Source organism: Tyto alba, unplaced genomic scaffold, assembly GCF_018691265.1.
Source record: "Tyto alba isolate M040663 unplaced genomic scaffold, T.alba_DEE_v4.0 Super-Scaffold_28, whole genome shotgun sequence".
Taxonomy (NCBI): Eukaryota; Metazoa; Chordata; class Aves; order Strigiformes; family Tytonidae; genus Tyto; species Tyto alba.
The window spans coordinates 4,235,544-4,305,640 of record NW_024881302.1 but is presented as its reverse complement, the minus strand read 5'-3'; the positions used below and the strand labels follow the sequence as shown (position 1 = coordinate 4,305,640).

Sequence of the window (70,097 nt, the reverse complement as noted above, 5' to 3'; positions counted from 1 at the left end):
CTGTTTTGCTAGGGCAGGCAATAGCTGTTACGCTTGCTGGAAAGCAGGAAACTGGAACAGAGTGTGTCTTGTCCAGTGTGAATTTGCACATGCCAAAGTTTAAACAGGGGTCAGGAATTCTGACTTTTAGCCCCTGATCTATCTGCCAGGCATTCTATCATCCAGACCCTAAAGAGGATCTTTTATGTGTGTTGTGTGTTACTTGTAGTGTATCCCATTTATCATCCTCGACCAATGACAGAGAACAGCTCTGTCTCACAGGTTCTTCTCTAGACCTCTGCAGAACAGTGTCTGGGTCTTCATCTGTCAGAGACCCATTGGAGATGATGTTGAGATACCTCAGCTGTGGGTTTGTCCCTTCTGTCCTATTGTTCAGACTTAGGGCTTCATGCTGGGACTGACTGCATGGGACTAGGGGTACTCTGATTTTCATTCTTACGTTTCTGCATTGTCCCAGTCTTCCAGATCATTATTGGAGACACCCTACATCCCTCTGATCTATGCCTTGAATCAAGAGGTCCATGTACCATCCTTTCCCCTATATCCCTGGCTTGGGGATATATGTGCCCTCCTACTATGTCCCCACTAGTCCTCATTCATCCAGGATCCACTGTTCTCCTTCCATGTGCCTGGCAGTCCACACATCCTCTCTCACCAATCATTCTCCCTTCTTCTCCCCTAATATCAAGGGCTCATCATTCCCCCCATCTTTTCTTTCACCCGTGTTGGGTGAAAGGGGAGATACCCACTCCCATTTTTTCTCTGTTTGGGAAATATATTTTTCAAACAGTAGGGCAGAGCTGAGAGGAAGGCTGGGTTGCGCTAGAAGGGTTTAACAGCTGTCATCAACATGCTCTTGACTCTGAAGTCCACTATGGAGCTGAGTCAAGCTGCTGAAACTCCTCACCAGTTTTCTATTTGCTGCCTATTTTCACTCCTTGGGTACTGACAACAGCCCCATAATTTCCAGTGTCAGTTAGGTCTGGTGCTCTATGTTACCATATTGCACGTACTCCATCAGACAGACAAGTGGAGAAATACTTTCCAGCTGAGTGTGAAAAATTGCCTTGCTCAGTCTGTAAGTAATGTGCTTCGTTGAGTCTAGCTAATTTTCTTCCCCATATAAAACAGTGCAGTTTCTGCATAATTTTGTGCATTAAAAAACCACCAGATCTCAAGAGCTTGATGGTGGGCCAGGCCCCAAGTGTGTCACTAACCAATTACTGAGTCCCCGCCTGCCTCAAACTGAATAAAACCTTGAGGCAGAAGCTGAGGACCTGACCCCTGATTAGATCTGTGTGCTTTTCCATATTCATAACAACAGAAATGTGTTTATACTGGGTCAATAAAGGGCTGCTTTGGTATCCTCTCTTGTATGTAGCCCCAAAGAAGGTGCCTAGAAAGTACTAGGAAGACTTTAGTTCCATAAATACGTATTTTATTTGGAAATATAACTTACATAAATGGTTAGAGGTTCTATGTAAATAGTAACCCTCCGTGGATTTCTATTCCACAAACTTTTCCACATTCCCCTTAAGTTCGCATACATTTTTAGCCTCTTCAGCATCCTGTGACAAGGAGTTCCTCAGCTAAAACACACATCTCCTTTCATTTGAACCTGAAATCCCCCTGTTCCCAGGAGGTTTTGACCCATCAGCCTTTTAATTAACAGTGGTACACGTTCATGAAATCTTGAATTAGCTGTATATTTAGCAGTAAAGTTTTTCTACTTTCTCCATCCATTTGAATCCAGTCTGCTGTAAATCTGCACTGCAGTATAGTCACCATGCTGGAAGGAGGAGTGCAGAAGAATTTGAAGCTCTTTGAATGAAATAGTGCAAAGCACCTTCATGAGGTACTGCTGGTTGCCCATGAAACAGTCCTCTTGGAGTCACCACGTTGCCATCACTAGACAGTGACATCTCCCAAGCTTTGGAGCAGACTTGGTTGACAATCCAGAAGAGGGCAATGGTGACACATCCTCACTGATGCTCTGAGCACCAAATCAGCTGAGGACAGCCACTGTAGGAATGTAGCCAAATAGCCAAACCACCTTGTCCAGCAAATCTTCATGTTCCTGGCTGTTTTGTGGCAAGCAGATTGAAGTGGGAGGCAGCTTTCAGCTACTGTCTCAGGTCAGATGGGACTGTCAGTCAATTGTTAATTATGACTCTTCTTCTTACTAATTTCTGTAACTTCTATCACCATGGCAGCTAAATGCCATGGAAAGATTCAGCCAGAAAAAGGAGAAGACAACCAAACTTTTCATAGCAAGGGAACAGGAATGAGCTACAGAGGAGGGGGGGTGGAGGGAGAGATCTGTAAATTGTCTTCTGGGAAAGTCTAATGCCACACTCTGAAAGCTGGTCAGGTTTGGCTTTGCATGGTCCTATCAAAGGGAGTCAAACCTGTATTCTGATTGTCCTGTGCTGAGAGCTTATGCTCTGCTAGCCTGGTCCCGGCACAGCACATGATGAATATATGGTACCTGTTCATTGCATGGGATGCTGGGCACTATAATTTTTCTTACTCTGTGCTGATTACTGGAAAACTGCATTATTATATCTTTTCTGCCCTAACGTGGTCAGTCAATCAGTTTTAATCTTTGGTGATGGCTGCGTGTCTGCATAGGGAGGGAGGAGGAGAAACCTGACAGCACTCTGAGCTCTGATTAATTTTTAAACTTCCTCCCTTCCTGCTTATTTTGTAGCTTTTGTCCCGGTGCTGAATGTGTTCTTTCCCCCATGTGTCACTTCCAAAGGAATATTGTGGAGACAAAATGCCACTCAGCCATCACAGGGCATTTCACCTGTGGGGGCCAGATGGAAAGTCAGAGGCTGGGACCACACAGGGCCCTAGGGAAACTGGTGACTTCTGTCACTGCAGCAGCTCACAGGAACATAGAGACACAGTGTCTGCGTACATCTGTAGCATGGGCAGAGTAGGTTGCTTGGGATCATTAAAACAACAGCCATTTTGTTGCTGTTTTGCAGCAACACCGTGCAATTCTTGCTGAAATGACTGTGTCTGGCCCATTCAGCAACTTTCATTTCTGATTAAGCTTTCCAGCCTGTAGGTATCTTCTCTCACACCTGTCTTACCATTTCCATTTAGAAGGGTTTAATTTAGAAACCCATTGTACCTGGCCCTGCACAGACCAAGCCAATTTATTTTACATAATGCCTCAGTGCTTTAGGGAAAAGGAGTTGTTCTAAGTCCTTTCTGGAGGGAAGAATGGACTTGTGCTTCAGGTATTGGTTTGAGATCCAGGAGAAACAGACCCTGTTCTGACAGTGTTCACAGATTTCCTGAGACCTTTATCAAATCACTTGCCCTGCCTTGAACCTAACTTCTATATCTGGAAAATAATCGACATATCTCCACTTTCCCTACCTCTGGTTTTAGGAGGATAAACACAGTATCTAGATGGCATCAAAGTCCTTGTGTTTTGTGCTTTACGAATAGAACAAAAAGCTGATTTCTGTGCTGGAGGGACTTCACCACGTAAGCACAAGGTGGGAGGCAACAGGCAGGTGCAAGTCTGCTGAGAAGCAATGAGACAAGGCAGAGCTGATGGGCAAATCGACCCTGGGCATTGCCCACCAGATACCTAGCTGCTGTCAGCCTTTCCGCCGGCATCTCGTCAGGGATGTGCAGGGAGAGAACGAATCACTCCGTGGGAGTTCACAGGAAGCTACCCCCGAGCGCGAGGGAGAGGCACGGGACTACGCACACGAGGGGCGGTTTGAGATTCCACGTGGGTGATCTTCCCAGCAAGCCTGGGGGACAGGAGACTCCGTGATATGCCTGAAGGAGGCACAAACACCCTCCTCCTTGGCAGAGAACTCAGCTGGCAAAATTTGATCTTTTTGTTCACTCGAGGTTTTCTGTTTGTTCACTAAATGCCCCTGGACCTTGCTTTTCAAGTCTCTTTTCCTTCTCTTTCATTCTCACTGCCACAGCAACACGTGAGTTTGAGAAGTTGTGCCCAGGGGAAGATGAGTTTGCACTGAGGAGGTGACCTGAATACTTTGCAGACCCCACTGGAGCCAGTAGATCTGAAGGCAGGTGCTCTCCATCCATGGGGCCACAAGTATGGGTGAACCTTTCAGTGGATTCGTGCCCTCCAGAGCTCTCATCACCACTCATCAAGCTCTTCCCCACACAACAGGAGCGGAGGAAGCTCAAGAAGTATCGCTTTTTAATTTCAGTGCTGCCACAGTCACTGACGTCCTTGCTAATCCTCTTGCGGCAGCAGGCTGCTAATCAAAAACTCTGCTCGCCACTTTGGCATCATTCTGGAAAGCCAACAGAGCGCAGAGATGCTCAATTCCTCCCCCTCCACACACCTTCCATTGTCTTCAGGACTGACAGCTCTGATGTGGAGCAGTGATAAAAGCCAGCTGATGCTGTCAGGGCCTGGTACAATTGCACCGCAGGGAAAAAGGCGACTGGCTCTGACTCATCCTAGCCGCCTGGAGCTCAAGATGCCTTGCACAAGTGCTGTATCCTGGCATCGCTCATCACAGAGCTATGCACCTTCCGTGAGTTCTGGATGCTGCCCTGTGGCCTTTGAAAGGGCTAGAACTGGTGGCCAACCGGGTGGCCAGACATCTTTTGAGAGGCCAGAAAAACCCACAGGAGAAAGACAGACTCGTTGGCAGAGCTCTGCTGAAGTCTTTGGTGTGTATGGGGGGAATAACGGTAGTTGATTGGATGTTCCTCTGCTTGACCTGTGTTCAGGGATGTTTAGAAAAGCATTTGTGCAGCTCCTGAGTGGTAATCTATGACAGTAGCACCTCTCCTTCAGCTCCTCACATGACCATCTTTATGGAATGAGCCGAGTCAGTGTTGAATTTCTGGGAGGCTCCAAAATGCAGAAGGTCCAGACTTGAAATGCGTCAGGAGTGCCAAGCCAAGATGTGAAGGACATTCAAAGAGGGGAAGTTGGTATGTGATGTGAACTTCTGGGTGATCGTGAGGAAACCGGCTGGACGCTGCCCATCCTGGCCAGGTCAACAGCTGAGATTTCCATTACTGAAGGTAGAAACTCAGAGGTCACTTCTGTTTTGTTTTTCAATTTTCCCAAACTTGACATTGAATGAGAGGCATTAGGAGTTCCTCCTATAAATAGGATCACCCCTGTCAAAACTGGTTAAGTCATACCCAGTGTCAAGCCCATAAAGAAGGTGCCTCTCAGATGCGGTGTCTGGAGGGCGCAGAGAGGTGTACAGGGAAGTTTGACAGCTCCCTCTTTGACTAGTTGACACTGGGACACCGGCTATTTTCCAGGCAACAAACATAATCATCCCCAGCTCCCATCTAGAGGATTTGAGGAGTGGTGCAGGACAGAAGCAATGTAGTCGAGGACCACTGCTACATGTTGTAGCAGAAGTGAAGTCTGCCACCTATATTTTGAGAGAAGGCAGCTAAGGCATAGAATCATTTAGGGTGGAAAAGACCTTTAGGATCATTGAGCTCAACATAAGTGCGCAGGTGCTGGGATCTCCATGGCTGCCATCACAGCTCTGATTTCATCCATTCCTTCAAGGTCTTTCCCCAGTTCTTCCCTAGAGATCTGGGATGACCTGGAAACCCTGCACTTGACTCAGTTTCCCCTGGAGGGAGCTGCAGTTTCCTCTTCCTTTAGAGCTGCCCAGTTCCTCTTTATGTCCACGAGAAGCAGCAGTTTCAGCAGCATCTATTACAAAGCGGCTTTGCCATGCTGAAAGTCAGCTGGGGCATGGCAGTGGAGGCAGAGACACAAAGCAAAGCATCTTTGAAACAAGAGAGTATAAGTGTCCCCCCGTGCCAGCTGCAGAGACATCTGGATGGAGCTGGCTTGGCAGAGCTGTGTCACGGGTGACTCCATAGCAAAGCACTTCGGGGTAGCGGGAGCTGGAGGAGGGACCTGGAAGCCCCCTTCACTTTCCTTCTCACCCCTGGGAGCTTCTTCCCACCTTTCCACCAAACTCTTTGTGTGGCTCTGAGACTGAGGGTTGCAAGGAACCTGTTCTGTGAAGTGATGCAAGTGAATGTGTCTTGAAAAAAAAAAAAAAAAATTTTAAAAAAAAAAAAAAAGATAATTTCTGTGGTCTGATTTCCCCACAGATCCACAAGCAGTTGCATCAGTACAGCTGAGGGGGTGGAGAACTGAAGTGGGGGCAGAAAGGAACAAAAACTTTCTAAGTCAGATATACCACTGAAAATTTTCTGTAACTATATGGAGACCTATAGCTGCTTGTCCCTTCCAGACTTTAAGTGTTGTCTGGTTCTTGTGTGCAGAGACACAAGCAGCAGAGCAGTGAGGAGAGATGATTTGTTTGAAGCTGAATCGGGAGAAGCTTAGCAGGGGAGGAATTGCTAGTTGTTCTGAGATAGGCTAATTATATTCTGTGTCCTTGGAAGCCAACCCTATTCTACTCTGCTTGCATAATAGAGATCCTATAGCTTTTTACAGAAGTACAAGGGTTTCCCTCCCATCATCACTGTACACAGCAACCTGTCCCACTGCCAGCCTCCACCCCAGAAGCATCTGGATGTCAGTCCTGCGTTCCCCGGAGGGCTGCTGAAGCACTTTGGATTCCTCGGAGATGGAAACCTTTCTAGAAACGCAGGGTAGAGTTACTCTAATTCCTTGCTGTTTGGGATCAAACTGAAGCCTGCTGCTTAATGGGGGATAAGTGGATGTAATTCAGTCAGTCAATAACTTTATGCACACACGCAGAGCCCTTTGGATTACTGATTTCCAAAAGACAGAGTCTCCCTCACGAACCCTGTAACACACTGACTCAGCCCTGAGCCTTTTGACTTTTTCCTTCTTTACAAAGTGACTTGTTCTTTTTATTCTTCCCCCCCTTATTCATTTTTTTTCCCACTTATTCATTTTTTTCCCCCATAAAAGTTTTCAGCTTGTCAAACGACTCTCCCTCTCCCTGTCTCTTTTCTCTTTGCCTTTTGCAGTGGGAGGAAAGATAATAATAAAAGGAGCAGTTTTCAAATAAAAAGGCCCATGTGTTACCTGTGAACTGTCTCTCAGCATCCAAATACCCGCTGGGGCAGAGATCTCCGAGTCCCCACTGTTGTTTTGTACCCGCCAGACGCTGTTTGTGTTTTGTCACTGAATGCTCCTGTCAGGTCTGTCACTTGAAACAAGCAGGACTGACTGGGCCCTTGTAAAATAGGATTTCCCTTTACGCCTCCCTGCTAAGAGCTCCTCACTCCTTCCCTTCCTCCTGACAGGGGAAATTGCTGCTTCAGCTGCTGCCATGGTAGTTCCCAGGTTGGAGGAATGGGTTTGGGAGTGTTTGTGCCCTCTGCCTTGTTGCTCCAAAACACTCCCCATCCTGGGCAGCCTTTGGTCCTGCCTTACAGCTCAGCAGGGAGGGAGGGGTGAGAAGACGGAGTCGGTGAGCCTGCCTTCCTCTCTCTATCAGTCCTCAGGCCCTGCTCAGCTTCAAGCTGAGCCCTTCAGAAGTTCAGCACCCACAGGCTCTTGGGACATCTCGTTTTTTTTTTTTTGTGGCCTTACTGAATTGCTTCTAGAAGGAGAAACTTGCAGGAGAGGGAGCTTCAGGCCAAGGTATTCCTGTAAGACCAAAGGACATGAAATGGCTTCTGTGGGCCCCCCAGATGGGGAGATGCAGGACATGCTGCCCTTCTCCCAGCCCTCTCCATTGCCCCCCAGGCTCTCAGCTAAAAAGCTCATTTGACTTTTATGAGAGCTGGAGAGACCAAGCAAACAAAGCCTCAGGGTTTAGTCAGCGCCAGCACATGCCTCTTCCTTCTCTCCCCTCTTTTCATTCCTGATGACAGCTCTCCCAGACACGTGGTGTCTGCTTGGCTTGGGATCCTCTTCTCAGGAATGAGCCTATTGATTGGGGCAGGAGAGCATTTCTTGCTGTCTCAAGTGGGAGCTGCCTACTCTTTCACTCCAGGACATCTCTATACCCTCTGAGCTCCAAGAAAGCTGAAAAAGGCAGGGAAAGAAGGAGAGAGATAATGGAAGTGTCTTGAAGCATGGAGATGCTCTATTAGATGGAAAAGTGATTCAGGCACGAGTCCACAACATTGCAGGTAGAAAGGGCACAGCATTTTCCCTCTCTGCTCTTTCCCAGAGGTCTGATTTAGAACCACTGCCTGTCCTTTCCTCTTCACCTGTGGTGGGGGTCAGAATTCACAGACCTTGAGTTATGGACCCCACACCATCAGCCTCCCCCAAGCTGAGGTTCTGGCTTGGGTTTCTGCAAAGGTAGAGCTGGAGGAAACATTTGGAGCTGCAGCAGAAAAGATCCTTTTCCTACACACTGATGGGTTTTGCTAACAAACCTCTCCCTTGGCTGCTGGAACTGTACTCTGGGGCCGGGAATGAAGCATTGCTCATCCTACTCATCCGTTCATTACAGGAGTTTTGGGAATCTTTGTAAATAAGCCAAGAACATGAGAAACAGAAATTCTTCCCGTTCCAGGCCCTGCCTGACACTGCACAGATCCTTTGTTCTTGGCTTCTTTCTCCCTCCCAAGGCCTCAGAGAAGTTTTTCCAACAACACACCACCCTACTCAGCCTCTTCCACCAATTAGCAGTTACCCATTAACTGGCCATGAATAATTCCATCAATTAGCCCATCTCTTGAGGATCTCCTTCCCCAGGTGCTATCAATTCCATTTTAGTACCAACAAGAAAGGAGCACTCAAGAGGCATATCTCTCTCTCGGTATATAAGTGCTTGTATAGGACCTCTTTGTTCTTGCTAAATTTATTGTGCTCCTGGTTTTAGCTAGTCCACAGAGAGCTCAAGATCAGCTCATATCCTTCCTATTGCTAGGAGTCCTGCGTTCTGAGCTGTGATGGTAGAGGGGAATCAGACCTTTCTGGCATCCATTTTCTTGCTTTTTTTTTTTTTTCAGAGAGAGTGTGTGAGGATGCCAGGGAGGCTTTGAAACAATCGCTGGTATCCTGTGACCTGGTCAGGAGTGATAGATCCAGGATGGTAAGAAAAAAGCTGTGTGTGTTGCAGTGGAGACTCTTCAACAAAATAAATGTTTTCAAAGGAAAACAAAAGTAGCAGGAACTAGTAGAAGAAAGGAAGTTTTCAGCCCTTGAAGGGGAATCTGGAGAAAAAGAGATCATTTTGCAGTGTAAAATGGTGTCAGTAGGAACTCAGTATTGTTATTCCTTTGATGAGAGCGGTTTGCTGAAAATGGGAGGACTTGCAGGTTTTCTCAGGTAGAGGAGAAAGTGGCAATGGGGTGGAGATTCCTTTGAACTGCTCTGGTCCTTCAAAGAAAGGACATGATCCTGCTCGCCTGTACCCAGCAGGAATCAGAAGCAGGGGATGCAGCCACATTCACAGCTCTGCCCTGCTTTGTCAGTGCTCAGCACAGATGTCTCTTGCCCCATCTCTTCTCTGTGCCATGCTGTCAGAGCCCTGTCTGATTGAGCCTGGAATTTCCTTGCTGCTTTTCTCCACTTTTTATGATTTGTCCTGCTTATTTCCCCCAACATATGTACGCTGCTTTGCGTTTAATACATCGCCTAGCAAATTCTCTCAGCCCCTTCCTGAGCTTTGGTTTTTGAGTTGGAGGGTTTTGCAATGGAGTTGCAGACTGCTGCAATTTGTTATCTTCTAGCAACACCTGTTCTAATGCTAAAGGTGAGACACAGGGACAGGATCAAGGCACAGGAGGAAGACAGAAGGTAAGTGGATTATCCAGGATAGCTCTGCAAGTCTAGGAGCTCTTAAACTGTGTGATGGTCTTGCAAGGGAAATGACAGAAGACTGAAAATTGGAGATACCCAAACCTAGCCTAAAGTGGAGGACTGTGAAGGGGAAAGGATGTGATATGCGCAGGCATCTGCGTTTTGCTCTTGCACCCTCCAGCTTTCAGTTCCTAATACAAGCAAGGCAGCATGCAGCTGGTATGAGTGGAGCTGTACCTGCTTCCATCAACCAGGAAGGGGTGTGTGTGATTTGGTGCTACACTGATAGTGCCCAGATACCTTTTGAAAGCTTCCCCACTTTGTCTCTTTTCACAGGGCCATAGGGGAATGTGGCTGGCTATTTCCTAGTTCCCTGAGGAAAATGCTAAACACGGATCCGAGAAACTATATACCCAAATCCTGTGAGTAAGCTGCAGGTGCTCTGCTGCACTAAGCTCAGTAATGCAGCTAGGCGGTGCGCTCGGTTCTGCTTGGGTAGCACAAAGGAAAAGGACAGTGGCTGCAAATTAATTATTGTTAATGATGCCACCTTCCTGCGGAGCACAGCAATTTCTGCGGAGGGCACAAGGCTTGGTTCTGTCAAGTGCCCAGCCTGTAAAGATGCCTTCTGGCATACTTGCGCTGTCCATGAGCCCATATGTTCCCAGTGGGAGCCACGGAGCCATCAGGCAGTGCCGGATGGAAGCATGTTTTGACTCATGGGTCAGGGGCTGTGCAGAGAAGTCTATCATTCCCAGTCACTTCTTTAATTGACACAGTGAAAGAAGCCACATCTTCCTGCCTGTTTCTGACCGGCTCTGTAATTGAATTCAGCTCAACATCTCCGCTTCAGCCCCTCGGGGGCTCGTCAATTAATGACAGATTTTTTCTCACCTTGGGAATTTCTCTTTGCTCCCATTCTTTTTATTTAATAGGATCTAGTGAGAAAACCGGTAGTACTAGATCTCCCAACCCTGCATTTACTACCTTTCCCAAAGGTGCCTCATGAAAAAAAGTGCTTGGGCATTTAAAAGAGAGACAAGTGAACTTCAGGGGCTGAAAAACGTGTGCAGCTTTCCTGTCTTTTGTTCATTCATCCTTTCTCTCGCTCCTCTCAGGTCTTTTGTTTCTCCTTGCCAAAACTGCTTGCGCACACTTCACTCAGGAGCTAATGAGACAGTTTTAGAAACTGCAAGGCTGGATCAGATCCTTCTTTTTTCCCCCCCCTCCGAGTGCAATGTCTGTTTAACCTTTCTCCCTTGGCATCTGTCTCTCCCGACAACCTATTTGCAACTCCTATGCTTGCAAAGAAATCCCATTGCTGACTGGATTTAAAATGGGGGTTGCTGAGGTGTTGGGCAGGAGTATGTGATGTACTGTAAGGTACAATTTCAGGCTGGCTGCAGGGGGCAGTTACTCCATGGATCTGACTTAGCCTGGTCTCTCCAAGCCCTGCCAAGATGTAGAGGTTTTTCATTGCTCCTTGAAAGGGAAATGTGATTTGCATGTCAAAGAGTGAGAAAGGACAGGGGCCGGCAGTTCTCCAGCCTCTTTATCCTCTTCCAGTATCTCTCCCCCTCCCCACATCCCCCCACCTTTCCTTTTGGCATTCCTATGCCTCTAACGAGTTACTGCTGCATTAAAGCATCCAGTCATCACGGGAGAGATCTTGGGGTTTCTTAAACTGTTGAATCCTGTTGAACATCCTTGTTAAACTTCACCCTTACTGCTGCGTGCGGGGAGCTTCCCACGCAGACCAAAGTTCGGTCCCCAGCCCACCGGTTCTCCTCCACAGGCGGTGACGTACGAGTCTCTGCACGCAGGAGGCGGTGAGGGGAGGGTGTTTGGGAGAACATGTCTCTGAAGCAGCGACTGTTTGGTGAATGTGCAGAAACAAGTGGATTGGGTTTGGTGGTTAACCAGGTGAGAGCACGGTGTCTCCTGTCCCTGCTTTTAGAGGAAGCTGGCTAGCCCTGCTCCTTGTCCTTGCCAGCCACAGCTGGTGATGAGTGGGAGGAAAGAGCAGAGGGGGCAACCCCTCCCTGACCCTCTCCTTGGTGGTCCAGGTCTACGTCCACATGTAAGAAGGGATGAAGTTGCTCGAGTTTTGTAGGAGATCTGGGTCCAATATATGCGATGCCTGCCTGAAGGACTAGAAGGCAGAGGGCTCTTTCCCTCCTTCCCTTCACTCTGTGATTTTTTTTTTTTTTTTTTTTTCCCAGTTTCCAGGAGTTTTTCTGGTTTGTTGTTGGGTTTTTTTTTGGTTTTGTTTTTTTCATGTGTGGCTGCCAGGTCTACACTACACTTCTCTGTGGGGATCCACATTCACTGCCTGGATCTCCTGGAGCAGGAGAGCCAGGAAGATGCTCATACAGAGCTGGGAAGAGTGTATGAACCTCAGGATGTTGCTTCCAGCCACCTGCTCCTGAAACCATGAAGACAGCACCTTCACATGATGCTGAGGTTGGTTACACCAAGAACTTATAGGACAATATAGCCCTGCAGTGTTCCAGAGATACCAGCACCTGTGACAGCAAAAGCCGCCTCTCCATGTGCTGAGACCCTCTTTTAGCTGGCAGCAACAGTCCTGGAGGCAGGGACAGTCATACCAACATGTGCTTGTGTCCTGCCTCCACCAGCTGTGAGGAGGAGGAGATCCTTGTTGTTAGGTTGTGCTGCGACATCGATGGGATCATTGGCTTAGGGAGATTTAAGCATTTGTTTTCTATTCACAGCGTCTTGCTTTCTCAGGCCTGGCAGAGAGCAGGGAAGAGTCATCTGCAAGTCTGAGTCCAGATCAGTGGGAGCAGGGCTGTTACTCTGCTCACGTACAGGGTTGTTCTCAGGCCCCGTTTCCTTTGTGGACAGAAAGAAGAGTTATCAGGAGCCTGCACCTGCTTCCAGCTGAGGAGAGGAAATGCTTCTCGAAGGGGCAGAGGATGATGGCGATGTCTCAGGAGTTCAGGAAGGAGCAGAGCTCTGTTGGACTCAGCATGGTAGAAACTGATACTGCAAGCTAGTGGTCAGGGTGATTGGAAAAATCATCGCTGTCAGAAGGAGAGGACTCAGAATTCAAGTCATCACCCTGATGATTTTTACAACTGAGCTGCTGGTGTAAACGTGAGTTGCCCAGGGCCCCAGAGGACATGTTCCCCACCCCATGGGCCAGAAAAGGCTGTAGCTTCCCTCCTGGCACTACCTGCTGCCTGGCTGCTGGCAAATGAGGGGCACCTCAGCTGGGGCTCAGCTGCCCCCATCGCACTCCTGGCTGCTTTCAGGCCTGGCTGGGGCTCTTGGCTCCATCCCACAGTAGTTCTTTAGTCCTGGGGACACCCAGTTCTGTCCTGGCTGTGTCCCAAAGGCCCTGATGACCTGAAGGAGATATCCAGATAGCTAAACTGCATGACCTGAGGGAAGGGAGGGCAAATACATCTGAGTTAAGGGGTGATCATGTTAGCGTGATGAATTAATGGGGAAATTAAGTTAAAGGACTTCTTCAGGGATATAAAGTGAGTTGGTGGTAGGCTGTAAGTCTCCTAATGGGTGCTCTCCCCTGGGTTTTCTATACTTTTGTGGAGCCAGGATGTGCTGTTTTGAAACAGTACATTAACCTGACACTTAGAGGCCTCATAGAGGTGGATGGGGAGGAAGAAACCAGGAATTGGAGAGAAGCACTAGAGAGAGCAATGCTGAGCGATGCAGCCCAGAGGGTCATGCTGATCTGAACTCCCCTGTGAGTTCAGGCATGATAAAGAGCCTGGATATTCCAGCACAACAAGGTGCTGACTCAGCTCTGGACACAACCACCCCAGCCCTTCCCTAACACCAATGTGTCCTTGGAGGTGCCTTCCCACATGAGGAGTTGGGCAACAGCACAACCAGGTCTATGCCTCACCCCCCCGGCACAGGGCACCCAGCAGCTCTACTACCTCTGTGTGATAAGGTTAAATCACTGCCTCATTGGAGCCATCAAATTAAGTCACCACCTTGCTGAATCAATAATATTTTCCGTGATGCACTTGTGACACTATGTCCGGGAGATGGATTGATGCTGGGAGGCTGAAGCGCTGCAGGGGAGCTCCAGTTAGACCCAGTGCCGGGCAGGGGTTTTTATTGGGGGGAAAATGGCAAATTTCCATGGAGAGCAGCAGCTGATGGCAGAGGCAGGATGTGTGGTGGAGTGAGGACAGTGCCCATGTCTCCTGGGACCTCATGGAGCTTGGTGCTTGACACCGTTTTAGACTTGCAAGGCTATTACAGGGAGAAAGTCCTTGTTTGAGAGAAGTCTGTGGCAGCAATGATCTCTTCCAGGTGTTTCTGCACTAGGAGCTTGGGCTAAAATGGGCTGTTCTCTCCTCTTCCCCTTTCCCCTTCCTCTAAGCAAGGTCTGGGAGAGGAAAGGCCAAAGGAGCAGCTCCCACGAGGCGATCACAGTGGCATGTGGGTGCCCAGGGCTGGCTGATGCCATTCTGGCCCCTCTGCACAGGACGCACAACCTTCCCACCCCAGCAGTCACCATTGCACAGGCTCCCTGTCCCCACTGGCCGTGGGAACTGCCACCATGCACTGACTGGGGTATGACCGAAGGGGCCCTTCAGCTGCCTTGAGCCTTCTGGAAAGACGTTAACTGGTGTCTGCCATGTTGCTGTGGCTCAGCTGGGGATTTGGATCAAGGCGAGGAGTCCCTGGGGCTGAGTTTCAGGTGAGTTGTGGGGCAGTTTGGGACCCTGGGTGCCAGATCACTGTGCTCTGGAGCTGCAGCCAGGCCAGAAAAAGTTTGTGGCCAAAGTCCCAATTCGGCAGTCACAAATCCCAGTTCTGGGATGTTTGTATGTCGGCCAGCTTCCCACGCAGGGAGGCTTGGAGTGGACATCTCTGCCCTTCCCAGGGATGCAGTGTGGACCAGAGACCACCCACCTCGTCCCAGCCACCCGCCCCGCTCCGGATGCCAGAGCTAAGGTCACTATTGCATCTCTCGCCCCCATCTCCCTCACTTCTCTGCCCCTGGGACCACTGAGCACACGATCGCCCAGCACTGGGTGCTTGTTCAGCTGGGTGGGTGGTGCAGAGCAGGGGCTACAACCCCCTTCCTGCTGCTGCAGCTGAACACCACACCGCTGGGCACCAGGGAGGGGTATGGGACCAGTACGCTGGGTGAACTGGGTGGGTTTAACCCTTCCAAGACAAGCCAGGCTCTGTTGAATATCTCTGTGCAAAATCAGAGCCTTCTGCAGAGCCGGCACTTCCCAGCATCCTTACCGGGAGCAGAGGGGGAAGGGAATTCAGAGGAGCAATTGTAGCCCTAAAACTGTTCCTAATCCCCCAGACCCAAGCACCTCCTGCCCCCAGAGTGCCCACATCGCTGCCAAACCAGAACTCCTGGCTGTGTTTTCTTCCTCGACCTGTAACAGCACAATTTATTCAAGATATTTGGCATAAAAAATGAGATTCATCTTCTTAATCCCCCTCCAGGCATGCCCAGAGGTGACCTAGCGACTGTCACAGCCTCATATTTGGGCAGAGGCGGCGGAGTGGGTACCGAGGCAGCAGGTTGCTGCCCACCCCAAGGCATGAAGGGGGGTGAGTGGGTGCTTCTGAATAAAATACTAAGGCAACGGGAGGAGGGCAAAGCTGATTAAGATGCCCAGAGCAGCTGTGGCAATGTAGGCAATGAGGTGACACCACAATCGGCTGTCACTTATTTTGAGGCTTATCGTCTCTGGCTTGCTTAAAAAACATGGCTCTTTCTGTCCCAAGAGCCCTCTTAGGAGCTGAAACATTTCTGCAACACAAACATCTCTGATCTGCCTCCAGCAGTGATGCAGGAGCAAGTCAATGGAGCAGGACACGACACCCCTTGTGAGAAACGGGAGCTGCTGGCCTCTTTGGGCTGAAAAGGTCTGGTTTAAAGGTGAGAGGGAGGAAGAAACTTTTGTGTGTTTCTGGCTCTTGCAGGGAGCAGTTTCTGAGCTGATCCCCAGCCTGGGAGCAGGGAGAGGACACGCAGCTCGTGGGTGCTGCCAGGGCAGTGGGGCTGCCCCGTGGAGGCAGGGAGTGGAGCAGTTTGTTCATCCCTGCCCTGCTACGAAGCAAGAGAAAAAAATGCTCCTGCCGAGTGCAGCTAGAAATAACCCAGGGCTCCAGCAGCCAAAAAAGCTTCCAAGGGGGAATTTTAAAGTGCTGGGAATTTGGCCTCTCAGCCTGTGCTTCGGGCTCCTCTGCTGTCATCGTGTCCCAGGCAGGGAAAGGCAGACCCTGAACCCAGCCCTGCTCCTGATGTCGAGGAGCTGGCACCTCAAAAGGAAACAGTTTGCTCCCAGGTCGCCCCAAGAGCTGCTCAGCTCCTGTTTTCACCTTGGTCTTTTCCAGCATCACCATCACAGCGCCTGCCTTGAAAGGACACTGGTGATCAACAGCACTTCCCCAGTGGGATGTGCTTCAGGGGTTGTGATACCCCAACATCCCTCAAGAGCCCTTCACTTTACTGCATTGCTGGCTCAGGTGTGGCCTGAATTTGGGTATCTGTAAGGAGAATGTAATAAGGATGAATAACCTTGAGCAGTCCCATTCCCCATGGGAGGGATGAGTCGGGGGCAGCTAAAAACAGGCAGGCCTTCCCTGTCTCCGGAAAGGACAGCAGATTCCTGTGCTATCCAGATGGGATTTGAGTCACCATGAAGAAAATGGTCTCTCTGTGGCACTTGTCAGGGGCTGCAGAGAAGATAAATGTTGCTTCATTGCTCTGGCCCCGCTGTTTGTTCACCCACAGGGATCTCCTGGCCAGCTTTTCCGTATGTCAGCATCTTCTCACCACCCCAGAACAAGGGCATCGTGTGGCAGATGCTCCATGGAGGAGGAGATACTTCATCACACAGCAACAGCTCTGCTCCAGCTCCTGGGGCGGCTCAAGGCTGCTCCATCCCTTCACTCGGGGCTCTAACCCAACACATTTCTTGTCTTCCAGCATCCACAGGCAGGCTGCAGCCTTTGGAAACCTCCCGTACTCCTGATCTGTCCCTGCACACCCCAAACTGCCCCTCTGATTCAGGACACCAAGATGGAATGAACCAAGTGGTCTGAGCACATGCAGGAGGTCATTGAAGACATGCTGGCTTCGCAAAACAGATCCCGTGATGGATACAGGATCATCTATTTATTTTAAGTTTTATGGGGGGCATTTTCCCTTGCCAGGAGCTGGAGAATAGAGGACCCGGGTACCATCTGCCCAGGGGACTGGTGAATCATCCTATTTTCCAGTTAACCGCACTTGTTTGCTTTGGGAGATCTCCAAGTTAAGGGGGAAGAAAAAGAAAACCCAACCCATGGATCTTTTCCCACACAATAAGAAAAAAATGCCTTTTTTTTTTTTCTTTCTTTCTTTCTGATTTTTTTTTTTTTTTTTTTTTTTTTTTTTTTTACAAAAGCCAGTGTCAACTCTGCTTTTACTTAGCAGTGGGCTGGATAAAAATAGACAGTGAAGTCATGACGCCTTCAGAAGAAGAACCAGGTATGGCCTGGGGAGAGGGGGTGAGTGAAGTCAGGCTTGGGAGAGAGGGACAAGAAACCAGCATGATGGGGGCAGGCAGGGTTTTTGTCCCAGGACTGTACCGGGACAAGCATTGCTGCTTACCCTGATGCCTGGTGATTTCCCCAGCATGTTGCTGGGAGAGGCAGGAGGCTCTTTGGTGGATGCCCCAGAGTTCAAGCTCTCCTTCACGTGATGCGGATGGGGCTGTGGCCCAGCAAACACCAGGAGATCGGCTCTGCAGAGCTTGAGGCATGCTGGAAGGCGAGGGTAGTGGCAGGGAAGCAGGGAAGGGAAGCCAAGGGCTCGTGCTTTTGCTTTCGCCAGGACAGTCTTGCTGCACCTCCTCGCTTATTTTTCTGATCAGATCTGCCTTTTTCTCCTGTTTTATCGCCCTGCCAGGCGGTGAGCACGCTGGGCTGTTGGGAATGAGTGTTCTTGTGAGGGGCTTTGTCCCCTGCTAGGGGCAGGGTCCCTGGAAGCCACTTGGTCACCTGGAGCATAAGGAGGTGCAGCTGATGCCCACATCTCAGTTCTGCTGGTGGGAGTCTCCTGGGGCAAAGCCTTCACGGGGCTTTTTGTGCCGGGTCCGGGCACGTCCTGAGCTCAGCCAGGTTCCTGTGCTGGGGTGGCTGCAGGTGAAGACCCTCTGGGGCAAAGTCTTTGCATTATTTCTGCATCACAGGAGAAAACAGAGATGTGAGGGCAACCTTACAGCCCTGCAAGGGAACACGAAAGCCCAGCATGTACCAGGGAAATGGCAAATCTCCCCCCTGTAGGGCTGGTTTATGTCAGGGGTGCCTTGTTTGAGTGTTGAAGAAGACCCCAAATTACTGGTCCTCACCAGCCCTCATTGCAAGGGGACTCTGTGGTGTCCCCTGGGTCACCACATAGCTCTAGCTGTGTTCCTGCCAAAGCCACAGCTACTGCATTGGCTCGGTACCCTTGCAAACAAACACCAACTTAGGTCATGACTGAAAAGAGTTTGGCAGGCCTCAGCACACCCTTCCATGCATATGTCTTTATGTGCTTGGCAATGGGATGCCAATTCTACGTCGCAGAAGGATGCTGCACAGTGGGGGCGATGGGCCCTGCCAGAACAGGGGGAGCTGAAGCTTCAGACTTTTGATTTTCAGAATACAAGGTGAGGATTTTTTTGCTCTTCTACTTAAACAAATAAAAACTTCCAAGGAAAAAATAATCCCTGTGGAAACTTTAGCCTTGCCCACAAGGAAGGAACCTTCTATCAAGAAAATTCACATGGTGGGGAAAACCCATGTCCTTTTCTGCTCGGCAGCAAATGCTTCCACCCGCTCCTGGACGCTGAGCCACGGTTTCTCTGCAGCAGGAGGCTGGAGAGGCGCGAGGGGAATATCTGCATTTCTCCCTGATCAGTCACGGAACTAGCATTATCACTGGAACAATGGGCTCAGCCCAGGCCTGGCTTGCCAGAGTGGCTCCGCTGCAGTGCTCCCGGATTTATTTTTGTCCGGGCTTGGAGCGGGTTGCGGAGATCAGGTGACGGTACCCAAGGAGCACTTGGCATCGCCTGTCCTGAGGCCGTGTGTGCACATGGCCGTGGGAGTAACGAGCAGGCAGGGATGATGGAGCAGGGCTCGGCACACAGGGTAGCTGCACTCTCATTACTGGATCCTCTTCTCTTGGCTCAGCCCGCTCTGGTGACCAGCTCGTGGGAGAAGGGATGTTCTCTCGAGGACCGCTGATGTTCTCACTTGACCTGGCTCATAGCTTTGGAACTCAGTTGAGGGAATCAAAACCAGTGCCTGTGCTTTGGCACTGGAATTAGGACCTGGAAACCAGGTTCAGATGGAATTGAGTCGTGGGCATTAAGGGAGGTGACCAAGGAGACACACAAAGGTCTGTAGCAGAACTGGAGAAGCCCAGCTTCATGAGGCCCAGTGCAATGTCTCCATCTCTGAGCTTGTCTCCTTTACATATGGTTTTCATACTGGACTGTGTCTGAGCAGTGGTTGAGAACCCAGTTCGTTCCTGGTGCCCCCATACTGTCCAGAAGAGCAGTCAGCCTGGCAGATGTGGCTGAGAGCCTTTGAGTTGTCTGGTTTGGCAAGGTAGCCAAATCTCAGCAGTACTGGACACAACAATAAATCCTGAGGATCCCTGGGGCACGTCAAGGAAACCTGAGCTGCTTTCTGACTCCAGAAAGCACCACAACACAGGGGTTTGGGGCAGAAGCTGGGTTCATGGTCCTGCCCAGTCTGAGGGGTGCTGGGATGGGGTATTTCCCCCTGGCTCCCTCTTGGTGCCGTGGGGATGTGGTGCATTCCTGGTGCATGGCAGTTGGCTGTGCCACGCAGACCAGGCTGGCAACAAAGCCATTTGGAGCTGAACCTACCCACCTTTGCTATAAATCAACCCAAAATCTAGGTCATGCCAGCCCTGGACTGTGACATGTTCAAAGCCTGGATCAGAGGCATCTGCGAGGATGAACCAATCCCAGACTGGCCGTTGTCCTGAGCAGGGATTTTTGGAGCCTGCTTCCCCCTGACCCCCAACTGTCCTCTTCCGAAAGGACTCGGTGAAGCTGCTACAGCAAGGAGCCAACCTCAGGCTGTGGCAACTCTGATGCTCTAAGTGAAAACGTCACCCAGCAATGTGGCTTGGGCTCAGCTCTCCAGAAGCAATGTGAAGGTACCTGTGGGTGTCAGGGACACCCCACTGGTGCCAGCATCCTTGGCCACGCAGGAACACCTTTGTGCACAAGAAACCATCCCCAGCTTCAGCAGAGGCCCTTCACAGAGGTGAGCGTGACCACCGCCAGCAAGTTCATCTCCTGCTTTCTCCATCAGCTGGAGAAAATTTGCATCATTGGAGGCTTTTATTTCCCAGGGGGCTGTGAAGAGAGAGGAGCCTGGAGTTAATCAAAGGCTGGAGAATGCACAGGAGCAGCCATGGCTGGAGGAAGCTCACGGGCTTCTGTGCTGGAGAGGGGGCAGAGCTGCACTGGGGTGTGGGGAGACGCGGCATGTGGAGGGCTGGGGGTTTGTTTAGTGAGTGGCACCATGGAAACATGAGGAACTAGACCTTAATTTTTCAAGCATGGGATGAAAAGAGGGACCAGGGTGCTGTGTCACAACTCTGGGTCCAGGCAGTGCTAGAGGCATGCGTAACATCACTTGATGCACATGGGTGGCCCAGAGCCCTGTCCTGTGACTCCATGCACAGGTCCATCCTGACCTCAGAGGGAGCCAAGTGCTCAGGGGATGGGGCTCACCCTGATCCTGGGGGTATTCAAGCTGCGGTCTGTGAGCAACCTCACTCTCTGTGTGTCAGGCCATCCTGCAAAGAATCCCCTTTTATATAAATCCCAGCACTTGATACAAGAGTGGAAGGAGCCTACCCTGCCCCAGCAGGTCACTTCAGGCTTGGCTGAGCTTCTTTCCTCTTGAGGGGAGGTTTGCCAGCATCTCGGAAATAGCACCGGTGGGATCTGCAGCCCAGGCACAGCACTGCCAGTCAAGGACTTGCTCTCTGCAGCACGGAGCAGCAAATCCCTCTTGCAGCAGGAGGATGAGGATGGACGGTGTGGGAGCAGCTCCCTCTGCCAGCCCAGCGCTGTCCTTGCCGAGCAGGAGGCAGCAGTACCCACTCCCACGTCGGGAACTTATGACTGAGTTCTCACGTGCAGCAGGGACACGGTGACAATCCCGACCTCGCCTGCTGCTCCCTGTGGTTTCTGTGGCTTGTTGTCATATGTACAACAGATGATTTATGCTGATGCTCTACCCCCAGGGGATGCTTTATGGCTTGTGGCATATGGAAATCTATGGACCCCTCTGGCAACAGTTGCCCTCAGTCTAACACAGCTCCAAGGGACTGACCCTGCTGGTGCCTCCCAACTGTGTTTCCTTGGATCACTGTGTTTGGATCTCTCTGATGTTGAGATCAAAGAGCCTGTGTTCATCCCCAAGACTGGAAACACCCAGTGGAAAGGATACAGGCACAAAGGACCGTCCTTGTCTGCACTCTCAGCATAACCCTTACATTGCTGTGTGGAGAAAGGACACAAAAACGCATAGAGAAGTAAAATTATGGATGCCACCTATCAGTCTTCCCGTGGGGAAGATTACTGGACTGGTCTGCTGGATGAAATTTTGCAGACATTTAGCCCATGGGAGCTGGTGTGTTGCATGTGAGGTGTGTCCAGGTAGGATTTGTACCAGGGATCCAATGCACACCCCGGTCGCGGCACTGTCACGGTCATGGCAATGTGTCTTTCTGGGCTGATTAGGGAAAGCGTCAGGGACCTTGCAGCCTAACACTGTAAAGCAGCCAAGACTGACAGGCCAGGGCTTCTCCACTCACTCTGCTGGTGTTCCACTAATTGCAGCTCTCCCTAATTAAAAGTCAGTGATGTGGCTTTGGTGGCTGCAAGCCAGGTCCCTGAGGCGAGCCCTGGGCAGAGGCTGGGTAGCGGGAAAGGATGGGGTCATCCCTGGAGCCCAGCACACTGCCTGCAGAGGCATGGTCGAGTGCTGCAGAGGAACCAAGCATCCAAGAGAGTCCTCAGAAAGAGGAATGAAATCAGTGCCAACCTTGCCAGAGACGCGGGGCAGTGAGCAGGTGCTCTGGCCATGAGCTGTTGCGCTGTGCTGGAGTGAAATGCTCTGTGTTAGCTGCAAAGTCACTTTCCAGGTGGCAATGGTGAGTCGCCGTTAACCGCACAGCTCTGGGAGCTGGGGCTCTGCAGCAGAGGTAGAAAATCCCACGACAGGCTTGTATGAGCTGGTAACACTCTGCCTGTCCCAGGGGAAAAGAAGGGCCAGCTTGCTGCCAGGCACTTAAAAGAAGACAAAGTAAAAGCTGGATGATCTTTAGAAGAGCAGTTTCCTGTTGGCTTGTTGGTTGCTGATCTAATACTTCTTTCTCCTTCTTTATTTCCCTGTGAGGACAATTCGGTTTTAGTTCAGATATGTCTTCCCATGGGATAATGTCTCCAAGCAAACTCATCCTGAGCAAAGGCAGGAGGAGCATCCAGATGCCAGCACAAATGTAAGTGACTCTGGGGTGATTTCATTAAGAAGTGCTTGTGCTCTTATTGCATCAATGCAAACTCACAGGCAACAGTGAATTTTCACCCTAGACATATCTTCAACCCAAGCATGTGTCCTGCTCTCTCAGGCTGGAGCAAATAACATGTCTTAGGCCTTTTCATACCCAAACATGTCCTGTTTTGTAATCCACAGGCCAAGGGGGTGTTTATGTGTCAGGAAGGATGTCAGTTAAGGGCATGAGAGATGATGCTTTTGTCACCTGCAGAAACCAGAGATGGGAATTGAGACATCAGCTTATATCGCCTTAGAGGCTGCTCGAATGAGGGCTTGGGAATGGGGATGATGTCTTGGGAGAGGGTGAACTGCATGGCAAAAAGTTCAATGGGGCACTACAGGGAGGGTCTAGAAGAGGCAGGACAGGCTGGTCTCTCTCTGCTGGGCACAGACATCTTCCAGTTATCTGTGAGCAGACTTTGGAGAGTGGCTCAAAGTTTTCGGTGTGGTGCATCTCCCTGGGGAAATGGGGAGGCTCGTGCACAGCTCCTCTCCCTGGCCCGCAGCCGAGGAGGGCTGGCAGATGGAAAGCTCGTGGCTCAGGCTGGCTGCTCTCGACAGGCTAATAATACCTCTGGGAGAAGGTCAGGTGGGCAGCAGCAAGGGCAGCTCCTGTTACACACTGTCACACATCACCCTCGGCTGCCAGAACCTCCAGAAAAGTTTTGGGATGTCTTGGAGGAGAGCTGGTACTACAATCCCCTCCTCCATCAGTGGGTTTCCAGGGGAGGCGATGGCAGCCGGCTGTGGGCAGTTATCCTCACCTGGGTGTGGAGCAATGCAATAAACCCCAGCACCAGTCCCTGCTCTCCCATCCCTGCACTGCATCCTCTGTGTCACCGCATCGTGCCCTGTTTCCCCGTCCCAGCAGGAGCTGGCTGCCACGGGGCAGGCCCCCTTGCCATCCCACCACAGCAAATGTCCCGGCAGAGCGGGGGTTTTCTTACTGAAAAGCTGCTTAGCAGCTTATGGAAACAATAAAAGTAGTATTATCTTCAATGGCGAGACAGATGGTTTGGATGATTGGTTTGACTTTTAAGCTGGATTTGAGCTACGGATATTCTGATTTTTAACAATTTTTGGCTGGTCCGACTCCGGCGGTGTAATCCTCAGATTCACGCTCCCCGTAAATCCAGCCCTCTCTGCGCCAGGGGCTGTGGGATGGAGACCTGCCCTGGGAGTTGGGGAGCACCCAGAGACCCACCCCCGGGGCTGGCAACCCCCCGATCCCGCTGTCACCACCACGGCCGCTGCTAGCCCTCCGCGTGCCGGGTGTCACCTCTGCCACCTCGACCTTGCGGGCACGACGCCCCTCTCTGCTCCCATCCAGCGTGGGTGGCAGCGCTCTGCAACTCCATCACTGGCAGGAGCCCAGACCTGAGCTTCTTCCCCATGCACTTTTCCCTCCCCCCCCCCCCCCCCCCCCATTGTCTTTTTCAAAGGGATTTATTTAGTCTTTCTCCTAATTATCAGGAGCTGCGGACTTCCCCCTACCATCTGAGTGCTGTTACCAGCCCGCAGCACTCCTCCTGCCGACACCGAGCGCCTGTTCTTGCCGTCGCCCCCACACCCGGCACCATTATGGTGCTGCCGTATGGAGCGCTCAGCAGATGACGTCTGGGGACCTTCTCCATCCCTCCTGCAGCGGGGACCCTCGGCCATCCAGGACCCTTGCTGGGGCTCTGGGATCTGCCTTGCTCCAGGGCTTTCAAGCAGCCTCCGAGGCTTTTTGGGATTGCTCCTGTACAGCCCTGTGTTTGGCCTGATACAAGGTAAAAAAAGGGTTTGGGGATGAAATCCAGCTTCAGCCCTGCTGGCGTTGGGGAAGGCTCCTCCAGAGGGCAGCTCCAGCCAAATAAAAACCATCCCTGGGGGTTCTTGGTTAACCCCAGTGCTGAGGCACAGAGCAGGGTCTCAGGTTTTTAATTACCTGGCCCAAACCTCCCAGCTGCCCCGCCTGAGAAAAGCCATCACACGCAGCACATCCTTCATAGTAGAATCATTTTTATTTAGCAAATCTCCAGAGCATTAAAATAAAACTCCCATAAAACAAGGGTCATCTTTGTGTTTACATTGAATTTGTAAACTGAGCAAAAGAGGAAGACTTCTACAGAGGTCAAAGGTCACCCAAAACATCCCTTTAAGAGAAATAACATCAGTTTTCTGTTCCGATCGCCAGCTTCAGTGCTGGTTGACAGCCACCAGCAAAGCAGAGGGTATGGGAGGGAGGGAAAGAGAGAGGAAGAGAGCGATGGGGGTGAAGGTTGTGGGGAGTCTCTAGGCCATTCAGTTCAGTCCTGCAACCAGGAAAAATTGCTGCCCTCCTGCACCCAGGTCGTGAAACACCGAGGGAAGAAAAAAAAAGAAAAAAAAAAACAAACAAAACCAAACCTTTAAGAAACAGGGGTGGTTTGTTGGGGTCTGTTTGTGGCAGCGCAGAGGCTGCTGGAAGGTGAAGCTGGAAAGGAGGAGCTGTGGCTGAGCACCTATGGTGCTCGGGGGGGAGAAAGCAGCTGCTGGCAGTGGGTGCAAAGCTGTTTCACCCCAGTTACACACCGGGCAGCCGGGCCGGCGAGCGGGGCCGTGCCCCTACAGCCGCAGTGGCTGCGAGCTCGGTGCCTGATCCCCTGATCCCCAGCAGCCTTTCCCCTGCCAGCTCCCGCGGGGCCTGGCAAAGCTCTGCCAGAGCTGCCAAGCTTATCTTTAGCTCTGTTCCCTCCCTCGCCCCCGCGCCCACCTCCTCGCCGCTCACCGCATCCCCGGCCCCCACCAAAACACGCCGTTATATAAGCGCTCGCAGCAACCATCTGGGGCTGAGTCAGCCACGAACCCAAACGGACAGCAAGCCCACGAGGTGGGGATGCCAGCCCCCAGATAACAGACTTTTGGGGTCACCAATCCCCCCCCCCCCCCTCCTGTAATGCCATCCCTGAGTGTCCAGCACCTGCACCCAGACCCTGCGCGGGTGCTGCAGTCCAGTGAGCAGGGACCCTGGTAGGGGACAATGAGAAACGGCCCAGGGAACAGGTGTGGTGCTTGGGGTCATCAGGTGGCATTGGCAAAGAGGGGAAGGCTTAATTACATGCTAATGAGGTATTGCCAAAATAAATGTGCCAGCTGCAGGGGAAGAGAAGGGGAAGCATCGACTGTGTAGGGAAGGGGTGTTGCTCTGCCATCTCAGACACATCTCTTCTTCCCTCTCCATCCCCAACCCCGATATCCCATCGGAAAGCCTTCAGCTCATCTTCCCTTAAAGCAGCACCACGGTGCCCAGTTTGACTCCAAATTTGTTCATTTGGGTTTTTTTTTCCCCAAAGCACAGGGGTCAGGGTGGGGGTCTCCTACGCCTCCCTTAAATCACCATTTTTTTTCTCTGGGAGCAGCATCGTGGCGAGCGTTTGCGACCTGAACTTTGCAGTGTTGTGCTGATTCACGACAGCTTGTCACCAAAACTGCCTAAAACCGACAGAAAAAGGGACGCTGACTCATGTGTTTGCCTTCCCCAAGCAGGGAGAAATGTGAAAGGTGAACAAAGTACTTAACGGGTGATAATTACATTCAGCACTGAAAAATTCAATTCATATTAATAAGCCAGCATGTTATTACTAATTGAGGCCTTTTACAATTTCAAACAAAAAAAAAAAGAGTACTTAAGGGTTTTAACCTTGACAGTGACCTTTTAACAACACGTGTAAGGAAACCCCTAATTTTGTCCCACTCACACTTATGACTCTGTGTTAAGGAGAAATTCCAGTCGCCGCCTTCCCGGTCTCCACGCAGGGTGCTGGGGGCTGGTTCCCCGTCAGTATCCCGTTATACAGCGGGATGAAACCTGATGTGGGATGGGATGGGATGTGGCACGAGGAGCCAGAAAGCTGGCCCCTTGGTGGGAGAGCTCTTGGCATTGCTGTTCAGGGCAGGCGGAGGGGAAGAAAGGAGTCGGAGAGGGTCCACCTTAATGCAGGATGAAAAAGCAAATTGCCAGCGGGAGAGCAGAGATGCTGCTCCGTTACTATGGTTACCCCCAGAGACAACTGAGCATCCCTGGGTATTGCCCTGCGGTACTTGAGCTGCTCCTGGCCACCCGGAATAGTGCTGGGACAATTCAGGTGGGTAAGGGAACAATTTGGAAGGGTCTGTTGGGTCTGAGCTGCTCGAAGCAGCCAGGAGAGAGGATGCATCCAGGCTGGGTGGAGGAGCAGCATCTCCAGTGGGGCCAGGGAAAAGTTCCTGCCTCCACCCCTCTGAGATGTGGTGCACCACCTTAGCGTGGCTGGGGAGGATTCATTAAAAAACCCCAGGGATTTGTCTCACAGAGTTTCCACCTGGCGCCGATCCTCACCAGTTCAGGAGCCAGACCAATGTGGTGCCCTCCCGGCGTGGCACTGGGTTTTTGGCCAGTGAGACACAGCAAGCCCTGACCTGGGGCGCGCAGCTGGGCCGGGCAGCACAGCGTGCAAACTCATGCTGGCTCCATCCTGGTAGGAGTCCAGAGCTCACAGCCCCTCTGCCCAGGCCCTGCCTGACCAGGGGGGATTGGCTCACCCAGATCTGAGCCAAACCTATCCAAACTGACAAAAAGACACCCTGCTTTTGGGGAGGCCAGAAAACTCTGCAAGGGCACAAAGAGATGCTCCGGTCCCCTGAAGCCAAAACGGCAAGAGTCAGGAGGGCACTCAGTGAGGGCAGGTGTAATGCTGAGTTTAGAGGGGTTTTAGCATTTATACATGTCTTGAGTATTAAAAGTGGAGGTTACCAGCTAAGAAACAGCCCCAAAATCAGCCATTGGCTATCATCCCTGCCAAAGACACCCCGGCCATGCCTGCGAGGTGTAAGCAAGTTCTTTCCCCACAAAGGCAGCCGCTGCCTTCCCATCCCCGCTGCTCCCGGCCACCACAGCCCGTTAGTCTAGTTCTAACCCCCGAAAATGAGGATGGTTGGAGTGGAAATAAAGCAAGGACTGAATGTCCTGGTAGCACATTTCCCTCGGTGCCAGCATCAGCTCAGCTCCCCGGGGATTTCTGCTACAAGCAGCCACAGAGGGAGGAATTCTGGAGGCAGTGGAAACCATCCCCAGGGAACTGCCGGCTCCTGAATCATTAAATGCTTCCACAAATGAAGTGATGGGTTTTCTAGTGCAAACTGCTGCGCGAGGAGTCACTGCCGCGTGGCAAAGCAAACCATGGGAGGGGAGGCACAAGAGCTTTGGGAAGCTGCTGCACAGGCTGGTGCTTGTCCCCAGCAGAGATGCTGGCAGGGACCTGCAAAAGCATTCCCAACACTCTCCCCAGCATTTTTCTTTCCAGGAGCCAGGCCATGTTTTGGAGGAGAACAGGGAGGTTTTTCCCATCTCACTTCCTGCCTGCCTGTAACAGGCCACTACCTTCCCCAGTAACCCCTGCTCCTCTCCTCAGCAAGAGAAAAGCTTCCAGAAAAACATCTGGTCCAGATTTAAAGGCATTAAGAGACAGAGATTGGTAGCTTGTTCTAATAGCTAATCATTATGAAAAGATCGCTCCTTATTTCCAAGATAGATTTGTCTGGCTTCAGCTTCCAGGAAGAGGTGGTTATTATGCCTTTCCCTGGTAGATTAAGTTACCTCTTTGTACCGGTGTATTTGCCCCGTGACAAATGCTGTAATCAAGTCACCTCTCAGTCTCCTCCTTTGATAAATTAAACAGGATGTGCTCTTAAATCATGCTTAGCCCCGGTCCTATCTTTGGTGATTAGAGTGAGTGGCTGGCAGTGATTTTTTTTTTTTAATGAGTAAAAAACTCCCTCACGGGGGAAGGGATGGAGCCAATGGACCCAACTGAACATCACCAGTGGGTGGAAGCTATCAGTCACCTGTCGCCCAACCCAGATTTAAACCTGTGACCAGCCTGAGAAATTATGAATAATTTCTCCAGGTTATCTTGGTACACAAGCCCTGTTCCCTGCAGCAGCCAGGTGCAAAAGACAGGAGGAAAATCCAGGGTGGCGAATCCAGGAGCTCCGTGTCCAGCAGGCCATTAACCTCTCCTTAAATAGTGTCCCACGCACTAGCTCTGCTTTCCTTCAACCGTGACGTACCATTAAAGACATTTAAACTGTCACTTGGACATGGCGTGAAGTCCCCTGAGGTCCCCGGAGGAGGCGATGCCCGTAGGAAATAGATCCTTGTGGAGCTCAAGGGCGACCAAGGTCGCTCTGGGAAGATTGATTGGGTCAGTCTTGGATGACTGGGCTCTTTCTGCCTGGGCTCAACACATTTTCCCATCTCCGGGCTCCCCGCATGGCTGAGCCACTGCGATCCGGTCCCCTGACGAAAACCCATCAGGGCAGTGCAGCAGAGCAAATGGGGCTGTGCAGGAAGGGGGGGACCCTGCAGAGCCCCCCCATCCCACCCAGCATCCCTGCAGCCCCTTCCTCAGAAGAGAGGAAAGATTATCCTCTGCTACAGGATAACAAGGAAAATTCAGATGTGGGGTTTCAGCTCCTAACTAGAGGCATCAGGATGGACATTTGTTAAAAAGCTCCTAAAAAAAAAAAATCTGTTTGTCCCGCTGGCTCCCAGTCTTGCTCAAAGTTTGCTACACATATATATTATATGTGTGACTACTGGCAGACTTGAAACCACATTTGAAGTTTGCTACAGGCAGACACTTCCCTATGATCTTTAAAATATACAGCATGACGCGAGATATTTTAAATAGATCAAAATACATTTATTACATATTTATATTATTTTCTCTAGTCTATTTATATCTTTTGGAGACTCTTATATATAATATATATAATATATTTAAAATAACATAAAATTGGCCAGTTTTGTCATCTGAAATACATTTTACAAATATATATATACATTGTCACATATATCTCAAATATATGTGCAATGAGACAGAGAAACACCGGAGGTGGAAAAGATACAGATACTGTCATTGCATCCATCAGCTTCTCTATCGCTGCACATCACCGTTGCCCCAGTGAACGGACTCGGCGTTTTACCCCTGGGAAACCAGCGCTCCCAGTTGCCAACCTGCCCGTGTGAACTGGTGCCGGCTCTCAGTCCCCAAACCGTGTGGGGCCAAGCCTGGGGAAGCACCGGGATGGGGTTTGGGGAAGGGGAAGGTGGGGGGGGAGGGAATGGAGGAAAGATGGTGCCCCTAGGAGGGGGCAGCAGGACAGATGTGCACAGCTGGCGGGTGCCGGAGCTCAGCGAGGTGACGGGTGGCATCGGGTCGGGCACCATCCCATGTCCCCTCCCTGCCGGATCCTGCCCTGCACCAACCCCCCACCCCATGGCAGCATTTCTGAATTGGGGGGGGTGGGAGAGCAGGATCCAGCTGGAGCACCGGCCCCGGCTGCCGCACACGCGTTTCGGCGTGCAAGGAATGGAACACACACACACACACACACACACACACACACACACACACACAGAGGGGACTCTTTTGGTTGTCAGCACAAAAGGAAAGGAAAGAGCAGGAGGGTTTAAAAATAAACGTATTTGTTCTGCCTTATTAAAGATAGAAAAGGTGGCTCTGAATTCATCTTCTACAAAAGGTTTGAAGGTCAAGCAGGCACCGAATCGCGAAAGGTTAAGCGCTAAGTGATTGTCCCAGCCCTAAAAGACTAAGTGCACTACATTTGGTTATGAGAAGCTAAGGCTCATCCCGACGGCTCCCGGCCCCGGGGACCCACCGCCCAGCCGAGCGAGGACACCGCGCGTCTGTTGGGGGCAGAGGATGCTCTTTCTGGCCGGTGGTTTTGGGGTGCAGGGATGCGGGTGCTTTCTGCTCTCACCCGTGTATCTTTTTGGGGTGAAGCCGAGTGGGAGCAGCAGCGGGGCCGGCCCCCCAGGTCCCCGGCCAGGGCGGCTGCTGCTGCCAGAGGCTGCCCCGAGCCCCGGCTGAGGGCAATCCCTACGGGATGCTGGCCAAGAGGATTAGCGGCTCTTTCCTTTCTCGGACTCCTGCCATCCTCCAAGGATCAAGTGTAACGCCGGAGTTAACTCCATGGATGGAGCGGCTGCGGCTCGGGGGAAATGGCCGGCAGCTGTTTTGGGGGGTGGACGTGTCCCCTCACTTGGCTCCAAGCCTCTTCCCGCCGGGATCCCGCTCCATCCCTGCAGTGACCGACACCAAAACGCACACCCCAAGAGCATCCCTGTGCCTTTCCAGCCTCTCCGGAGAACATGAGTGCTGGACAAACACCACTTTTTGGCTTTTTTTCACCTTTTTTTTTTCCTTTTTTCCCCCCCTTTCTTTGACAGTTCATGTGATGATTAAAACTACTGCTGGGCAGCCTTCCCAATGCTCCCTGATGGTAGGAAAAAAAGACCAGTAGCTCAGAGCACTCACAGGTAGGCAAAAATAATTATACACTATGTACTGGTGTGGTCCATGGCCAGGGCAAGGACTATACAGTATATATATGACAACTCGCCAGAGCTAGATCCTCACTAGTGGGGTTTGGGGAAGGGGGTGTGTGAACAGGGGCTGGGAAGGGTCCAAACCCCCCCCTCGCCTTGTTGGCCCCGGGCGCTCCCCAGCCCAGTTCACCTCCTCCTATGCAGCAGTTTAAAAATACGTCTGTATATATTATTCTATTCTCCCAGGTAACACTGTACAATCATAGAAGTTTCTTTAAAAGCAATAATTTACTTAAAGACATCTCTATTTCTCTTTTGTTTTTATACAAATATTTACTGTGATATATATATATTTATAAAGAAATTAACCCTCTGAGAACCCTACAGCAGCAAGATGTGCACCTTTTTTTTTTTTTTTTATAATTATTATTTATTCAAAAGAACCTAAAACCACGTAAAAGCGTTTTTTTAAAAAAATAAATAAGTAGTGCGCACACAAAATCTCTCTGCCCCCCTCTCCATCCTTCCCACCCCCCAGATGCTATGGGGCAAAAAGCGGGTGGCAAAACCATCCCCCCCCCCCCGGGAGCCATGGGACCGGCAATGGGATGGCATCCATGTTCACTGCCTCAGAAACACAAATGTCGTGACCGGAGCTCAATGGCACGTCCCTACGTGTCCCCGCTTTGGGGAACAACCCCTCTGGGGCAGCCGGTGCAGAAGCACCAGCTCCCTCCCGGAGCTGCCCCAGGGGATGTTTTCTCCCAGTGGCTGTTTTTTTTGGGTGGGGAGAAAGCCAAAAATAGAGCAGCCTCTTGGTGGGCAGCATGGGGTGGAGGTGATGGAAGCAGGTGGGAACAGGGTGGGAAGAAACCCTGTGGGGACAAAGTCCCGGTCCCTGTCCTGCGGCCGGTCAGGGAGACACGATGCTCGGGGGCATGGAGAGGGGGGGGGGAGGCACTGGGACAGCAGCTCCCCAGAGCCCTTTGCAGGAAGGAGCTGAGGATGGGGACACAGGCTAAATCCTGCCTCTGCCACTGATGGTTGGACACGCCACGGCGAGTTGTTAACCCTGGGACGCGGCTTCCCCGGTGTAGGCGGCGGGGACAAAACCACCGGGAGCCCATCACAGCCGAAATGCTGCTGGGGACCCTGCTCTCGACCCCTTCTCCCCAAAGCAGGGTGCTGCCGGGGGCTCTGCGCCCAGGGTCAGGTGAGGGATGCCTGTGGGTACCAAAGCCTCTCCCGTGGCCGCAGGGAGCAGGGAGCCGGAATTTGGCTCCCGGAGCACCAATGAGCAGCATGGCCGGGGTGCAACCTGCCTCTTCCCGACTCCTTCCCTCTGTGCAAAGGCGGGGAGCAAGGGCAGGAGCAAAGGCTTCCCACGTACGGGGTGGTTTAGCCTTGTGTTGTAACAAAGGCTAAACCAGCGTGCCGTCGAGGCCAGCCTAACACACAGCAGACGGTGGGATGCGGGCGCTGCCAAGGGGGGGGCAGAGCAAAGTCATCCTGGGGGTGAGGTGGGGTGGGGGGCTTAGGGGAGGCGAGTGGGGTGCTGCGGAGGAGAGCTGGAGCGCGGGATGAGTTTGCATCTCTAAGGCACAATCCACCTTGAGGCTGGGACGCGGGGATGGGTTGAAGCACAAGACAGGGTGGTTTTCTCAACTGGCATCTGTTGTTTTCGGAAAAGCATCTGCCTCTGAAGCAGGGCTCTCCGGTGAACGGGGAATTCATAAATCCCAGCCTGGCACGGAGACGGCTCCTGTGCCAGAAGAAGTGCAACCCAACAAGATGACTTTTGCATTGATTTCCACATTTGAAATGATTTTTCAAAGGAGAGAAAATGCCGAATTGGTTGGAAACGTGGAAAAATACCCGAATTTGAGAGCTTTTCACTCTCCTTTTTGTGCTTTGCTTTATTTTGTCCCAGTTATGGTGAAACTTATGAATTCCCCATCAGAGATGCTGGGAGAGACCCAGCACTTCAGCAGCTGATGCCCCAGACCCCATTTCCATCCTGAAGATCAATATTTCCAGAAATTGGCTAATTACTGTGTTTACAATGCCTCTTTCTATCACAGTCTGGCTTTTCTTTTCTTTATTAGCTACTTTGCTAGTAATTATGCTACTTGCTTTCACTGCCACAGACCTCCAGCCACTTACATCTGTTTTCTACCTACAAAGCCACGCCAGTGGAAAAAAACGAAAACACCCCAAAACTGGATGCAGTCTTGACTTCTAGCTCTTGTATCTGCCCAGCGAGTCACCCCCTCAAAGGACCCCAGTGGCTTATTCATTCCCTTGTTCATTTTTAAAAAATACTGAATGACTTCTTTCAGATTTAATATTATTATTATTATTATCATTATTATTATTATTGTTATTATTATTATTATTTTGGTAAACAGTCTCCCAAACGGTACGGTGAAAAAATTAAAAACCCTCTCGCCTCCCTCCCCACCCCACCCCCCCCCTTTATCCCAAATTAAAAAGAAGTACGTTAATGTTGCATGTTATTTCAAGTGTTGTTCTTGTGCAACTGAACCAGACCACCTGCCGGAAGGAGCAATTTTTTTTCTTGTTGCTGCTCAGTTAAAAAATAAAAGGAAAAAAAAAAAAGAAAGAGAGAAAGATTTGTTTCCTGATATTTCCTCTTTTTGGATCTCGCAGTGCTCGGCTCCAAGAAAACGCTGGCGTTTTCCCCGCAGGGGGAGCAAAGCCCCGCGGGGCCGCATGGGGCGAGCGCCTGCCCACGCCCCACGGACCCTCCTCTCTCCGTCCGTCCGTCTGTCCGTCCGTCCCCACAGAGCCGTCGGCCCCACTGAGGGCGCCGGGCACGGGAGACGCGCCGTGGCCTGCCGCCGTCCCCTCCTGCAGACCGCTCAGTGGTTATTGCGATGAAACTGAAAACTAAGAACGATACTAATTTCTCAAGCATTCCTATGGCACTTGCATTGTTCTGCATAATTTGAGCGGGTTGTAGGGGAAGAGATTAGAGGAGGAAAAAAAATACCCTCGGAAAAGTCAATGGAAGGGCCAAGAGTCATATTTCTGACTCCCTCCTGTATGACCTCTGATCCAATGCTATTGTGGCTTGAAGCCTATCGAACTCATGCCTGTTGTCCGGGCTCAGGTCCTCCAAACCCCGACTGTCATCGTCTTCCTCTTCCTCATCTCGGCTCATGAAGGCCAGCTCGTTCTCGTAGCAGAAGGAGTTGGTGCTGGGCAGCAGGAATTTGTTTTCCACCAAGTCCTTGGCGCTGCAACGGGGGGTGGACGGGACCTCATAGGTTTTGTGGAAGTGGGAATAGTCTACTTTGTATTGGTTTTTCTCCTCGAACAAGACAGGCTCGAAGCGGTGGCCCCAGAGGATCTCACTGGCCAGGTAGGAGCTCCGAGCTTGCGTCGTCATAGCGGTGGCTTCTACCATACCTTCCAGGATGACCACGATCTCAAAGTCATCTGTCTCCAAGTCCTGACGGCTGATCCCAAACAAGGGGCTGTCTTCATTGATCTCGTGGAGAATGGTGATGGGGGACACCAAGAAGATACGGTCCAAGCCTTTATCAAACCCCACGTCAATGTCTATTTGGTCGAGCGGTATGTACTCCCCTTCTTCTGTGATCCTGGGCTTAATTAGCTGAGCTCGTACGTGGGCTTCTACTATGTGGCTTTTCCGGAGGTTCCCAACTCTCCACATCAGGCAGAGTTTTCCATCTCTCATTGCCACTACTGCATTATGGCTGAAAAGTAATGTCTGCGCCCGTTTTTTGGGCCTGGCCATCTTTGCCATTATTGCACCAATCATGAAAGAGTCAATTATACACCCCACGATGGACTGAACCACCACCATGAAGACAGCAAGTGGGCACTCCTCCGTCACGCAGCGGAAGCCGTAACCAATAGTCGTTTGGGTCTCAATGGAGAACAGAAAAGCAGCCACAAAGCCATTGACCTGCAGAACACAAGGCTTGAAGGTATCATCTCCACCTGGGTTTTCTAGGTCTCCGTGAATGAGTGCAATTAGCCAGAAAATCAGCCCAAACAATAACCAGGACACCAGAAAGGCCAGGGAAAAGAGCAAAAGCATATACCTCCAGCGGATGTCAACGCACGTGGTGAACATGTCTGCAATGTACCTCTGTGGCTTGTCATCCATGTTGGTGAACTCCACATTGCACTGACCGTTCTTCTTTACAAACCTGTTCCTGCATTTCCTCCTGGTGTGGATTTTCCCGTTGCCAAAGCCGTTGATACCTGGCATGGTGGTCAACCTCAGCCCGTCTTCCTCGGAGGACACGATGCTGTAAGGGTTGACTCTGCCTGCAGTCATCCCTGAGCCACGCCCACAGTGAAGGCGAAGGGTCTTGCGACTCCCAGCTTCCCCCTGACCCACCCCTTCCCACCCCCCAAATTCTGTTGTGGTGGAAGAGAAGTCCCAAGCTTCCACGTCTTGGCTGCCACGTCACCACGTGGATCCCGTGAGAGGCTCTGCAATAGAAAACAAAGACACGGCTGTTACCTCTCACGGCAAAGGGACCCAAGGGGGTGTTTGGCCATGGGTCTGAGCGGGTGGGTGGCTGCATGTTGAGCAAGGACCCCACCTCATGTGCCCTTATTCTCCTTTCTATGGCTAGGCTGTTCCTCAAAACCACACACTAGGAACGAATAAGGTCTTAGAGTTTGTTCTTCTGTACTACAAAGCGAGCGAGCAAACCTTGTTGGGGAGATGCAGCATTTGTGGGACCTTCAATGACACCCGTGGATGGAAAACCTTGGGTAGCACTGGAGGCTCTTCCCTTTGCTTTTCTCATGAGCTCTGCTGTCAGAGCAGGGTCAGGCTGCTGCAGAGGAAAGCAGAGAGGCCAAGCTGCTCTCCTTAGCACAGAGATATTAATAAAGGTACGCCTGAAAGCTACTCCATCAGTTCACATTGCCCGTGCCAGATGGACCGCTGCCCAGCACATCGCAGCAGCAGTTGCCCGACCTCCTGAGCACCAGCGCTTCTGGGGTCAAGGGAAACCACAGGGAGATGTGGATTTAACCTCTGTCCCCCCCACCCAGGGACGGGATAGGACACAGCCAACATGCAGCCAGTTGGAGAAGGCCCAGGGAAGGCACTCGCTTGGGGCAGATGTCCCGAGGAGCAACTTTCCCAACACATCCATTGGGACATGGAGCCATCTATGGTCACAGATGGGTTTTGCTGGCCAAGTCTTATGAAAGGACAACTGCCACTGGGGAAAAAGAGTTGTTTTGATCCCTTCTGGAGGGCTCAGCTGTAGGGTCAGGGACCTACACTCAGCTTTGCCTGGGAGAGATGTTGCATTGACATGGGAGCGGTGGCCCAAGCTGGGTGGGCTCCCTCGTGCAGGTGAAGCCAATGGTGGGGTGTTCCCTGGCAGGCTGCTGACTCCCCCCCCCCAGCCCCTCTGCGACGGCACGTGGGGCTGCATCAGGCAGTGGATGGGATGGTGAAGAAGCCACGTGGCACATCCCAATGCGCCCCTGAGAGACGGCACTGCAGGGTCTCTCCTCAAACCACCCCTTGCCGCACCTCATCCTGCTATTTAGGGACACGAGATGTGTCACTGGAGATGAAACCACCTTGCTCCAGTGGGACGTGCATGGGGCAGTAACATGGTGCTGGGGGGGGCGGGTGAAGAGCCCCCCACGACGCCCTGTCCCCCCCAGCTCAGGCTGTCCAGGCTGTGTTGGACCCGATGGCCCGATCGATGCGGTCGATTCCTGCAATCAGCTCGAGTGCCCGGGGACTCTCTGGGACAAGCACACCCTTTCCATCACAGGCTGGCCAGGCCCAGCCCAGTGCCGGGAAGCATTGCCAGGCCCAGCCTGCCTGGGGCTGCAGCAGCCCGGCTAGCAACAATATCCTGGCTTGCCTTTTACAGAAATTCCCCCCAAATCCAGCCTGGGACTTGGGGATTCCTGCAGAATCCCAGCACCACAAGCAGGAGCACTAACAACCTGCCCAAACCTCCCAGGTGCTGGAAAGACACCCACATGTGGCACCATCTTACACACCGAACAACATACTTCCACCTGCTGCAATCCAGACACAACCATTTTTCATTGCAAAAGCTGATTTTTTCAAACAAAGCCATTATTTATTGGTGTGTCGGCAGACCAAGCAGTTGCTCACACCCGACTGGGGCAGTCAGCACAAGATCCTCTCCCTCCTTACAGCCATGGGGAAGAGTAAAATAGGCAAGAACAGTTAATATTTACAACCTCATAGTCGCTGGAAGTCAAATGGGACCAAAGTGGTCTTGCAGAGCTAACGTGTCAGGATGGCTGCAGGCTCACGCTGCAGCCTGGTCACCCATCCCAAGTCTTCGTCCTGACCACAACGGCTACACTCATTAAAGCTTTCTCTCTTTTTTTTTAATGAGAGCTGAACATTTAGAGACAAAAAAGGCTACTTCTCCATCTCCCCTCCAGCTCGCCCCTGGGGAATATGCTGAATGCTTTTGCCACAGGATGAATTTACTGTCGAGTTTTTTTAAATTAATTCTAGATGTGTCTGAGAAGTGAACAAAATGCAGTGAGCTCCCAGTGACCTGCGAGAGGATTAGCTGGGGTCTGGATTAACTGTGCTGGGAGGGGAGACGTGGCTGGGTGACTGTGGAGGCAGCGGCGCTGCCCTTGCCAGGGGGTGACACTCCCGGGGACCCTCGGGCCCCCCAGTCACCACCACTCCCCTCTGCCTTCCCCCCCTTCCCCCCTTCCCTCTTTTCTTGCTTTCTCTGGCTCTTCCTTTCTCTCTTCCTTCTTTCTTGCTCTTCATCCATCTCTCTCTCTCTCTCTCTTTATCTTTCTCTCTTTCTTGTTCATTTTCTTTTTTCTTTCTCTTTCTTCTTTGGGTTCTTTCTCTTTATTTCTTCCTTCCTTTCTTCCCCACTTTTTCTTCTTTACTCTTTTTCTTTTCTTTTCTTTTCTTTTCTTTTCTTTTCTTTTCTTTTCTTTTCTTTTCTTTTCTTTTCTTTTCTTTTCTTTTCTTTTCTTTTCTTTTCTTTTCTTTTCTTTTCTTTTCTTTTCTTTTCTTTTCTTTTCTTTTCTTTTCTTTTCTTTTCTTTTCTTTTCTTTTCTTTTCTTTTCTTTTCTTTTCTCTTTCATTTTTTGTTTTTTCTTTCATTTTTCCTTTCCTTTCCTTTCCTTTCCTTTCCTTTCCTTTCCTTTCCTTTCCTTTCCTTTCCTTTCCTTTCCTTTCCTTTCCTTTCCTTTCCTTTCCTTTCCTTTCCTTTCCTTTCCTTTCCTTTCCTTTCCTTTCCTTTCCTTTCCTTTCCTTTCCTTTCCTTTCCTTTCCTTTCCTTTCCTTTCCTTTCCTTTCCTTTCCTTTCCTTTCCTTTCCCTCTTAATTTCTTCCTCTTTTTTCCTTTTCCTTTTTCTTTTCCTTTTTCTTTCTCTTTTTTTCTTTTTTATTATTTTTCTTATTATTATTCTTTTTCATTTTCTTTTTCCTTTTCTTTCTTCTTTTCTTCTTATTATTCTTTTGCTCTTCCTCTCCTCTCTCTGATTTCTCTCCCTCCCCTCCCTCCCTTCCCTCCTCCTCCCTCCCTTCCTTCCTTCCTTCCTTCCTTCCTTCCTTCCTTCCTTCCTTCCTTCCTTCCTTCCTTCCTTCCTTCCTTCCTTCCTTCCTTCCTTCCTTCCTTCCTTCCTTCCTTCCTTCCTTCCTTCCTTCCTTCCTTCCTTCCTTCCTTCCTTCCTTCCTTCCTTCCTTCCTTCCTTCCTTCCTTCCTTCCTTCCTTCCCTCCTTCCCTCCTTCCCTCCTTCCCTCCTTCCCTCCTTCCCTCCTTCCCTCCTTCCCTCCTTCCCTCCTTCCCTCCTTCCTTCCCTCCTTCCTTCCCTCCTTCCCTCCTTTTCCTCCTCCCATGTCACACAGGATTTCACCCTGTCCAAGCACCCCAGATATCAGGGAACCCTCTGCTGCGGGGGGGATGCCAGGACAGACCCGAGGGCCAACACTGCTCTGGGGACAGGGGAACTCTCGTGACACAGCCCACATCCCACACGGGACCCCACATTCACCGAGGCCACGGGACTGAGTCCTCCCCAAAACACCAAAGCTCCTGGGGGGGACAACCCCCCCCCCCGGCCCCAGGCCAGCAGCAGCAGCATGGGGAGACGGCAGCTAAATAAAGGCGAGCAAAGTGGATCTGTCGGAGCAGACGGCCGCCTGCGGCTCGTACTTTATTTAGCACAGTTTTGTTTGGAAATACGCTTTCTCAAGTTCGCTGCAAGCTGAATTTCTGGTTTGGTTTTAATTTGAAGGCTGGAGCCCCACGCTGGCGCTGTGGGAGGCTCAGGCTGGGAGAGGGCTCCTGCAAACACGTGGAAACCAGCAGCTGGACAGGCTCTGCCGCGGGCTCCGGCTGGGGACTGCGGCCCCGTGGTCACCCTGCATTTCCTTCGGTGACAAGTGCCATCCTCCAGCATCACCCCGGCATCTCCCCACCACCATAACTGCCCCAGGGCGCTGGCGTTACAGGTTACATCCCCCCTCCCTCCCTCCTTCCTAGGACTTTCACACCCTTGACCATCACAGTTTCACCCCTGGGAACAGACTCAAAACTTCCCCTAATAACCACAACCCCTCAATCCCACTGCCAGCCCCAGCTTCGGCGCAGATAAACCTTCGCAGGATGTCGGGCAGGGCTGGGACCATCCCCTGCCGCTCGTGCCACGCGTCGTGCGCAGCGCTAATAGTGTTAACACGTAGGAAACAAAACAGGCCCGTCATATTAAGAGCGGGAAGGGATGGCCCACAGCTCCCCACGGGCTCGGAGCGCAGCGACGCCGCGGACTACCCCAGCTAACGAGCTGACATTAGAGGCAAGGACTCCTGCCACCAAACTGCAGCAACCAAACTCCCACCGCGGAGCGGTTTCCCGCAGAGAATCCAAGTGTCTCCAGCAATCTGCCAACTGCACAGCTAATTTTATTTATTTATTATTTTTAAAAAAGGGAGTTAAATGTTACAACAATATGCTGAACAGCCAGCGCGCCGGGAGAACGTGTTGAGTGCCAGGGAGGTCATTAGTTAGAGCTGACTGAATGTGTTGATGCCATTTATCAGCACATCTTTCCCCGTACCTCTGGAGGGGGACTCGTTTCGGGGCCATCAGGGCTGCTGTCACCCTCCTGCCACCTCCCAGCATGGATTTGCTCCCGGTTCGTGGGGGTGTGTGGGGAAGCGGGATGTGTTCAGGTGGGATCGACCCGGGTGGGGACTCGGAGGAGCTGAGGGGGGGGGGGGGGGGGAAGCAGGTCTCCTGGCTGCGGGGGCAGGAAGGGTGATGGTCTGGGAGGGGACAGTGCGAGGAGGTCACGCGCGGTGCTGCTGCCCGCCCTGTGCTGGGAGATAACACCGCTATCTCCCGCAGCGATGCCCTTCATGCCCCAGCAGCGGGACGGTGAATGTCAGTGGCGAGGAGGGAGCTCAGCTCCCGGCGCGGGGCCGCGGCCGTGCCGGCACAGCTGAGGGTTCCCAAACTGCTCCTGCTCAACCCATCCTGACAAAGCGACCTGGCACCCTGGGGGGGGGTTGGCCAGCGGAGCTGAGGGGCTCCCCCAGCTGCTATCGGCCCCCGATCAAGCACGCCCCCCACCATGCTGGGGCAGCACTGCTGCTTGAATAACTCCTCCGACACCCCATCTTTGGGCACTTCCAATAAATTAAGGGTCGACACAGGGCAGGGCATGCCCTGATGAATCCGGAGGATAAACGACCCCCTGCTTCCCCTCTGCTGCCAGGGTGGACAGACAGGAGGCTCCCACTACAACCCATTCCTAATGACAAGAAACTGCTCCATTTTGGCAAGGATATAGGTAGAAAACAGTCGCAGGCATGCAACCCTCCCCTGGACCCCCATGCACTCCACTAGTACCAGCAAGCAGTCGAGACATTGCCATCTGAGAACACTGATGGAGCATGCAGGAGGGAAACTGAGGCACGGGGAAAAAGAAAGGCCCTTGGCAGGGAGACTGGGGGCAACAGGGTGCCTGGAGAGGTGCTGGCTCGTCCCCGTCCCCCTGAGCCACGTGCAGATGCCACCGCGGGCATGGGAGGAGAAAAAGGGTCACGTGCAGCACTCGGCACCACTGTGGCCAGGTGGCCTTTGTGGGATGGTGGGCTTGTGCTTAAGCACCCTAAAACTCCTGCTAAATGTGCCCTGGATCAGCTGAGATCGGGAGAAAGATCTCTTCAGAGGCTGCAGTAGCACACAGTTGGTCCCCAACTCCATGGCATCACAGGGGGACCGAGCACCCCGCTCTGGCTGCCTCTGTGTGTGTTCCAACCCCAGCACCCAGCCCTGCCCTGGCACCCACACACGGCGATGTCAGGAAACAATGCAGCACCCACAGTCCCCCCCAGCCCCCAGCCAACCCTGCTGCCTCGCCAGCTCCTGAAATCCCATCTCGTCGGCTGTTTGTCTGTCTGCTAGCACCCATATGGCACGACAGCAGGACGTGGCTGGGGGTGAGGATGAGGGCAACAGGAGGTGAAGGCCTTAGCAGGGTTAATCCACATCGGAGGCTGTCAGAAGATGCCCCAAAACCCCAGAGGATGCAGCCAGGCTGCCCTGTCCCTGCAACAGCCGTACCCAAACCTCCAGGGTACCCACAGCCCCTTCTTCACAGCCCCCCGCAGCCCCCCTGCAGCCAGTCCCGGCTGCCCCGGCTCAGAGGACGGGTGTTAATACCCCAGCAAATCGCCCTGGGAAGGGGCAGAGCCCCAGCCACCCCCCCCAGGCGAGGGGGGGCTCCAGCCAGACCCTGGGAGGAGGGGGTCAGCCCTTACCTGGTGCGTGCCCGGGGGGGTCTCCCCAGCTCTCCCCGGCCATGGCTGCGGGGCGCAGGGTGCCCCGTTGCCCTGCTGCAGCCCGGGCAAGAGACAGAGAGTTTTAATTGAATTTCTAGATTATCCTGGGGGAGAAATTGTAATCTCCTTAAATCCAACCTCTGGTCGAGTCCCGTAACCTACTGTCCTGCGCTGGGGAAGGGATTTAGTGAGGGGGAGGGGAGGTTTCCCAGCCTGCTGATGCCCTGGACCCCGCTCCCTGCAGGATTTGTCCCACAGGACGTCAGATATCTGCCCCCAGCAGCCCTGTGGCCCTGGGAATTAAGACTCTGCGGCAGCGATACCCTGTCCCCTCTCCCCACGTCATGCCACAGTGACTGGGGGTATCCCGAGAGCCTCCCGGAGCCGGTGGGGCTGGGGCACCAGCGATGGAGTTGTTTGGTGCTGGGTGGAGGAAGGGAGATGGGCTACAGGGTTAGTGGGGTGTTTGGAGGGTGAAGATGAGCCCCCCTGAGTGGGACTCGTGGCTGGGGCTTTGAACTGAAATATCGCCTGGCCTGGCTGTGCCCGAGGTGCCGGTGGGATGTGCAAGTCCCCGTGCCAGTCCCCTTCCTTGCCTGGGCTGCAGTGGGTGCCTCTCTCCCGAAAAGCCGCACCCATGGCCCGCGTGGGCCAGGGGGTGTTTTTGGATGGGTGACCTTGGGGTGTCCCTGAGCCTGCCCCGTGCACTCTCCTCCATCACATGGCCCTGGTCCCTCCTGCGTGCTCCCAAATCTGGAGAGGTACCAGGCTCCAGCCCCAGCCCCAAACCGTCCCAGGGACAAATGCCAGTGATGGGGCCACGAGCAGATGATGGCAAGAGCTGAAATCAGCCGGTCACGCTCCTGCCTGCCCTGCGCCCTGGTTGTGCCGTAGCTGGGGCCTCTGCAGGGACGCGGGTTCCCGTCGGGAACGGCGGGTTCCCAGCCAGCACATGCCAAGAGGCTCGGGGGGAAAGCAACAACCCTGTCCCAGCTCTGGCCCTGGCCAAGGGGGGATCACCCGGCTGCTAAAAAGCGCCATGGGAAGGAAAAGAAAAGCGGGACAGAGAGGGCAAATGTCTTCGAGCAGATTTTATCACCCACCAGCTGGAGGTGAGCCGAGAGCTGTAGCGCTGAGAAGTTCCCAAGCTGCAGGTAGCACCAGGGCCGTGCTCAGCAGCATCCCTGGGGTATCACAAGCATGAATTATTTTAAGACCCTCCTCATAGAGAAACTGCTGCTTCCACCTTAGGGTTAGAGGCAGAAGAGGACGGATGCGGACACCGTTCAGCTCCAGCTTGCGCACGGCAGGACTAAACCTGCACCTTGCCCAGCTCCCACCAACGTCCCTTTCCCAAAACCCATTACACCCAAGGCGGGTTTTCCCACGGAATTCTGCTTTCATCCAATGCAAACCCCCTCCAGGAGCCGTGTCTCCTGCTCGAGGGAAAGCGCGTGTGTGGGCAGAGCCCGCGCCCGGGAAATGTTTATCCTGAAGGCGCGACGTGCGGCAGGTTGGGAGCGATGGGGCTGCCAGCCAGAGCCGATGGAGCCGTGAGCCGCGGGGAGAGCGACGCCGAGCGCCTCAGCACCGATACGGCTGCCGCCACTGCCGAGGCGCTCGGCGTCGCTCTCCCCGCCGCGATGTTCCGGCTAGAAATAGGCGCGGAGAGGAGTAGGATGAGCACGAGAGCCATCGACCACTCATCAGCATCCTCTACGCTTTTGGGGGGGCTTTAAACCCGTGGTTATTCCTTCCCCATCCAAGCATTAGCAATCGCTCAACTCTCGGTGAAAAATACAACCCGTGTCCCGCCATCCTGGGCAATTTTCCTGGCTCCTTGGCCGTGCCAGGGTAAAGCTGCCGTTTCCACCCCAGAAGCGGATGCGTTTCCAGCACCCTTCAGCATCACCGTGGGTTAAGGTGTCGGCAGAGCCCTAAACTTGACTTTTAACCCCAGAAGGAAGGAGATGGGGAGGAAGGCCATGTCACGCTCGGGCAGAACCACCCTCCTGGCTCTACTTACCCCGCGATCGCAGCGAGAGCCGCAGGTGCCGAGACCGATGCTGGCGACCGAGCGAGCAAGTGGGTGGTGGGGACTTTGCTGAGCAGCACGCTGCCGTCCCGGCTAATTGCTCCCGAGCTCAGATTACAGCCTCTCTTCTTCCCTACATGTACAGGAGCTGGCACCTCAGCTGTAGCTGTGGGGAGCCACCGCCAGCAAGGGAAACGTCCACCTTCGGTGGCCTTTCTAAGGGGCAGGGAGTGAAATTGCCATCGTGGCAGTGTAAGAAGCCCAAGATCCCTTAGTGGTCTTGGGGGACTGGAAGATAAACAGCTCGAAGGGGATTTCAGTGATTTTGGGAATGCGAAGGACCAACCAGCAGCAATTTCAAACCTGGAGGACCAGATGCTAGACTGGGGCAAGGCAGTTGGTGGTCCAAGGCAAGACCTTGGTTCTTTGAGCTTGCCATTTAGTGATGGCCATGACCCAAATCCCACCTTCTAGAGGAGGAAGAAAAATCTCCCTCCTTTTCTGTTGGGGGTGACAAACCCCCTGGCACACATGTGATGTTGCCCAGTATCTTCAAGACAAAAGAGGCCTTCGCACTGTTTTGCTGCTACTAGTTTTCCCCCAGCTCATGGCTCTGCCCACACCAATTCAAGAGTTTCAGTGTCTTGCAAATCCTGCAAAGGCTTCCTTCAACACTCTTGTTCCTCAAGCTGAACCTAGTTGGAGTCCTCCTTCCCAGAGGATACTGGGTTTCTGGCCTTGGGTTTCTGGTCTTTCCACCCTGCCCTGATGTCACCGCCGAGCTGGACACCCCCAGATTGCAGACATGACCCCAAACTCAAGTAGCTGCAAGGGTGGCAAAGGCAGGGCAAGGTATTTTGGGGACTGTCTTTATCTCCTGTGGTGAAGATTTAGCACAGGCGTTGTATAACACTGGGGGGGCTTGCTGCTCCCCATCCCCTCTCGCTGTCAGGGATCGGTGACTCAATTAATCCTCCCTCATTCCCTGCCTGTGGGTACCAGCCCTGGGTGCCCTCTCAGCCTGGCCCCGGCAACCAGAAGTCAAGACTCTGCCCCATGTCAGCATCTACCAGGGCTGGTACCCCACAAGCCAGGGGTGACATCCTGGGGTCACCCCACTGCCACTACCTGGGGCACCCACCTCGTTTGGGAAGCCCTGCGCAAATGGGGGTGGCCACTAAGGTACCCGCCGGGCAGATATGTTAAGTCCTTAAACTCCCTTCTCATTATTTCTGTGCCCCAGCCTCGGGTGCTGCTGTGAATCACTTCGTTACGGGGCCCAGCAGCTGCAGACCCTGCGGGCAGAGACCTGGGCATTTAAAAGGTCATTTTTAAACCAGTGAGTTTTGGCGCACACCCCGTTGTGTTCCCTCCTCTGCTCCTTTTCACGGCCCAGGTCACTGATGGTTGGCTTGCTCAGGTACACACTACAGAATCACAAAAGCAATTAAGTAGAAGCCAGGAATCCCTTTTTTTTTTTTTTTTTTTTTTTTTTTTTTTTTTTTTTTTTGCCAGCCCTAAAAAAACAACCCCCACGTGTGTTCCTGGGCAACCCTACAATAATAAACAAGGTGAGTGCAAAGCCCAGTGTTGGCAAGCCCAGGCACGGCTGTGCGTGTACACGTGGGTTGACAAGGAGCACGGCACCGTTTCTCCAGCAAGCAAAACCAAAATGCTGCCAAGAGAAGATTTCAGGGGGGCAAAGGTGGTGGCAATACTGCTGCCGGCCACAACAGCCGACCTAACCCTGGGGTCCCAGTGCTGCCCAGCAGCATCCCGCAGAGGTGTAAAGCCAGACGTCACGCAGCACCCCGGCATAGCCGGGTGGCCACGGGCAGGGACGGGGGGAAGGTGCTCTGCAGCTGGGGCAGCGGGTGGGTCTGGTGGCACTGGGGAGGGTGAGACACGGTGACCTGCCTCCAACCCCCCCCCCCCTCCCAGTGAAAAGCCACACGGAGAGTTACACAACACCGCCCCGGCCGCCCTTGGCTGCGTGCGCCGTGCACGCTCCTATCGACGCAGCCCCGGCCGCCCTCCAACATCCCTGCGGGGAGATAACTTTGTAAGTGGTGTAAATGCAAGTGAGTGTGAGCGGGGAGGGGGGACCCTGCTCCGGCTCCCTGCCCGCCCCCCCCTCCAGTCCCTGACCTCCTGCAGCGGTCACCAGTGATGCTCGGGACTGATCCCGCTGTCCCCCAGCTCGGCCGTGTCGATGGCAGGGGGGGGTGTCAGGAGGGCTATGACGGTGTTGGGGGAACAGGGCGAGCACCCACCGCCAGCACCCTGCTGCAAAAACACAGCGGCTACGGCACCGCACGGCCCCAACCCAGGGGTTTTTAGGATATGCCAGAACGATGCAACAAATTCAAAGCTGGGGGACGTTAACACCAGATGAGGTCAAGGTAGTCAGTGCCCGCAGGCAGGACCTTGGTTTTTTGAACTTGCCGTTTAATGACGGCCATGACCCAGAAAGATCCTCCAAGCCTTTCCCAAGGGAGGAAGAAAAATCACCCTCTTTTTCTGTTGGAGGTGAAAAACACTTGCTGGTCCCACTGGTGCTCATGCCAGCAGCAAGGAGCCCTCCCCTTGGCATAGCAGCAGGGTGCAGCAGGGTTGCTTCTGTCCATAGAGAGGGGGAAACTGAGGCACGGCAGCTGGATGGGCCCGAGCATGGGACTGGCTGCAGCCCATGGCATCGCCTTCCCCCCAGCCCCGCCTGGCCCGAGGTCGAGGTATGTATAAAGCCGATAATGGAGCAGAAATAATTTTTCAAACGCCGAAGTTATGTAACCTCTCCTTGCCCTCCATGGACATTGTCTGTAATTATAGGCTCGGTACGAGGTGGGGGGAGCCCTCCGTGGTGGGGGGGACCGCAGCTGGCGTCACCCCAAAGGGCTTCACCCTCCTCTCCCTCACCGCGATGGGTCCCCAGGGCCGGGAACCGCTGTGGCCCCGTGGGATCCCATCCCTGAGGGACCCCGGTGGCATCGTGGCCGGTGCCCCCACCCAGTGTGGGGCAGCCCAGGTTTTTTGGCTGGGCTCTGGGTGGCTGAGCCCCCACCCCGGGGTGCGCACACCCCTCCAGCCCATCCCAGCATGCGCTGGATGTCGAAGCAGACGACAGCCCAAGCACGGCTGACATTGCCATGGTGACTATCAACCACTGCTGCTGGGAGGACTCGTGTGGGAGATGCTGCACCAGCACCTGCCCCCACAAAGCACTGACACCCCCCCCCCCCCCCAGCGACTGCCCTCCACCAGCCCCATTTCCACCACTTTCAGCCCCATTACACCCACTAGCACCTCGCAAAACCTCCTCCATCACCTCACAGCTGCCTCCAACTCCACCAGCCGTGCCTCAGTTTCCCCAGCCCTGTACTTGCCACCCGGGGGGGGGAGGGGCTGGTGTGCCCTCCCCGGGATATTTTTCTCTCTCCCAACTTCGGCCAAGGCGGCAGAGTTGGAGGGATGCTGAGCGAAGGCTCCGTCGCTGTGGCAACCCGTCGCGGCCGTCTCCAGGCGACCGCCCAGGGATGCTGCAGAGCCGCTCTGGAGGCAGGGCGAGAGGGACCAGGGTGGGGGGGGGGAGGTATCCATAGGGATGCCACCCCACACACACACACACACACTCCCTTAGCAAAACTACAGCCTGGATCGTCGTAACAGTGCATAAAAACACCCTGAAAACAGCCACTGGTTTGATTTAGGCAGGCAGCTGAGCACCAACAATCTCGTGGCACCCCAGGCTGGCTGGCAGCGATACCAGGGGGATGCTCCCGGGCGGGCGCGGGGCCCCGCCGTTTTCAGGGACACCTGCAGGGCTGTGGAAATAATTGCTGGTAATAAGCCTGTTAGCCTCTTAACCCTCATTAAGCAGCTTAGGGGGGACACGCGCCATTATACGCAAACCTGGAGGTGGAGAAGGCCCTTGTCAGGGCACGGGGGTGTTACTGCTGGGGCCAGGATTTCAGTGGGTGCTGCAAGGGGGGGGCACGGCTCCATCCCTCACCCCAACAAGCTCCCCTCCTGCATCCAGCCCCCCCCACCGTGTTGCTCTTTGCCAGCCGGGACCAGCAGCAGCTCCCGACGGCGCTGAGCAGCGGGCAGGGATGGTGGTGATGGGTCGTCACACCTGTGTGACGAGCGTGGGAGGTCTCAGCCGCAGTCACGCAGGCGGGGGGAGAGGGGTGGCTGACGGCGCGGGGCGATGGCCTGGCCAGTGCCCCACACCGCGGCTGGGAACGGAGTGGGACATTTCTAATCACTCCAGTTGGAAAAGGTCCCATTTTTACATTTGCTAAATTAAAGGATGGCCAGCGTCTGATGCCAAGCCCAGGCTCCCTTGGAAATTTAAACTAATGACAGTGAAGAAAATGAGCTGAAACCAGAGCACAAACGCTCCCACGTTATCCAGCCGCACCAGCCCTGACCAGCAATGACTGTGGAAGGGTTTAGATGACAGCTTGCAAAGCACCAGCCATCCCAAAGGTCTCAACTTTTTGCCCCAAAATGCAATCTTGCCCACTCTATTTGGTCAAAGAGTGCATTACTGGCACCCAGACAAATCAGGCTGCTGTGCCGGGGTCCCCAGCGAGATCCCCATCCTCCTTCAGCCTCTCAAAGGACAAACATCTCCCTCTTTCACGGATACAGCTGCTCTAGGCACCAGAGTTTCCATCAGCACGAGGTGGAAGGAGGGAGAGCAGAGTGGCGAGTGCGATGTCCGGATTCCTCCGGATCTGGTGATTCCTGCAGCTGGCTCCGTCCTGCCCGGCCCCGCGCAGGCAGGCGGGGGGGGGCCCGGCGGAGCACCGGGGGCTGCCGGCTGCCCCGCACGGCCCCTTCACTGCCCCTCTCCCTGACGGAAATACCTGGGCTCAGGCGAGGGTTTCGGTCCCCAGCGCTCTCCAGGCTCTGCTGGGGCATCTTTGTGCTGCAGCTGAGCAAAACCACAGGGTGGTGTGTGGTTGCTTGTTTTTTTGGGTTTTTTTTTTTTTTTTTTTTCTTTTTATAATTTTCTCTGCGAGATAAAATTAAACAAACAAGCCCTTCTGGGAGCAGTGTGAGGAAGGGAGCCTACTTTCCTACAGATGTGCGTGTCCTCAGCTATTACAACTGCCAAATTAAGCTTTCCTTGTGGCTGGGACATTTGCATGATCCTCCACCTTCGCCTCCTGCAGTTTTGCTAGTAGGAGGCTGGCTCACTCTGCCTCTCCATGAGGTCATTACCCAAACACCTATTTTTCACAAAAGCATTGAGAATGGGTTGGTTTTTTCCCTGACCTCACCACCTCACCATCAAATTAGAGCAGTCTCAAGCACAAGGCTGGGAGTGCTCGGTAAAGCGGCATGCGCTGGTATAGAATAGAATAGAATAGAATAGAATAGAATAGAATAGAATAGAATAGAATAGAATAGAATAGAATAGAATAGAATAGAATAGAATAGAATAGAATAGAATAGAATAGAATAGAATAGAATAGAATAGAATAGAATAGAATAGAATAGAATAGAATAGAATAGAATAGAATAGAATAGAACGCAGCCAGACATCTCCCAGGGGCTGGGGCTGCTGAGGAGGGCAAATACTGGGGGGTCAGGAGCAGAGTGGGGACTCCTGGCTGCCCTCTGAGCCCTGGCTGCAGCCCCCAAACCAAAAAGGAACGGCCATGGCATGAAGATTTGCAAACACCCAAACTTTCCAGCTTTGTCTGATTCGGGAGCCAGCACAGAAGCTGTTGCCATAGCTTTGCAGACCACCGGTGGGTTTTGTAGTGCAATCTGGACCATGGATCTATGCAAATCCCCAAGGCAGAAGTCTTTATGGAGGCATATGACAACCAAAAAAGAATAGCGCTCAGTGCTCTACTCCCACACGCCACCCCCCAACTTCACCATCATTTAAATCAGTCTTAAGTTGGAAGAATTCAAATCAACACTGTCGTCACAGAGCCAAGCAAAGAGGTGACACAACTTGGATGCTGCCAGGGAAATTGCCCCCCTGAGACTCCAAACCCACCAGCCTATCACTTTTTGAAGCCCCATCGAGGAAAACAAATGAACTGGCAACCCGCTGCCCCCAGCCCTCCATCCCCTCTAGCCAGGGCTGCCAGAGAGATTTCCAACCAGCCTTTCCTCTGGGATCAATGAGAGGGGGACCACAGGGAGAAAAAAATATCCAAGACATGCTGCTGAAGCTGGAGAGACACAGTTGGGAAAAAAATCAAAGCTTCCAAAGAGAGAGATGCCAATGTTGTTCCCAAGAGAAAGAGGACATTCCTCTCTGAGGGGGAGGAAGGGAGGAGGAAGGCTCGTATCACCTCTTTCAGCTAGCTGGCATAGGTGCTCAGGGGGCTCTGTGCACAGCAGCCTGCTCAGATGGCTTGTCCCCACCGTTCAATGCTGCAGACACAGATGGCATTGCTACTACTGACTTTTTTGCTGTGTTTTGGTTGGGTTTTCTTGTTGTTGTTTGTTTGTTTGGTTGGTTTTTTTTAACTCTAAAAGCATGTTTTCAATTTGGGGGAAAGGTTGCCGGGTTCTGCCAGCATCCAGGCAGATGCAGAGCCGCTCTCCGGGCTCCTGGAGACCTCCCTGCCTTCCTGCACCACACGCCCAGACCCGCCGTGGTCTCAGGGGATGCGGCTTGGCATTGGCAAACTCCTCGGGGCTCTCAGGGGAATCAAGCAGGGAAGAAGCTGGAGGGGAAAAACGATACTTTGCTGTCGCCATAAACACCAAAATCAGGTCCCAGTCCAGAGGGTGTAGGATCGACAGTTTAGATTTTGCTTGCAATACATTTTTGGGTTGCGGGATTGAGCTGGAAGCAAGTAGGGGAGATATTTCAGTGCACTCCCGATTGCTGCCCTGAAACTGCCCAATTTGGCTAGTTCAGCATAATTTCCGCAGCAAGTTGTTCGTGCAGCAAGTTTTATACCTGTGCCCTTGGGCAAAGCCCTGACAGCATCCTTTGCTGGGAATGAGCTACCTGCCTCTTCAAGGCAGCACCTGGGGGGGTGGGAGGGAGAGGAGGACGGGCAGCAGAGTTGGCCCAGCTATAAATAACCCCATGGAGAGGAAACAGGAGAAAAAGCATCAAACAGAAGCCAATAAATCCATGGAGACGGGTTCGGCTATGGGTGCTCGGTGCAAACAGCTCCTCATGCTCCCTGTGACCCCACAGAATCGGGCACAACAGAAAATGGGATCATTGGCAGCTCAGCTGAGCAGGATCCAGCCCAGCTATGGCCTTTTTATGAGCAGCACATCAAACCGCCCCAGAACCCTGGGCAGGGTGGGCAGTACCCAATGCATAGTTTATGGCAAGACCCCGTTCACTCTGCTTTATTCAAAAAGAGAAAGGGGAGAAAGGGGAGAATCAAATTAAGGAGAGTAAAATTAAGGCGCCTGTTGGACCATGCCAACACATCACCAGCCTGGCTCCTGGTGTCACCAGCACTGAACACGCAGCGATCCCATCCCCGAAAGCACCAGCAAGCTGTGATATAGCCTGTGTTTAAGGCAATCATTATTTGCAATCTGTGATCCTGGAGAAAAAGGCAGGAAAAGCAACTTCCCATTCTTACCGATAAAAGGGGAATTGCAGAGGCTCAGCAAGCACGGTGACCAGCAGGTAACAACCAGCTGTGCTGGAGTGATTCATCCTAAACAAGATAGATTTAGTCAAACTAGCCTAGAATAAGGCAGGGAAAACAGCCCAGAATTTGCCCTGCTGATGCCTGCCAGGTGTTAGCCCATGGACACCATGGGGTCAGTAATGAGGAGACAGAAGAGGATCATCCCGACCACTGCTTTCCCCTCCGCCTCCAGACAAATAAGTGAAAAGCTTCAATCCCAGCTCCCGCCTTTAGATACTGCACCGAAACACACGAAGAGGGTTTATTTTCCCCTCTTTTCCCAGCCCACCTTCCTGAAGCACATCAGTTCCCATCCCCAAAGGCTACCAGAGGAGCCGGGGACCAGGCACTGCTCTGCAGCATCCACTGGACTAGTTTTCCCCAGAAATTTATCTGAGCCACTTCAGTTTTGCTTGTGTGTAACTTATTATTAAAGCTGAGCAAATAATTCAGGGCAAAAGCTCCAGGAACAACGTTTCGCCTTTTCATTTTCTGCTCTCGAGCTGTCTGCAATTTTCCCAGCGCTCAGGAATGATTTAAAGACCTGTCTCTGGACAGGAGCGCCTTGCTGCGATGACGGCTGCGAGTGTTTGATGGCCCGAATTTCACGTGTGCAGATGAGGACAAGCCGGACACGTAAGGATGGATGAGTCTTTCCTGGTACCCTAATTAGAAAAGCAGTATTTGCAAGTGGGTTTGGGGGTTTTTTCCCATGTTTGATTCCTGAAAACACTTTGTGCAGAGTTAACAACTGTCTGATCGTTAGACAAGGCTCGATGAGCGCTTTGCTTTATAGCGCATCATTTTTCCAGATGATAGTACCAACCCGAACACAAGATTTCCATGGAGCACCTCGTTCCCAGCCCCTCTTTGCATCCCAAAACCTCACTAAGGACATGGGAAAGACGTGAGGAGGATGGGACCATGGGCAGAGCCGTGGGGCCGTCGGGCTGTGATGGCTCTGACCTTCCAGCACCGCAGCCATCCCAGGCATTTGCTTCCTCATTAGCAGAAAGGTTGGGGAGAACGGATCGACTCTGTGCAAACTCCCCGTGGTGCTTGCATGACGCAGGCTGGCAAAGGCAGCTCGCCCTGATGCTTGGGCAAGCGCCAGCTGGAAAAAAAAAAAATAAAATAAAGCAAGGAGGGTAGAACCATGCTCCCAGTTTGAGGTGCAGGGGTGCCCAAAGCAGAGGTGCCCATAATTGGAGTAAGAAGCTGTCCCCCGCCAACCCTGTTCACCTGTCCCTGGGAATCCCACACTGGGGTAAAGCAGAGTCTGTCCATATGAACTGTTGACTGTAAGAAATACCCTCGACCCTTCTCCCGGAGGACAAGGGCTGCTGTGACCCCAGACACTCATCGGGGATGCTGAAGGGGCTGAGAAAGGGGCACACACACACATCCCCGCCCAGAGCCAGAGCGCCAGCATAGGGGGCAACCACGTCTCGTTTGGGGACACGGCCCTGGAGAAAGGAACAGCTCCCAGGTTTGGGCAGGGCAGCCGCTGCCACCCGGTTTGTTTGCTTCCAGGACGGAGCAAACCGATGACATTAACCTTCCACTGTAAATACCCCCCCCCCGAGAGCAGCTCATGTGCGAGACACAAGGAGCCATTTCATGCCCCTCAGCACCCGAAAGGAGCCAGAGCTGCTCTCGGGGCCATCCCAGATGTCTGAGCCTGGGGATCCATTAGTCCCTGCTGGAAACCCCTCTCCAGCCCGACGGTTTTCTCCTCCCATTGTGTAATTGCACTTTGTCAAGCAAACCCAACCACTGGCGCTGCATTTTCTCCAGCAGCACTGCTCTCCAACAACCTTTTCCTTATTCCCTTCACTCACTCCGGACAGTCACCGAAGCATCCAGAGAGGGAGAGACAAACACAACACTCATTCCACCCATAAAGCAAAACCCAGAATGAAAAAAGGGAGGAAGAAAAGCACAGAGTGGTGTCAGGTGCCTCTCCCCAATCCACCCCTCCCAGTTTGCCTGTGGGGGTTTGACAAAAGTGCTTTTTGGCTGACAAAATGATTACAGGGTGCCGAGACAGTAAGTTGCACATGGATTTCTTTCCTGCATTTCAAGCAGGGCGAGGACATGGCTGCAAAAGCAGCTGCACTTCTGGAGGGGTCACAGTGGTGGGGGAGAGGGGAGGAGGCAGGAGGGGGGATTTGGGGAGAGGAGGATGGACGGATATTTTCTGCTCAGGAAAAAAGCAAGAAGAGAGCAGATGGGAGCGTGCGCGAGTGTGAGAAACCAAAGGCAGGCGATGCTGCAGGTTCGCTGTTGGAGTGGGGATGGGTTTGGGAGGATGGTGGTGCTGGTGTCCGGACCAGCCCAAAGTGGGAAGGGGAGAAGCTGGAGCTGCTGCCCACCCTGAGCAGGGTCAGCTCCTTTAGCCTGGCTATGAGGTAGGATTCGGGCAGCAGCAGCGCTGGGAGCTCGTGTGCATCTCCCTGGTGGGAATATAGCCTGAACAGGGCAGAGCGAGGTGCCCTGGGCACACTTGGACTCCCCGTCCCCGCAAGCAGTGGGTGCTGGGCAGCAGGGAGGAGGAGAGGAGGATTTCAGCTCCAAACTCAATCTGGTGGAGAACTTGGCCTGCTCCCCGTCAAGCTGAAAATAGCACATATGTAAGGACGTGCACGCAGTGCTGGCTGTGTCCTCGCCGAGCGCTTCCTTCCTGCTGCGCTCCATGCAGCGCCCCGGCCCTCCGCCTGCCGCCTCCGGCCCCCCGCAGCCCCCACATCCCCCCCCCATAGGGGCCAGGTCTTGGGCAAGAGATTTTTTTTTTTTTTTTTTTTGGTAGCTCCTTAGAGCATCCTTATTTCAGCAAAGCGGGGCCGATGCACAGATGCGGAGCTGGAGCCCGGCCCTTTCACCTTCAGCCGCATTTCATGTTTACCACGAGGTCCGGCCGGCAGCGGCATCCCCGCCGTTATCATCTGGAGTGGGCGAGGACGAGCGTGGCTCACGGTGGGAGCCGAGCTTTATTAGAAACAGGCATCTGGCTCCAGCCCCACCGGCAGCTGCCGGCCTGGGCTCGGGCTCAGGATGGGCCGGCAAGCACGCACAAGCACCCAGGCAGCTGCGGCAGCAAGCGGGGAACCTCCACGAGTCCCCAGTATTTCTCCAGATTTTATCTCCAAACCCACTACTGGCTGTGGGAAAATAAAGATATCACCCTCCTCTGCGGGAGCATGGGCTGCCCGGCCGGGGTCGAGCCCCAGCCCTCAGAGGGATGGTGAACTAACAGAGCGTGCAGCAAGCTGGAGGATGGAGATAACCCCAGCAGCAACCAGAGCTCATTCCTGCGGCAGAGATGGAAGAAAAGAAGCCGAGCTCCCCGCGGAGCGCAGGGATAATGGGAGAGTTTTGTGGGACATCGGCTGCAGCTCTGAGCACAGCTTGTGCAAAGCACCACTCCTCTCCCATTCTTGTTTTAAATGCACCTTAAAAAAATGTTCCCCTAAAGGGCAAGTACCCCAGGATGGAGGAAATATAGGGTTTCTCTGAACGAGGCTTACGGGGTGATAACTTGGGGGAACTAGTAAGTGAAAAAAAAAAGGAAATAACACCAGAGGCTGGGAAGAGATGTCCAGGCAACCTGCATGGTGCTTGGCGTACGGCAGATGGGGATTGTTACAGGCACGCAGGTTGTCTTGTGCTCAGTGTATTTGGGGTGCACTATATAGGCACTATAGGATGATCTCCTACACAGAGGGAGCAAGCAGCCCACTAGCCAGGCAGTCCAGAATTTCAGGGCACGGTCCCGCAGAGGCGCCCGGCAGGAGAGGTATCACTTTGCAAAAACCACATTTCTCACCCCAAATCTCTGCTCTGCCGGGGTGTTGCTTTACGATGACAGCTGCCTTGGCTGGGGACAGCAGCCGGGCGCAGGGGGACATCGCTGGCTGGGCAGGAACCGAGCACAGCTCCACAGCACACTCGCAGCCGCAGCGCACCAAAAACGCGCCCGAGCATCGCCAAAACCCCACTGCTTCCCGAAGGCCTCTGAGGAACAGCATTAGCGAGTGTGTGATATCAGCTCTCCTGAAACAAAGCCGCTGCGGATGAGGCAGGAACCTTATTAATTCTTTCCTCTCTTTCATTTCCATTTTTCCTCAGTTCCCCTTCCAATTGCTCAGGTAGGGCTTGGGTAGGGGCCCCATCGCTGCACGGTGCTACCGGCGTTACCGCTCTGTGACACAGGGATGTGATGGGGGGGTTGCATTCGGGGTTGATGGCAAGCTCAGAGGCACACAAAGGGAAGGGAGACCGGGATGGGGCAGAGACCCCCGGGAGGAGAGGAGGGGGAGGGTGAGTAGCTGTGAAATAAGGCCCTGGGGCCATCGGTGACCAGGTAGCAGGGTGGGGGGGACGGACACCCGGGTCCTGGCCCCGTCCACCCTCCAGCCGGGGGGGGGATGGATGCAGGAAACTGCCACTTACTGAAAGGGCATCATTTGGCAAAACATCCCCAATGCTCCCCAGACACCACCTTTGGGGACAGACCGCAGGGAAAGGGGTGGGACAGGATCCCCTCAGCACCCACAAAACCCACCCTAGAGATCGCCTTTCCCTCCTCTTCCAGCAGCACCCGCCTCAGCCACCCATCACCGACATAATTCCCCTCCATCCTTGGGTCCCCCCAGCTCACCCTCATCCCCTAAGACCCTAAAGAACACCGTTTTCCCTGTTATGTCCCACATCCCTTCATCCCTGAATGCCCCTCCGGCACCAGCCCTGCAGTGCCCATTGCCACTGATGCCGTCGATATGTCCCCAGATCCCAGGGGATTCCGGTGTGCCGTGGACATAGAGGACAATGCGTGGACTCTATATGGCCCCGGGGACTCCTGTGAGGCCCAGTCACCCACCTTTACATAAGCTGCCTGAAGCTGGGACTGTTTTCATTTGTGTTGCCTACAGCACTGTGCTCTTCAACTTTATTTGCATAACAAATAATTAATAATAATTAATGACTGGAAGAACGGTGTGGGTTGCCAGATTTTGCTAATTAGCGAACAAACACCCCTGCAAAAACGAAGGCAGGTGTCACGTGGCCCCCTCTCCCCACCGAGGGTGGGCTGTGGTCGGGGGTGCGACGGGGACGGTGGTCTTGTGGGACGCTTGGCCCTTTTGGGGGGGAGGAGGAGGAGGAGGAGGAGGAGGAGGAAAAGGCAGGACGGGTCATCGGTGCTCACAGGTTCTCACGGGTTTTTAGCTGGTGCCCACACGTGGGTGCCTCGATGCGGCCCCTCTCTGTGCCCGCACACGTGCCACCTCATGACATCCCACGCCCCACTTTCTCCACACTCTTATTAGAGCCTAGGACAACACTACTTAATTGTCTGATGATGGCACCGCTCCATATAATTAACGGGAAATTAACGGCACCAGCTCATTAGAGAAAAGCCTTTGCTCCAGCAGCCCCACAGCTGAATTGTGCTGGGGACACTCTGGCCCCGTGCAGGTGGCACCCCCTCACCGGGCCGGGGGGGCTGAAAGCATTGGGGAGACCCCACTGCGTCACCGATGCTGGAAAATATGGAGGAGTGAGGATGTGAGCTACGGGATGTCCTGTTCGGTGACACTTGGGGTGCAGGGTGACGTGGCAGCCGCCTGGACCTCACACACCTGCAGCTCCCCAGGGGCCTGGGAACACTGACCCTGGGAGGGAGGGAAAAGGGAAAACAGAAAAGGGAAAATGGAAAAGGAGAAAGAAAGGACAAAGGGAAAGGGAATGAAAAAAGAGAAAAATAAGAAAAAGGAAAATTGAAAAGGAGAAGAGGGGAGAAGAAGAGGAGAGACAGGGAAGGGAAGGGAAATCAGATTCTCTCATCTTTGATCTGCTCAAGCACTGACTGCTGTATTGCGCACGAGCACAGGTGTGCACATGGGAACGCTGAGCACAACGGGGTGCTGGGGCGAGTGATGGCCAAAGCCCCCAGACCCAGCTGGCCAGAGCCAGCCCACAGGCAGCAAGGTACTTCCCTCCCCGGGAGAAGAAGGGATGAAGCAGACCAAAGCCTTCTTCCTCTGTCCCCACCACAAAGCCCTTCAGGTCCCACTCACTTTCCTTAACCCTTGGAGCATCCCAGACAAGCCCTCCGTGCCGGCAGAGCCCCGGTGCCGCTCGGCATCGCTCCTGCTGCAGCTCCAAACCAGCCCCTCGCTTTACACCACCATTAGAGCAGAGTTGTGTATAATTACGCTTCACTGGCTCTCCTCTATAACTGTAATTCCTTTGCTTCGCTGAATTGCTTCCCCTTCAGCACCACACACAATCCATTGCACTGTAATTATACGGGAATTTTAATATCTGATGTATTTATAAGATGCGCTTAATTCATCAGCCCTTTTAAGTACATTGTCATTACAGCCTTCAGCGCGGTAGGAAGATGACTCGCTGTCAGATGGAGATTAGCTGGCCCCCGTGTGTAATGAGTTGGAGGGTGTTCTCAGCCCAGCTGAGAACCACGCTGCCGGATCCAGCCCTGGGTATCCAAGACTGGGGAGCAGGACTCCACGGCGCTGGGCGTCCCAGCCCCCCCAGGGGGGTTGGTGCTGCCAGGGCCCCCCTGTGCTGCTGCAGAGACGAAGGGCAGCACGAACCAGAGCAGCACCCGACCCCCCCTTTCCCAGACATCTGAATAGCCCGTCAGGGCTGGATTTGGCATTGCAGAAAAGAAGGGCCAGATCCAGCGCTGGCTGCCCAGCACTTGGGGAGGTTTATCCCTGCAGCCCACGCACCGGGGGTTCCCCAAAGGGCTCCCCAAGGCGAAGGATCTGCATTTGGATCCCTCCAAACCCACAAAGAAATCAAGCCGCTACTGAAGGCTTATTTTTCCTGGCGTTTGTCTTGGTGGCTCCTTTCCAGCCATGTCCTAAAAGGGAACCAAAGGCCTTTGAGCCTCTCGCAGCGAGCACAATGCAATGATTTTCCCAGCCCAGGCGGGAGGGATGAGCTCACTGGCGTCCTTGGTTCCCCCCAGCTTCGGGGTGCGGGGTCCCTGTGCCGTGCACCGTGGGCTCCGGGGCTGGCCGGGGTGCCCGGGAGGGAAGCTGGGCTCCGTCCCACCGAGCGATGCTAGCTGAGCCTGGGAACGAGGGGCAAAGGGGGAGAGGGAGCTTGGGGGTCTCGGGGACTCAAGAGGAGTCCCAGCTCTCACCACAACACCATGTTTTTCGCACTGGAGTCATACTTGGCTTTCCCACCGTGCTGCGGTGATTCCCACACTGCCCTGCCAGGCATCCCTGCGGGCGGGTGGCACCCGTGGGTGGTGGCATCTGCCCCCCCACCGAGGCCACCTCAGCACCTGCTCTGAGGCACCACAGAGGTGCAGCCCAGCTGCTGGTGGCACTGGGTGACCCCGCACCCTCGGGGTAGGACAGAGCTGGGGCCCCCCGTGCCTCCAGGTGAGCCATGCTGGAGCGGAGCTGTGCCAAAGCAGAGCTGTGATGACATTTCAGCTGGAGGGAGACCCTCAGCGAGTACCACCCAGAGCCCCAAGGCTGCTACCAGCACCCCAAACCCACCCACAACCCTCAGGCTCCCAGAGGGTGCAAACCCTGGAGCAGCACCCAGTTGCACCCCGGCATTTGGCAGCCATCCGGCACGGTAATGCATCGACCCTCTGCCACACCACGGCCTCGGTACAACCTGGCAGGGAGGTCTCCCCACCCAGGGTCCCCGCTCTGGCACCCTGCACCTCCCTGGGGAGGCGAGCTGGGAGCAGGAAGGGTGCTGTGGCCAGCCTACTGTCCCCCCCACACACACACCCCACGCCACCAGGTCACAGCACACACAGCAAGGTTCAGAGCTGCACCTCCCTGCAAGGGTGCTGCACTCATGTGCCAGCCCTAAGTAGGGACACCAGCTCCAGGGGCAAGAGCTCAGGTTGGACCAGGGCATCCCCAGCCTCAGGTTATCTGAGGGGCTGCGAATGTCCCATCTCCTCCTCCTCCCTGTCCTGAGGGACCCTGATATCCTGCTCCCCATGGGAATTCACAGCCTCTTGCCTCAGTTTCCCCACCTGCACGGTGGGGCTATGCTCCCTGAGGAGGGTAGAGGTGGAGGGTGGTTGGCAGGGGGATGCCAGCAGGGTCTCTGACCTGACCCTTCGCTTAGGACCAGGGGAGGGCTCTCTCTGCTCTCCCCCTCCCCAGCCCCTCCTTCCACAGGGTGCTGCCACCCAAGGAGAATTCAGCTCCCAAGGTCACCGGGCAGATGGGGCTGGGGGCAGATGGGGCTGGGGGCAGACACCTCAACCCTTGTGCCCAGCCAGCCCTGCCAACCACCCCCTCCAGGTCCTGGCCACCCCCTGGGGCTCACCTCCCCTACAAGTGTCCCTCTCCCTCCCCCCCTCTCCCCAAAAAGCAAATATCCAGGGAGATGGGCTCCGCGCTGCAGCTCTGCCGGTGGCACTGGCGGCTGAGCAGAGCAGACTGCAGCACGGCCGTTACGTAAGCCCGAGCCAGGCTCCGGGGATGTAGGACACCGGGGTTATCCCCCAGCCCACCCAGGGGCTGTCACCCCCACCCCGCCTCAGCGCTGGGGCTCGCGGAGAATGGGGGGGACCCCCACCGACTCAGTCCATGCTGCGAGGGGTGCAGGGGGGCTTGGGGCGGCCCTGGGAGTTGCTGTGGCCCTGCCATGGGGCACACGGTGGTGGCAGGGGACAGCAGAGGAGGGACATAAACGTGCGGGAGGGTTGCGTTGCTGTGGGGCAGGCGGTGGGGTGGGACGGTGCTGGGAGGCAGCGGGTGCTGCCCCCCACGTCCCACCGAGTCCTTCTGCAGCCCCCAGCCACAATTTCACCAGGGCTCACCCGTGGGAGTGAGAGCGCAGGGACGGAACCGGGTGGCCAGGTTGTGACTCCCGGCTTGTGCCTCCCTCGGGGTGACTCACAGAGCGGGAAGAACGCAGCCAGGGCAAAGGATCCCAGCTTCTTTCCCAGCCTGCACCCACCTGCTGTGGCTTCCTCCCCATCCCCGCATCTCTAGAGGGGTCAGCATCCCTGGTGACAGCCTTCCTTGGGGTCAGCATCCCTGGGAACAGCAGCTTTGGCACTAGCATCCCTGGATCAGCATCCCTGAGGAGAGCATCCCTGGTGCCTCCAGCACAGGCTGGGGAGCCAGGATCAGGGCTCCCCAAAGCTAAAGGGGAGATCCTTTCCCTGCGGGACAGCCCCGGCATCACGGGCCCCACGGGGAAACAGAGGTGAGGGATGGCACAGCCAGCATCACCCATATTTGAAGCTGCTGTGCCCTGTGTGGGACAGGGATGGGGTCTTCCATGGCCCCTCGACCACGTGGCTTCTCTCTGGCTTTTCTGGATCTGGCCGTTTCTGATTTGGGGGGGCGTGGGGTGGGGGGGCGGTGGGGAAAAAGCCCAGGCTAAGGCTCCCGGCAATAGGAGATACCAGAACAGGGAATTAATGTTAATTAATTCATAATGACGCTGAGATAGTGATACCAGATGCTTCAAAAGTCCAACGGGGGAAATCTGAAGGAGCTTTGCAAAAAAAACGTCGCCCACCAGCAGTCCTGCCTCGCTGCAAGCTGGGACCGAGGGAGTGAGCTGGGAACCAGGATCGAGCTGGGAACCAGGATCAAGGTGGGACCAAAGGATTGAGCTGGGACTGAAGGACCAGGCTAGAACAAGGTGACAAGCCAGGAACGAGCCAGGAACGGTGACAGAGGGGCATGTCCCAGTGAGGTGATGGGCCCACAGTCACCCAGAGCTGTGGGGAGCAGCACTGGGACCCTCCCAGCTACCTGCCTCCCCACTCTCACCTTTCTCTCTCCCACCCCAACTCAGAAGCTGGAGCGGGGCCAGCGCGGCGAGGTGCCTGCTGTGCTCCCTGGGGCACAAGGGCTCTCTGAGCTCCTTAATGCTCATTTTTTTTCTCTCCTTTCCTCCATTTCAGGCACGCTGGGTGCAGGGCAGACTAATGAGTGGGCACTGGGGCACCCGAGGGCCCTCAGGGGGGTATGGAGGGACAGGATCATCATCTGGGACAGGGACACAGGTCCTTCACCGGCTCGGAGGACAATTCCCGACTCCTGCAGTGAGTTGGCAGCATGAGGAACGGGTGCAAGATGGACTAGTTTCTCCTTTCTCATCCACAAGAACCAGCCCTCGCCCTGCACTGTCGAACCCCAAGCGGGCTGGACCTTAGCCAAGGGGCGCAGAAGAGCCTAGAAAGGGGTTTGAGCCCAGGTGCCACCTCCCCAGGGCTGGGGAACCCCAGAGCCAACGCCGGGAAAGACGCAACCATGAACTCTGCAGAAACCACGGACAAACCCCTGGGCTTGGAGCTGTTTGTTACCCTGGCGCCTGTGGCCAGTGGGGGTGGATTATAGTCCCTCCTGCGGCGATACAACCTGTAACTAGAGGGGACCCCCAAAACGGGGGCTAAGGGAGGTCGCCAGGGCCATGCAGGGCCTGGCAGTGGCGGAGCAGGGTGGCACAGCATGGCCAGGGCACGGCACTGCCATCGCTGCTTACATAAGGTGCCCGCTCCCTGTGCCACGCACCCGAGCGGCCGCGGCAGAGGGGGACGGATCCGTCCCTCCACCAACCCCTCACAGCCCCGGCGCTCCCGCTCTTTCTAGAGACAGCATCCTCCAAACTGCCAACCCGTCCTCTTTTCTACCCGGCACAGAGGCGGGGTGAGGCGCCCGTGTCTCTCAAGCACATTTACAGCCTAAAACCTGACACAAATCGGGGAGAAAATGCCAGGTTTAAGCTCGCCATGCGGGTTCCCCTCCCCAACAAGCTCCTCCAAAGTTTATCTGCAGTCAGGAGCGGTTCCCACCGTGCTGCCGGCGAAGACGCCCCAGCAAACCAGCGGGGAGAAGGGAGGGGATCCAGGGCGAGCCGCGGCCGTGCCCGGAGCATCGCGGAGCACCACGGCACCGTGCGGCGCAGCCAGGGAGGGGGATCACCACCATCCTGCCCCGGCTGCTCCCCGAGGACTCACCGTGTCCCCCATGGGGTCATTTCAGGGCTCAGAAAAAATCCACCTTGACTTCGTAGATAAAGCACCTCTTTCAGGTAAAGAGCAGCAGAGGCGATACAGGATTTTAAAGTGTGTCATAGATCAGAAGAAAGAAATAAACTGGCCTTTACAGTGCCATCGCCAGCAAAGCCGGTGTTTTATTAAGCCTATCCAGCACGGATGGGAACGCTGTTATTCCAGGCCTGAAAGTAGCAGGCAAGGATTTTTTAATTTTTTTTTTTTTTTTTTTTAGTCTTGTTTTCATTATTTTCTCATGGTTTCATTGCTTTGTGCTCACACAAAGGGAATTTCACCTGCTGTTCAGAACAAAAGGCCCCGGAAAGTTTGGCGAAGAAGGGGACGAAGGGAAGGAGCTTTATAGAAGCAAAACGAGTTGTTGCAGGGTTTGTTTTTGTTTTTTGGGGTTTTTTGGTTTGGGTTTTTTTTTTTTTTTTTTTTTCGCAGGGAGCTGTAAAACATCCCCGGCTCTTTGGTGCCTGCGGGAGACCTGGCACTGGCAGGCGAGTCCCAAGTCCCCTGTCCCCACTGGTGTCACTCCCGGCCTGGGAGCAGGGAGGTCTCACAGCCCTTATGAGATTGGGGTCAATTTGGGGTGCAGAGAGGGCCGTGGGAAGGCAATGGGACCCTTCCCATCCTTTTCACACGCAGGCAAAGTCATTGCCACACTTTCTAAGAACGAGAAAGAAAAAACCCAGACCTCGTGTGCCGACACCACTGCAGAACAGGTGGTTCAAAATCACAAGTGCGGGGGGGGGGGGGGGGGGGGGAAGAAAAACCCCTATTTGCTGATTTTGTGCTCACAGTCACTGCAAAACTGTCCGGGAACGAATGCTGCTAAATACACACCATTTTCCCTCTAACACTCTTTGCTCTATAATTAAGAGAGACTTCTAAAAATACAAACAGCCTCAAGCACCCAGAGAAGGCATGCAGGTGCTGCTAACTGAAGGCACTTTAGTACAGCTCATTTTCTGGACAATTTTACTAGCCTGGCTTGCACTCAGCGCCGATACTATTACAGTGATGCAATTATGCTGCTGCTGTCGTTGTCGGCTTGCTTTGCTTTTTTCTCTGCGCTTTGCAGTTTGCCTTCGAAGCACACACACACACACACACACACACACCTCCCCCCCCAGCTCCCAGGCTCACCCCCGGCGTGCCCCCCCCCACGCTGGTCCAGGCAGCCAGGAATAAGAGGGTCACGCGAGCGTGCATCGCACCCACGCACGCACACATGTGTGCACAGGCGTAGGGGCATAACCCCCCGCACGGGCATTTCCCAAAACAGCCAGCGTGCAAAAGTTTTGGCCGGGGAAGCGAGCCGGCCGGGGGGAGCGAGCGAGCAGAAGCGAGCGGGAACCCAGCGAGGCATCGGCGCTCCCCGAAAAGGCAGCGGCAAACCCTCGCCGTCGGCCACGGAGGGAGGGGGCCCACGGCATTGGCGTGGTGACGGCGGTCAGCTTTGCAAAATCCACACACACACACACACACACACACACACCCCTCCCCAATCCTGGCATTTCGGGCACGGGGGTGAGGGAACTTCACCCCCCAAAGCTGCCGCTGTGAAACTTCCCCGTCTTATTTCTCCATTAGGGCTGCAATAGGTGGAAGTGATTGACTCACTATGAGACTGCTGTTTTTGCCTCTGACTTGGGATTAAGACGGAGCTGGAGGAGCGGAGGAGCCAGCGCGCCGGCTCCCTGGCAGGCAGACACGGGAGCCGTCACTTACCTCTCACTGCATCCAGCCCCCCGGCCGTGGGGCTGCAGGTCCTGGAGAGTTAGCTGGCAGGGGACCCCAGATCCACTCGGGTTTCTCCCAGGACCGACGTTCGGCGACTGCTGCTTCTTAGGCACAGACCCAACCCCTCCATTCCAACCACAGGGGAAAAAAAATATATCTTCTTCCAAAAGAAAAAAAAAAATAAATAATAATAATAAAAAAAAAGAGGGCAATTAAAAAAAAAAAAAAAAACAACACGTTTTTTTTCTTGGTTCAGCTTCCCCCTGCCACCCCCTGGAGAAAAAAAAAAAAAAAAAAAAAGATAAATCCCAGCGACCACGCAATCCAGACTCAGGTGAATTTAGCTTCAAACTCCCTCTGCGCTTTCAGAGCCTTCACCCTCAAATGGGCTCTGCAAGATGCTGGGGGACCCATCGTCGCCAAAGTGTCATCAAATATCCTTCGGGCTCAACTCCGCTCCTGCCCGGGGAGGGTGGACTTCTTCCCTGCTCGCTGCGTGCTGTGGAGTTGGCAGGGACCTGCCTGTTTCAGCCTCAGCGTGGAGGGTGGGTGGGTTGGTTGGTTGATGTGGGTTGGTTTTCTGTTTTTTTTTTTTTTTCCCTCTGCTATTGGTTTTCTTGCTATCTGATCCTGAGCGAGCGCTGCAGCTCACCGCTTCCCTGCTTTCCCCCCCCCCCCCAACCCCCCCCCCCAGCTCCCAGCCTTTTGACAGGGAATGAAACACAGACACCCAGTGAGACAGGCTCCGGCTTCTACAAAGCTCCACTCCCTCCTACCGCCTTTGTCCGTGAACAGCAACTACTCCAACTCTGCTCGTAGACACAAGTGAACCTCTGCATCAGCACTTTCCTAATGGCTGCTTCGCCCGAGTCCTTCGGCCCTTCTTCTTCTTCTTCTTCCTCGCTTCCTCTCCTCCACCTTGATGGCTTCCGCTTGCTTTTTTCTAGCCCGGCCCCGGCTCCGACAGCCACAGCCGTGAAGGAGCAACAACCCTTTCCTGATGGATCCATCTCAGCTCCCCCGCGCCGGCTGCTGCGGTCGGGGGGTTGCGGCCCCACAGTCCATCACCGTCCTTTCTGGGCGCCTTCCATGAAAAATCGATGGCGGGTACCACGTCCCCAGAGGCTTTGCTCTGCTTTTGGCTGGTTTAAGGGGCAGGGTCTGCGTGTGCGGAGAGGAGCTGGGGGCAGAGGGAGGGCTGGGAATTGAAGCCACTTCTTTTTATTGCAGGCTGGGATTTTTTTTTGTTTTTTTCTTTTTTTTTTTTTATTTTATTTTAAGATTGATTGGAGTCCAAGTTTATTTCTTGGTGGTGAGCATTATTTTAAGCCATCTGGGAGGCTTCGGGTGTCTTCGGGTCACCCTGTCCTTATAACAGCAAGGCCTTTTTGAAGAGGGTCAAAGTGAAACCCTGCTCCAGCAGCCTTTTCCCCCCCCGCAGCAGGGAGCGGGCGGCAGAGGGATGCTGCAGCGGGCTCACAACCCTGGCTGGATCCCAGCCAGAGGGAGATGCAAACCAGCCACCATCTGTAATTTTTGCTAGACTTCCTCCACACTCAGTTGCCCGTGAGATCCCAGGGCTGCTGCCTGCTCCTTTTTTGGGGATTTGCGGGCTTTGGTAAAAAAAAAAAAAAAAAAAGAATCACACCCCAGAGACCTCCAGCCTTGCCAGCAATGCTCGACACCGCTCAGCTTGGCTGTCACGCATCCTCCAGGTCACATAAAAACTATAAAGCCCCGAGCACATGAAGAAGTTGCGTCCCCACCCACCCCATCTCCCTTTTGCATCACCTCCCACCCCTTCCCAGCTTTCTCTTTACTCTTCTTCATCTCCCACCACAGGTTAGGGACCAGCGATCCCTCCCTCTCCTCTTCCCCTCGGCAGCATCCCGAACCAGTGATTTTCCTCGTCCCCAGCTCCCATCCTCTTGCTGGCACGGCGATGGAGCATCATGCTTTCCCTCAACTCTCCCAAAACCCCCCGAATTCCTGAGCATCTCAGGGCAATGCTCGCAGTGCTGCCTCCTCTCCCCTGCCCAAGCTAACTTGCCCCATCTCACCCCACCCATGGCGGCAACCCCACAAATACTGAATTTCACTAAATGCTTTGAAATCTCTGGATGAAAAGTGCTGCAGGGCCTTGTTCTGGCAGTGGTACACCTAAACCCACACCCCTCGCCAGATGCTCAGCTAACAGCGGGGATTCAGGTTTTGCAGATCAGAGGGGACACGAGCCCGCACTCTGGACATTTTAGCCATAAGCACGGCAACCCAGAGAGCCAAGGGGTGACCATCAGTGTCCTGACCCCAAAACACTGCTCCCTTCTGCCCATCTGGCAGCCCCTCACACCCTGCCTTGCTCCTCTCCTGTCGCCCCACTGTGCTCATCACTTGTGCAAAGCTTCCCTTGTCCCCCCCCGCCGGCGGTGCCAGCCCGAGGCTCCCCGCACCCAGCCTCCCCCCTCAGCTCCTTCCACTCCCTCCAACGATAAATATAATTAATGCATCGGGCAGCCCGGAAATTGGCTGCAGGGCTGGGGCAAGCAGCTGGCCGCGGGCCAGGGCCAGGCAGGGAGGCACCGCCCAGGGTGCGTAGGGGGGACCAACTTTGGGGTCCCCTGGCCCTGTCTTGGCTGCCACCCCACCGGCACGGTGTTCTGCCGGCGGTAATTTCGAGCTGTATGAGCAGGGTGTCTCTCCAGCAAAGCAGAAAGTGGGAGATGCTTGGGGGTTATATGCAGGAGGAGTCATGGGCAACCTGGGGGGCTGCAGCTCTTGGGACCGGCTGGGATGGCAGAAGGGAGCTGGGCAGCCAGAACTGGTGAAGCTGGTGGCTTACCCCTCCCTCCCCAGTTCGCTATGGGAGATGCAAAGAAATAGCCTGGGATTTCCATCCTGGAAAGCCCTGGGGTTCACCCAACCCGCTGGGGGAGCAGAGAGGTTCCCCACGTTTTTGCCATCGGCTCTGAGCCCTGCTGCCACAGAGAGCCAGGGGGAACCCCATCACTCCCACAGCGCCTGTCTTGGGGTACAGGACTGCAGCCCTGGGGAAACCCAGTGGGGTCTCAGCTGGGAAATAGCTCGGGGCAGGATACAGCCTCACCCTGCAGCCGGGCCACCTTCAGCTTAGGAGCCGTCGAAGCGAGGAAAGGAGGGCGAAGCGAGGGGGTGCACCCAGCAGGCCCCTTCCTGACGCCTGCAACGCAGCTGCGCGGGGCCGCGAGCAAGTCAGCGCAGAGCCATTAGGGCTAATTTAATCAAGACGGATGGCCCAATTGGAGGGCTGCCTCCCATAAATCCCACGCTTGCACTGCATTAGTGTCAGGGCTCCCGGAGGAAGAGGCCGAGGGGGAGGCGCAGCAGGGAGCGGGGCCGGAGAAACATGCTAAGTCACCCGTCCTCCCGACAGCATGGGGATGCTCGGACTGGGTGCCACCACCCAAGTGCTGTCCCCATCCTGTGGTGACAACCCTGGCCACAGGGACATGGCCCACCATCCTCCGACCCCTCCAAAAGCCCAACAACCGGAGAGGGTAGGATTTTGAGCAACTTGGTTTTGCTGAACCCCAAAAGGTGCAAGGTTGTGCACAAAGAATGCCAAGGCAGGGTTTTGCTCCCATGGGAATTTCCCAAGCTTGTTCCAAGGGGGTTTGCAGCAGGAGGGAGATGGGGTGATGGGGGAAATAGGCTTGAAGCTCCACTGTAGATCACAGTATGATAACTGGGACTTGAAAGTACAGGCTGAGAAAGACTCAAGGCTGATGGATGCAGCATGCATCCCAGAGCCCGGCTGAGACACCTCAAACACCAGCCATGCCAGCCCGCCATGGACATCCCCGTGGGGTGCCAGCTCTGTTCTCCCAGCACCCCACTCCCTTCCTACCTCTGCTCCTAGAAAGGCCATTTTCAGGCTCATGGTTGCCATCTAATGACTTAAAACACCTGTGTGTGTGTCCCCCCCTCCCCATCCCCATCCTCTGGGCGCAGGCAGCAGGAGACACGCGTGCCGCCGCGCTGCGCAAGCCGAGTCAGGAAATAAGCTCTCATCTATCAAAGTTAAAAATAGCCGTTATCTTTGCCATTAACACGCCTTGCCCCTGACTCTCCGGCCGAGCTGGCTCCTGTCTCGCCGCCTGCCCGCACACCGAGGCCACCGTGCTCCCGGCCGAAAAACCGGCCGCGGGGAAGGGACCGGACGGCTGCCGCCATCTGCTCCGGGCGCTGGCATCGCCGTTGGCGCGGGATGCCGGCTCTGCCAGGCCGCGCTCTTGGCCGGCACAGCGGTACGGAGGGCCAAGTCCTGGTGGGTTTCGGGAAGACGATGGGCCAGGGGATGCAGCGGACGGATGGGAGGACGGCGTGGGTTCGTGGGCATCGCTCTCACCCCCGGAGCGCTCACAGAGGCTGTGTGGATGCCCAGCAAGGGAGAAAACAAGGGTGTTAGGCCGGTGCAGAAGAAAAGATACTTGTGCAATAGGGATGGAAGGATGCCGGGGGGGATCTCAACCTGGGAGAGCGGCTGAGGACATCAGGGAGCAGTTGGATGATGGAGAGGTGGATGCTCAGACCTAGTCTCCACGTCCAGAGCATCTCAAGGGCTATACCAGCAGCCAGTTAGCAGGGAGCATGACTGAAATACCTCAGGGAAGCTGAACTCAGGGCACGAGAAGCGATGAACTGTGGCACTGCCATAGATTTATCTGGAAAAAGGGGAGCACACATCCTTGTGCACCTCTGTTTCCTGGCTGTGCTTCAGTGCGGGCAGGAGGGAGGGCAGGGAAGGGGCCGGACTGCCGGCAGGAGGAGCACGGCGGCTGAGATCAGCACTCGCCGTGATTTTATGAGACCACACGCAAGGTCCCGGGGAACCAGAAAGTGCTGATGGAGCCAAGAATCGGACACCACCGGGCAGGGGTGCGGAGCGGCTCTCCGCAGGCTGGGTGTGAGTGGCACTGTGCCCAGCAGGTCTGGCTCCCTGGGCTCAGCACCTGCGCATCCACTCGCCCAGGAAAGAAAAGCAAAGGCAGGATTGGGCCTGAGGAACCATCAGCCAGGAGCAACAATCTGTCCCATGAAAAGCCATGGAGCAGGTGAGCCATTTCTCCCCCACAGTAGCTAGCACAGGGAAAAAAGACATTTGTATTTCTGCCAGCCGACAAAATGAGACACCACTTGTAGCCAGTGAAACTCTGCAGATTTTGCTAATAAAGGATTGCTCCATCCAGCTTCCAGCTGGATTCCAGCCCCAGCCACGACGCGGACACTGGCAGTATCAACCGTCGCATCCCAGCACTGGCGTCCCTACACGGGCCGGCCCCGTGCCACGACGCGGGTTCAGGCTCGCTGCAAACTCAAGAGCTGCCCCGTGGTGGGAACACAGCTCCCACGCTGAGGTTTGCTCCCACTCTCTGCATCCCTGTGTTTGCCATGGGGACCGTGCTGCTGGGATTGCACCGCATCCTTTGGGAGACTCTAACACATCTCAGGAAATTTTCCCTTTCTATTCAGCTTAATTTCACCCATTAGAGCTTGTTTCAGCAGAGTCCCGAGGGGATATCACTCCCCAGCATCCTCCTCTCACTCTTCCTCTGCTTCTCTCCTCTTTCACATGCATGCTGCTCGCCTTGAGGAGGCTGATCCTTGCTCCATCTTGAGCAACGCTGGCCCAAGCAATCACATCCTCCGTAAAACATGACCCTGCACTACCCCAGTTCATGGCGGGTACATTTTCCACACAGTCATGATACTCTTTTTAGGACTTCAGAGGTGCTTGTCCTGCCTCACTGCACACAAAGAGACCCAGGCCATATTTGTGGACAAACACTTGATAAGACCTTGGCCAGGGCATTGCACCATGGCCAGAGGTGGGAGCCTGGTTATTATCTGTGGCTGAAGAGCAGAAAAAGAGCCAGTTTGGGAAAACCATGTGCCTTCAGCATGCCACCACCCCAAGACCAGGCCAGAGACTGTGTCACACTGGGAAGCTGCCCAGAAAAATATAGGACAAAACAGGAGGCAAGAAGCTTATCTGCTGCTGTCGTGACCTGCAGTGTTTGGGGGGAGGATTTGGGGCAGCAGAAGGGATTTCCTAGATCTCGTGTGTAAGCCCAGTGCTAGTTCCATGTCCCAGGCCAGCTGGGAT

At 54.0% G+C, this 70,097-nt stretch overlaps 1 protein-coding gene and 1 long non-coding RNA gene across 3 annotated transcripts; one reads left to right on the top strand and one right to left on the bottom strand.

Moving 5' to 3' along the window:
• The first annotated feature begins 21,147 nt into the window (after positions 1-21,147).
• On the top strand, positions 21,148-24,365 carry LOC116960742. The gene is made up of 2 exons (XR_004406539.2): positions 21,148-22,256; positions 23,786-24,365. It is a non-coding gene; the product is annotated as an uncharacterized LOC116960742 (long non-coding RNA).
• Positions 24,366-29,029: 4,664 nt separating this feature from the next.
• Positions 29,030-64,161, bottom strand: LOC104368253 (ATP-sensitive inward rectifier potassium channel 12). 2 transcript variants are annotated; one of them, XM_032989042.2, is made up of 2 exons: positions 63,944-64,161; positions 29,030-35,159 (listed from the first exon to the last, which is right to left on the bottom strand). In XM_032989042.2, the coding sequence occupies exon 2, from the start codon at positions 34,999-35,001 to the stop codon at positions 33,712-33,714; it is 1,290 nt and encodes a 429-aa protein (XP_032844933.1). In that variant the 5' UTR covers positions 35,002-35,159; positions 63,944-64,161; the 3' UTR covers positions 29,030-33,711. The 2 variants fall into 2 exon arrangements, with proteins under 2 accessions (XP_032844933.1, XP_032844932.1); XM_032989041.2 differs by lacking the exon at positions 63,944-64,161 and adding an exon at positions 41,488-42,171.
• Positions 64,162-70,097: the final 5,936 nt, after the last annotated feature.

Bases quoted from the DNA above. Each gene is read 5' to 3' on its own strand.
- LOC104368253 (XM_032989042.2), bottom strand. From the start codon at position 35,001: ATGACTGCAGGCAGAGTCAACCCTTACAGCATCGTGTCCTCCGAGGAA.